Genomic DNA, 72,089 nt, shown 5'->3' on the forward strand with positions numbered 1-72,089 from the left:
ATCTGGCCTTTTACAGAAAATGTGGGTCAACCCCAGTTCTAAATGGAAGGGATCCAGCATCTTTATTCTTTTATCTAGTTGTCCAAAGCCCCAACCTGTACCATCCCCAAAGCTCCAAAATCGCCAAGGAGGTCAGACACACCTAGATTCGTGATAGGCTTTCATCTCTTTGAAAATCCACCTTTCCAGGCTCTGTCTCCTCATGGGGATGATAACAGCACCCCTCATTGGGTGTTGCGAGGATCAGCGAAATGGCCTATGAGACCCTCAGCTGGTTGTTCAGTACATCTTATGTGTGGAGAAACTGAGGTCTGAGAGGTGATTTCTGACTCCCGGGGTTGTCGAGCAGGTCAGAGGAGAGGGGTCACGAGAATGCAGGTGGCATGCAGCCGTCACCCACTCAGTGATCGTTGTCTTCGTTTCCTTTGTTTATCTTCTTCCTCTCTCCTTTCCCATCTCCCAACTTACCATCAAGCCTCCTCCCCATCCCAGTGTGAGAATAAGGTCAGAGATCCCTGATAGGCTTGGGAGGCGGACGGTATTTTTGACAGATGTGTGTGGTCATAAGGGCCTCCCCGAGGGCCGAAAGCTAAAGTTAGGAACATCAACTGTCACCCTGGAAAACCCTCGCACTTCTGAAGGCGTGACTAGGCCTGGGAGGCCACATTCTCCACTACAGGCCCTGCCTCCCTCAGCCTGTGTCACCTTTACTCGGGTGATGAGCCTCTCTGCCCATGGGGCCCCTCATGGAAAACTAACAGGAGAGGCCTCCAGCTCAGGGTGAGCCACAGCTGACCTCAAGTCCACAGAGAACCCAGGGCTGGCATAGGGGTGGGGACTTCCGTTCTTTGGCCCAGCATCTCAATTCCTTGCCGTGACTCCCATCCCTTGTTCTGAAAAATCCAGAACTAACCCCTCTGAACTTTGTCCGACCACTCAGTAGTGAGGGGATAAGGAGACACAAAATAATTACAAGTCCAAAAGTCAGGTGGGAGGAGAACCACTGAGAAGGCTGGGTATGGACGAAGCAGTGCGGGGGAGGGGAATGCAGAGTGTTTCATTTTGAACCATAAATCCCAGCACACCAGGTACCAGGTTAGCGAAGCCCTGGCCTTGTCCCTATGGGACAATAAGAGCACTTGTTCTCATTCCCCAAACACTGAGAAAGGCAGGGAGCTGGACCCAGGAAAGCTGCTGAGAGCAGGGAGCTGCCTCCTCCATCAAGTTTACCAGCACGGTGGGAGGTGGCTGGGGGTAGAGAAGAGGGATTTCCAAACCCACCAGAATGCTGGCACCTGTGGTCTAGACATACCTGCTAAGATTGACCTCAGATCATTGCCTTTCCCTGGTCCTGATCTCCATCATACTTCCTAGAGGAGTTGGGACAGAGTGAGCCCTCAGCCCAGGGGGTTAAAAGTAATGGCCAAAACCGCATTTACTTTTGCACCAACCTAATACTTTCTCTCCTTTGTGTCTGCAAACTCTTCTCTCCTACAATCAAACACCTTCAGGAATTCTAGGCCCCATTTTAGAAATTCAGCATGATTTGATTCAATAATTATTCAGTGAGTACTCACTCTGGGCCAGACATGAGCAGGTGTTTCTACTTAGAGGTTTCAGCATCACATCAAATGCAAACTAAATTTTCTAGAAACTAAAGACTGCGTATTTATTCAAATATATCCAGTGCTTTAGTTTAAGGCAAGCTTGTCCAATCCATGGCTGCAGGTCACATTCAGCCCAGGATGACTTTGAATACAGCCCAAAACAAATTTGTAAACCTTCTTAAAGCATTATTAGATTTTTTTGCATTTTTATTTTAGCTCATCAGATATCGTTAGTGTATTTTATGTGTAGCCCAAAATAATAATCCTTCTTCTAGCGTGACCCAGGGAAGCCAAAAGATTGGACATCCCTGATTTAAGGCTTCCTCTCTGTTTTTACACCTCACCCTCCCCTATTTTCATGATGACCTTACACCCTCCGGAAAATTCAAGAAATCCCATACCCATAAGCCCTTCCTTATAAGGTGACTTTCTTGGATCATGGTCTCTAGTAGCAGAGCCTAAGAAAAGAATTCTTGTATATTGGGTTTTGGGGGCTCTCAAGAAAAGCGAGGAGACAGAAATAGGCTGGAGTGAGGGAAAGAGCTAACTAAGGATGTAGTTTAATCTAAAGTCTAACTTCAGCCAGTCCCACAGGTGCCCAGGAGCATGAATTGCACCACAGACTGGGTCCTACCTGGAGGCAAGAGGGCAGGCTTTCTGCACCCACGTGTCAGTCAATCACTGGCTGCAGGGGTGTGATCTCCCAGGTGAGGAAGCACCTGTTTGGCCAAGGGCAATTCTGCAGAGGAGACAGCTATGAGCCACTAGGGGACACCTTCCTGACAGTTGGGGGTACTTGCACCAGTCCCGTAAAGAGCACCAAGGCATCTACTGACAGCATCCATTCATGGTCACCGGAAAGCACACTTCAGAGGGAGAGATCCCTGAATTACTATTCATCCAAGCTCAGCATTCCACAGACAAGAAAACTGGTGCAGACTGGGTGACTTGCCAAGGCCACTCAGCTCATTGGTTGGGGCACTGAGACAAGAATCCAGACTTCCTGGCTCTCAGACATGGTTTTGCGGAATGAGCTCTGAAAAAATAGTAACGGTGTTAATGAATCAATTCTCAATCATGTCATCTTAAAGACATTCTCTGAGGGACCTAACATGATGCAATCATCACCCATTTGCACAAAGATTTTAAAATTTATGCCAGGATGGTTGTGAAAATATGTTTTTCTCCTTGAAAAAATACGTTTTTCTCCTTGAGTAAAGGACATTTAAAGGGAAGTACTGTACTATATTTACTCCTCAAGAGAGAAATGTGACTCAAATGTAAATTGCTGCGGATGGCAGGACTATGACAACAATCCAGATGTGAAAGGCAAACACAAGGGCGTCCTGTGGAAAATTTTGTTCTGGAATGTTTAAGCTCTTGTTTTATCTTTCATGGCATACATTTTGACCTTTTAATATGCAAAACTGCCAAACCCATTTTACAATGCAAATTAAAAACAACCTGTTAATGGTGCCAAACTGTTTTTTCAAAACTGCTTTTATTTGTAGCAATTCATATGTTCATTCAACAAATAGTGATTGATTATATGAGAGCACCTGACACCAGGTACTGACGCTTATGAGCAAGACACCTCGTCAACCATAGGGAGACTGGATGAGGCTTTATATAACTCAGGCGTATGACCAAGTCTCCCTTGTCTGACAGGCCTTATTATGAATGAGCGTGGTAGTGAGTAAGCTCTAAGACAGCCCCCAGGGATCCCAGCCTCCTGGTGCTCACACCCTTGTGAGTTCCCCTGCTCCTGAGTGTGGATGAAACCTGTGACTTCCTTCTAACCGTCAGAATCCAGCAAAGACCACGGGATGTCACTTCCATGATTACATTGCACAAGGTTGTAACTGCTGTCTTGTTAGACTCTCCACTGCCTTCTTGGTTTACATGCTTTATTGAAGGAAGTGGCCATGTTGAGGAGGTTCACATGGAAACAAACCGAAGGCGGCCTTCAGCAGATGGACAGCTACCAACTAAGGCCCTCAATCCATCAGCTGGAGGGAACCAAATCCCACCAACAACCACATGAGCTTGGAAAGCATGTCCTTCCTCACTCAAAGAGGGAGCCCAGCCCTGGCCATTGCCTTGACTCCAGCCTTGAGACCCCAGCCCTGGCTACCATCTTGACTGTGGCCATGCAAAGATCTTGAAGCAGAGGACCTAGCTCAGCCATGCCTGAATTCTTGATCAGCAGAAACCATGAGATTATAAATGTGTGTTGCCGTAAGTCACTAATTTTGCAGCTACCTTCAAATATTGTGCTTACCTTTACATATTTAAAATCAATTTTTAAAAATACAATTTGTTCTAATTAATCAGTATTTAAACATCCCCTGCCCGAGTCTAATAAGACTTTAAGCTTGCATTTTACTTTTCTCTTACCTCTTGACCGTCTCTTTTATGTTGTTGAAATTATCAAATTTTAATGTGTATGATTTTTAAGTACACATCTCCCCTCTATTCTTTTTTGTTTGTTTGTTTTTGTTTTTGTTTTGAGACACAGATTTTGCTTCCTCACCCAGGCTGGAGTGCAGTGGTGCAATCTCAGTTCACTGCAATCTCCAACTCCCAGGTTCAAGCAATTCTCCTGCCTCAGCCTCCCAAGTAGCTGCAATTACAGGCACATGCCACCCTGCCAGCTAATTTTTGTATTTTTAGTAGAGACAAGGTTTCATCATGTTGGCCAGGCTGGTCTTGAACTCTTGATCTCAAGTCATCCACCCGCCTCGGCCTTCACAGTGCTGGAATTACAGGCATGAGCCACCGTGCCAAGCCCTCCCCTCTATTCTTAATGGTATTCTAAAAATCATTAAGCTTCATAAAGAATATTAAAGACAATCATTTTTTTATGTTTTACTGGTATCGTTTTTTGTTTTATCTTGCACCCACCCCTTTTTTGAATTAAATGCTTTCTTTTTTCCAGAAGACTTCATGGGTGGTGAGTTTTCTCAGCTTCCTGGGCACGTGAGCTGTGCAACTGCACAGGGCTCTGCATTCAGAGGGGTTCCACACTTACTTTAATGCTCTGCAGTTGCCATCCTGAAATTCTTAATTTTTAATTTTTATTTGTTTATTGATTGATTGATTGATTGATTGAGATGGAGTTTCACTCTTGTTACCTAGACTGGAGTGCAATGGCACGATCTCGGCTCACCACAACCTCTGCCTCCCGGGTTCAAGCGATTCTCCTGCTTCAGCCTCCTGAGTAGCTGGGATTACAGGCATGCGCCACCACGCCCAGCTAATTTTTGTATTTTTAGTAGAGACGGGGTTTCTCCATGTTGGTCAGGTTGGTTGTGAACTCCCAACCTCAGGTGATCCTTCCGCCTTGGCCCAAACTGCTGGGATTACAGGTGTGAGCCACCGCGCCCGGCCCAAATTCTTAATCTTTCAACAAGCAGCCCCACGCTTTTATTATGCATTGGGCCCCCAAAATTATGTATGCAGTGTTGTCTGAGTGTTTGCATGTTCAAGAACACTGTTATTTTGTTCTCACTCTTAATGATAGTAAACAGAATATAGAATTCTAAATTCAAAATCATTTTCCTTCATAAAAATTTAGAACTTTGTATGTAGACAGTTCCCATTTGGAAGATAAACCACTGAGTGCCAGTCTGTTGAAACTTTCTATATCTCCTCTGGCAATGTGTAGAATTTTCACCTTAGCTTTAGCCAAGTATCCTTGGAATTCTTAGGAGGCTGAAATTATACTAGGTGATATGTGTGTGTGAACTTTCTCCCACTATTGTTGCTCACCACCTGGGGCCACAAGGAAATTCACTTTAAAAAAATGGATTAGGGCCGGGCGCAGTGGCTCACGCCTGTAATCCCAGCACTTTGGGAGTCCGAGGCAGGTGGATCACGAAGTCAGGAGATCGAGACCATCGTGGCTAACATGGTGAAACCCTGTCTCTATTAAAAATAAAAAATTAGGCCGTTTGCGGTGGCTCACGCCTGTAATCCCAGCACTTTGGGAGGCCCAGGCGGGCGGATCACGAGGTCAGGAGATCGAGATCATCCTGGCTAACACGGTGAAACCCCGTCTCTACTAAAAATACAAAAAATTAGCCGGGCGAGGTGGCGGGCACCTGTAGTCCCAGCTACTCAGGAGGCTGAGGCAGGAGAATGGTGCGAATCCCGGGGGGCGGAGCCTGCAGTGAGCCGAGATCCTGCCACTGCACTCCAGCCTGGGCGACAGCAAGACTCTGTCTCAAAAAAAAAAAAAAAAAAATACAAAAAATTAGCCAGGCGTGTTGGCACGCACCTGTAGTCGCAGCTACTCAGGAGGCTGAGGCAGGAGAATTGCTTGAACCCAGGAGGCAGAGGTTGCAGTGAGCCGAGATTGCTCCACTGCACTCCAGCCTGGGCGACAGAGCGAGACTCCATCTCAAAAAAAAAAAACAAACAGGGCGGGCGTGGTGGCTCACGCCTGTAATCCCAGCACTTTGGGAGGCTGAGGCGGGTGATCACCTGAGGTTGGGGGTTCGAGACCAGCCTGACCAACATGGAGAAACACTGTCTCTACTAAAAATACAAATTTAGCTGGGCGTAGTGGCACATGCCTATAATCCCAGCTACTAGGGAGGCTGAGGCAGGAGAATTGCTTGAACCTGGGAGGCAGAGGTTGCAGTGAGCCGAGATTGTGCCATTGCACTCCAGCCTGGGCAATAAGAGTGAAACTCCGTCTCAAAAACAAACAAACAAACAAAAAACAAAAAAAACCAAACAAATGGATTAGGCCAGGTGCAGTGGCTCATGCCTGTAATCCCAACATTTTGGGAGGCTGAGACAGGAGAATCATTAAGCTCAAGAGTTCAAGACCAGCCTGGGTAAGATAGCAAGACTTCATTTCTCCAAAAAGTAAGAAAAACTAGCCAGATGTGGTGACATGTGCCTATGGTCCTAGCTACTCAGGAGGCTGAGGGAAGATTTCATGATGAGCCTAGGAGTTCAAGTCTGCAGTCAGCTTTGATCGCACCACCGTATTCCAGCCTCAGAGACAGGGGAAGATCCCGTCTCAAAAAAAAAGGGGGGGGGGATTATTTTCTATTCTCCATTAAAACAAAAAAGAAAACCTTAAAGTCTCTCTTTCTGGAATATCTATTAGATGGAAGATAGATCCAGGAAGTCCAAAGTCTCTCACCAGTGTTTTTCGTATTTTCTACTTAGTCAGCAAGGTTTCCTTGACTTTCCCTTCCAGATTACTTCTCCAGGTATGAGTGCTCTCAGCAGCCAAGAGCATTCCTCAGGAGAAGGCTGGTGTGAACTAGGTGGCAGCCAACACCAAGAGAAGCTGGCCCAGCAAGGCCATCCAGGTGTGGCACCAATGGCATTGCTCCAATAAGTTAACTGAGCCTTTGGTTCCTCCTCTGTGAAATAAGTGTACCTTTCCCATTGAGTTGTTAGAAGGATTAAATGAAAGATTGTTGCAAAGCTCAAAGCATCCAATAAGTGTTCCATAAATGTCATTTCTTATAAAGGATGAACAGAATTTAATCACCAGCTTCTAAGTATTTCATTTCAAATGCCACCTCCTGCTTCAGCTTTCCTGATCTCCCAGGCCAGATGCAATCTCTCTCCCTCTGCAACAATACAATATGTTTACTTTGCAGTATAGTTAACCAGAGCACACAAAGGAACCATAGACAGAAATAGACTCCTAAATAGCTTACGACCCAGTAGAAAGGAGTCTACACCTTACTAATTTTCATTTCTGGAATCACAGTAGCATAGAATACAGTGCTGGCCTATACTAACACTTATTTGAGCACCTTCTATCATAGAGCAACTTGTAATTATTTTGAATATACCTTCTGCCTGGCTAAGGCACTGGTAGCTTTGTGATATCTCAAAACTTGGCTAGACAAATTATCTACCTTTGTCACACCAAAGATCCTGCCCACTCCAACACATGGCAAGCCAACCCTACAGTATTATTTACATTTGGCAACACTATGAAGAAAGAAATACAAATAAAAAGAACTCTAAAGGGAATATTTTCCTGACTACTCATTAGCTGTATGATCCTGGGCAAGTCACTTAACCTCTCTGGGCTTCATTTTTCTCTTTGGTAAAATGGTTTTTGGAGATGTATCTCAAATCTATCCAGTCCTATCCCTCAGTCTCCCCATAAATGCATGTTACCCTTAGGATGAAATCCAAAATCTTATAAGGTACAAAGAACAGATGGTAAGGATGAGATATTTGCGGAGCCTTTTGTAAAAGTACTGTGCTTTCCCTGTCGTCGTCTGCGGGATGTTGTTGTCCTCCAATCATCCAAGATGACCTTCTATCCACTTCTCACACATCAAGCTCCCCATCGTGTATTCTCTGCCAACCTCACCATGAGGTCGCTACTGTTGTGCATCCTTTGACCCCAGTCCTTTCTGGGGAGGAGAACTACTGCTTTTCCACAAGGAAGGATCTCCTGGGAGCTCTGTCTCAGGCTGTTACGGTTAGAGTCACCACAAAAACTTTAAAAGCTCATATTTGAAAATACACCAGCTTATTCTTTTTTACTCCTTGCTAAGTCTCTCTCCCAGCAAACATGTTAGAAACCAGGAAATCCTTACTTTTACATGGGATTCTAATTCACTCAGCAGATTAAAAAGAGCAATTTGGAAGTGCAGTGAGAATGCCCACTGCTTAAATGCTGAGGGAGGGCCTCTGCGTCTTTCTGGCAACCAGGAAGTGCGCAGGCTTTATGTGTAAGGCTCACTGGTGTCCACTCTAGGCGCTCAGGCCTTGTTCTTTCCTCCTTAGTTCTCAGATCTATCTCTGTTAGTGGAGGTTGCTTAATAGGTATGTGTGTGATACCTGATTTACTTAATGGTTGGCTCCTGTCCCCACGGTCAAAGATTAATGAACAGTGAGGCAGACATCACAGCGGTAATTAACAGTCACAGAACAGTAATGATCAGAATTCCAGGTTCCACTTCATCAGTCTCTGGGTAGTAAATAAGCCCCTGATTCGTGTCATCTCATTATTTCCAAATTCCTCCTTTATCATTTTTTGGAGAGTGGAGGTGTGGAGGAAGCATATCGGGAACATCACCTCTTAAAGAGTTATTTATGGGTTAGCTTTAGGGAACCATGAATAGTTTTCAACAGCAATGTAGAAGTTTAAAAACACTCATCACTCAAGATTGTTGCTGACTTGTTCATCAATCTCATCCCGTAGTTGCTGCCCTGGCATTTTGAGTGATGCAGAATATTAGGGTACTTTACTATCTGAATTTGTTAGAACACTAATTTTCCCAATTTAAGAGAATTTGGCATTTTTCAAGAATTTCGCCATGTTGCTTTTGTTGGCACAGCAAAAATTTTCAGCACAGCACTAGGGCTATTAGATTACAATGAATCAGCATGGCTCCAACCATAAATATGAATTCAATCCCAGAGAGGACCGAGTCCTCAGGAACAATGGGCCAACAAAATGTTGCAAGCTCTGGAGCCACTGGTGGGCAGAGCAAGTCCTGTGAGGTCAGCAAAAGTCAAAGAGAGAAGGGCTTACAAGGAAGCTGTCTCATAGATGAGACAGAAATGGTGGTTTCCAGACAAGATGCTGATTGCTAACAACATTTTCATTCCAGCTACATTTGGGGCCTCATTCTTTAAAAGTAGTACAAATATGGCCAGGTGTGGTGGCTCACGCCTGTAATACCAGCACTTTGGGAGGCCAAGGCGGGCTGATTACCTGAGGTCAGGAGTTCAAGACCAGCCTGATCAACATGGCAAAACCCTGTTTCTTCTAAAAATACAAAAATTAGCCAGGCGTGGTGGCACATGCCTGTAACCCCAGCTACTAGGGAGGTGGAAGCAGGAGAACTGCTTGAACCCGGGAGCTGGAGGTTGCAGTGAGCTAAGATTGCATATTGCACTCCAGCCTTGGCAACAAGAGCGAAACTCTGTCTCAAAAAAAAAAAACAAAAAAACAGTAGTACAAATACAACACCATTTTTTCCTGTATCAGCTAATTCTCATTTACATTTCTAGAGTAAAGTGAAATATCTATAGATTGCTAGATGTGGCCACAGAAGGCTGATGGTAAAGTACAGAAATAAATGTAAGCATTCTTTCAGCATGGTAAACTTCCACCTAGCCAAGTCTTGAGGGACACTGGAAAAGACTGATTCTCAAAGTCTGTGATCCAGGAGTTCTGCTTCCAGTACAGTAGAATAAGGTCCAATGGGGACTAACCCACCTGCTGATAACTATAAAGTGGACAATATCAAGAAACCACTACCTGAAGACACTAGAGAATGAACACAAGCAAAGAGATTCAGGAAGGGAGTTAACATTTGAAATAGAAACCAGCATTTTTACAGCTTTCAGTCCGAGGGAAGGCAACTCAGGGTTCCAAGGTGGGGAGAGCTGTGGTAGAAAACCAACAGCCCTCCTGGCTTCAAGAACCAGAATGCAGAGTTCAGGGCAGCCACAACCACTGCAAAATGAGGGAGGAGTCCTGGAAAGGGGAGCCAGACAGGGCGCCCCAAAATCTGGATATAATCTCTCCCCAAATTTCTGCAGCTAAGGATAAAGTATTAATAATTAAACTGAGAGTTCAAGTGCCACCAAAAGACAGCATATGTAGTTAAACTCCGACCAAATGAACTGCCCGATAAACCACAAAACAACTGAACACTCCTGTGTCAGATACTGAGGACGGGAGTGCTTGTTAAAATGTAGATTCCCAGGCCCCACCCACACATCTGCAGAATTAGAATCTCTTGGGGGTAGTGCCTCAAGTCTGCATTTGCAACAAGCAGCCTTGATGACTCAGGCACACTAGAGTTTGAGCCTCAATGCTCTGTGAGTCGGTACAATCCACATCTCATGCTCAGATGTTTGCCGAAACAGGCTGCACTTGAGGGTGTGGTGTTCTGATTTTGGCTGTCAGTTGCTGGCATCTTTGGTGCTGGCCAAGTGAAGCTAAGAGGTCATTCTGCATCACAAAGATGCTCCCTCCTTCAGATCATCACTGAAACTTTGATAAGGAAGAGGCCATACAGACAGGACAGCTGTCCCTCAGCAGTCTCCTGCAGGCCAGCATGAGAGTCCAGTCCTTTCATGGTGTTGTCCTCAATGCCTGGCTTCCCTCTTCTGCCATCTTTTTCTCTCCATATCATATCCCTGACCCTGGTGCCCCTCCCACCCCATGGAAAACAGCATTTTCAAGTCTTGAACAGACATATGTTAAAGATCGGTTGGGACATTCCTAAGTCCCGACAGAAATATGGTAAGCTGGTTGGCATAGGAAGGTGAAATACCAGTCATTCGTGTCTGGTATCTTGGTCTCAACATTTCATCATTTCCATTGCTGTGACTTCCAATCATAAAAACATTCGCAGGTTAAAAACTAGGAAACAGGCCTGGTGCAGTGGCTCTCACCTGTAATCCCAGCACTTTGGGAGGCTGAGGTGGGCGGATCACGAGGTCAGGAGATTGAGACTGTCCTGGCTAACACGGTGAAACCCTGTCTCTACTAAAAATACAAAAATTAGCTGAGCGTGGTGGTCGGCGCCTATAGTCCCAGCTACTTGGGAGGCTGAGGCGGGAGAATGGCGTGAACCCAGGAGGCGGAGCTTGCAGTGAGCCGAGATCACGCCACTGCACTCCAGCCTGGGCGACAGAACGAGACTCCATCTCAAAAAACAAAAACAAAACAAACAAACAAAAAAACTAGGAAATAGCCCTTAATGAACCTGATAAACAATGCACTTGTCTCCCACCCTGGTCATTGTGACTAATATTTCTATTTCTTTGAAGGAGGAGACAGGCAAGTTGTTCAGGTTTTCAGACCTGTCCTGGAGACACTGTCCAGAATCATACAATGTGGCAAACCAGCTTAAGAACTCTCAGCCTTCACATCTGTTAGCCAAGTGACCCCTCTCACAGATGAATACAATATTTTAATTTTTTAAAAAGTAGGATTGGGTTATTCTAAATTTTCAAACGATAGGCACCTTATGGAAACCTTCTACTCTTTAAGTGAACATATAGAACATTTTTTAAGGATTAAAATACATGGTAGAATAACATTCCTTGTCCATGTCACTTAGAAAACTACTTGGTAAGAATGTTTTAAATTTTTAAATCTCAGAGCTAATCTAATTAAGCCAGGCTACAGACAGCAAACAGGCAAATAAACGCTAACTAGTTCTAACTTAATATAACATTTTTAAAAATTAAGGAATTATTTTAGAGAAAACAGCAGGAGAGATATAATGGTGCATATGAGATGGCAAGAGACAGACAGGCAGAGCTTAATATACGGAGAGATATAGAGAAGTATATATTCTAATTCAGTTGCCCCTTTCAACAAGTTTAAGCAAAAGGACAAATAAAAAGGGCAGTTTTGCATTGGGATTGTGTTTCTTAGTTAGGGAGAAGAGACAGACCAGTTACAGCTTTATAGCTCTATTTCCAATACTTAAATTACGGAGACTCACAACCTGCCATACATTCAACACCTGTCCTACTTCCCCTAATCTGGATCTGCACATCCACACACACACAACAGCATAGTAAGACCTTTTATTTTCTTACCTATTTTATACTAACCAAGATTTTTCTATATTTTACAGTCTTCCTTAAAATATAATGAATATATAAGGATCCAACATTTACAAAAGCATGTCCAACAGGAATTGTCCTTCTCCAAAGCCAACCACTGTTGACAAACCCATGTATATATTTATCCTCCTCAAAACGTCTATACATATATATGTGTGTGTGTGTTAAGTACATCTTTATATAACTTTGTAGACACACTATTCTGTATGCATGTATATATTTACATATGTGTGTGGATATATACAAGAAATATTCTGCATTTTGGTAGTTTTGTTTTCCATTAAGGATATTTTGGAAATTTTCCACATTGCCACTTATATAGAGATCTACCTCAATCTTTAAGGCTGCATAGTACTCCAGCATATGAATGTAGCATAATTTAATCAGTTATATGTTTGATTTGTGACTTCTAATATTACCATATTGCAATGAACATCTTGTAGATGTCTTTGCATATTGAAGCTGGAGTATCTGTGGGATAGAAACTTGGAAACAAAATTGCTGTCAGTGGTGTGAAGCACTTAACAATTTTGCCATATACAGTATTGCGAAATGACTTGTCAAAGGGGTTGTACCTATTACAGCCCACCGACAGTATATGAGAGTTCCTATTTGCCCTTAGCCTTGCTGATACATCACCCTAACTGTGCTCTCCTGCATCATGTTTTCTCGCTTTCTGCTGGGTTATTCACAGGGTTCCCTCCAGCTATTACCTACTTTCTGCTTTCTTTATGCCTAAAAAGAGTTATCCATACTGGCATTATCCAATCTCTTTTCCTATTTTTTATTCTTTAAAGTTCTACTATGGAAATTCTAAACATGCATACAAGTAGAAGAAATAGAATAGACCCTACGTAAGCCCCTGTGTGTCTGTCACCCAGCATCAACATAACATTCTGCTCATTTTATCTATTTTCTGACAACTGACTTTTTCTCCTGGAGTATTTCCAGGTAAATCCTAGTTAAAATCTCAACCATGAATACTACAATATGTACCTCTAAAGGTAAGGGCTTTTAAAAAAAAAGTCACTATACTATTATTTCACTCAATAAAATTAGTAACTCCTTAATATCATCTGATACCCAGTCCATTATAAACTCTTCTCTAATTGCTTCAAAAATGTCTTTTTGTTTTGTTCAAATAAAGATCCAAACAAGGTTCTTTAAGTTTCTCTAAGTCTTAAAGTCCTACTAACACTTTTATTTTGCAGCTTCAATTTGAAGAAACTGGAATTTTTGTCCTATGGAATTTCCCACATTCTAGATTTAGCATATTAATGTGCTTTTCAATCTCCTGTGTGTTTTTACTTATTAGATGTAGAGGCTTGATTAGATTCACATTCAATTTCATTTGTCTTAGGCAGTAATTCATCATAATTCAACATAGTGTGTTGGGTTCTTGCCATTGCAACACAACAGAAGCATGTCTCATTGTTCCTTTTTCAGTAATACTAAGATTGAACATCGGGTTCAGATGTTATGAACCTAAGCCACCAAATAAATGCTTCTCATCAACTTTTTAGTTCATGCTTTTAGCAGCTGGATCTGTTCCTTCATTAGAGGTGGCAAAATGGTGATTTCCTAATCTTATTCCTCTCATATTTACCTATGATTCTTACACGAAGAACTTTCCCTTATCAGAGTAACTTGATACACAAAGAAGTTGAGATAAATGACTCATTTTTCCCATGAACAATTTTCAAAATATTGAATTGGTGCCCTAGTAACCTCCAAAAGTGACCAATTAGTTTTTAAAATAGCATGATGATCTCACGGCCGTTTTATATATTTCATGTTTCAACCCATTATTCTTTCTGATGCTCACATTTAACCCATCTTTGGCCAATGGAAACCCCTTCAAGTTAGCTCCTGGGTCCTTTTGACATGACCTTACTCTGTCTGCTGCCTTGCTTTCTGACACAAAATATTACAGACTCATCTTGTCCTCTGCCTGCCCCCTTTTAGTGGGACAGTCTGGGTACGAGGGCGGGCCTTACTATTGAGCTGTGATTACTTCTAGGCCTTTTCAGTGAACAAAGCTATGCAATATGTATTTTTCAGAAATAAAAATAAATCATACGATTCTTTATTATATTCTTGTGTCTCTTTTCTCCTCTGCTGAAAATCTTGGCTCTGGATTCCAATGACTCAAGTAAATATTTGTTTTAACACACATAAATACCCAAATGACACTACCAATATCATTGCTAAAAATAAAACTACAGAATGCAGTTTAAGATTTATTTGTGGTTGTTTGGTCTGTAGGATATATTCCATTAGCAAGGTACAGACAAAATACTAGGCTTTCAAGTCACTTGAAGTAATTCTTCTGTGGGGCTATACGACCAACTTGACAGACTGTTAAGTTTGTTTTAGTTTTAAGAGTTGCCTTTTCAAAAAATGTTTATTATACAAAACATTGACAGGGCCTCAAAGTAAAAGGTATGTAAGATACAGAAATAGTTGCCATCCTTGTCTAGCTCCCTACCACCAACAAGGGGATCACTTTATTAGTTATTGGTATAACTAATTCTATTGCTTTACAAAAAAAAGCAAATACATATTTTTTCCATTTGTCTCTTCGTTATACAACAGATAGCACACCATACGTTCTCTTCTGTACATTTTTCATTTCCTATATTCTGGAGATTTCTCCAGACCAGAACTACAAAAATAGTTTGCAGTCCTTTCTACAGCTGTGTAGTATTCCATTGTATAGATATACCCTAGTTCCTTCCATCAATTCCCTATCAATGGAGATTTGGCTGGCTTCTAGTCTGTGGCCGTTAGAAACAGTGCTGTAATCAAGATCTTTGTGCATATACCATTTCATATTCTTGCAAGTGCATCTCATATGGATTCTTAGAACTGGGTCTGCCAGGTTGAAGGATATACTTGTTTAATTTTGCTAGTTAACAAATACCATCCACAAGGATTTGTACTTTTTGGAGTGCCTGTTTCCCTATTGTCTCAACAGAGTGCATTGCCTAACTTGGATTTTCCCCAATCTGACAGGTAAGAAAGGTATTTCCACTATTTTATTTTATTTTGCATTTGTCTTTTTATGCAGATCCTCATATGTTTAAAGACCATTTGCATTTTATTTTCCGTGAACTGTCTGTTCATATCCTTTTGCCTATTCTTCAGGTTCTTCTCAAAGTTTAAAATCCTTCATATATAGGGCTACAATTAGCCCTCTGTGATAAATGCTGCAAATATTTTCAGCTATCCAAAAAAATCTTTTTTCTTCTCTGTCACCCAGGCTGGAGTGCAGTGGCTTACTGCATCCTCACACTCCTGGGCTCACAGTCCTCCTACCTCAGCCTCCCAAGTAGGTGGAACTCGCCCAGGTACTTAATTTTTTTTTTTTTTTTTTTTTTTGTAGAGCCAGTCCTACTAGGTTGCCCAGGTTGGTTTTAAATTCCTGGTCTTAAGCAGTCCTTCTGCCTCAGCCTCCCAAAATGCTGGGATTATAGGCATGAGTCACTCCATCTGGCTGAAAATTCTTCTACAGACTTCTCTTTTTATTGCTTCTGAATTTTCAGTCCTAGGAAAGTTTTTCTCACTGTCAGATTATACAATAATTCATCTACGTTTTCTTCTAGTTAGAAAGAGGGTTTCATTTTAAAAATTGGGTCTTTGTTCTATTCAGATTTCATCCTGTGTACCCTGTGAGAAATCAATTCAATTTTATTTTTTTTCCAAATGGTTAACCACACTTGTCTCAACACCATTTTTAAAGCCTTTTTCTCTGAATGAGACGCTTCCTTTATCATGTACTAAATTCCTAGACTTTCTCATATTGTAAACATTGTGTTATAATATTTAATAGGGTTATCCCTCCTTCCACACTGTACTTTTCTAGGCATCTTCTGGCTATTTTTGTTTATTCTTTCCAGTACTTCTTGTTTTACTGAAATTGCGTATGGCCCTTTAAATATAAATATATATTATATATATGAATGAAGACATTTCAAAAGTGTTCTGCAAATCATATTCTAAAACCAACCTTAGGCAAGGCTTTTTTTTTTTTTTTTTAATTAGAAGAAAAAAGAAGAAAACAGAAGTCATCTTAAGGGAATGCATGGACACAGGTAAAGCCATGTATGGCGGCCACAACACCCAGAGTAGCCTTCCCTAAGAACAACAGCAGCATTTACTGAACATTTGCTGGATCCACGGTCCTGTAGTTAACTATTATACAGAGACTGGTCCATACAAAAGACTCAAGAAAATATACAGCTGTCTTGTTGTGACTATCACAGGAAAATTTATTCTGTAAAATAAAAGTATGCTGTGCATAACAAAGATCAAATTCTGTAATAGATTTTTAAGAAAACATTTAGCACCCACTATATTTTTTTAAATGTGAGGATTGTGAACTTCCCTTCTAGCTCAATCTTCACAAAATTACATATACTACACCTCAGGGTAAAATCTAACTTTAAAAAGAGCTACAACATCTTTCAAATAAAGCAAATTCAGTCTGTAGGAAAATAAATTATCACTTGATATTCGGGTATATCTTTCTTGAATCACTTGGCACATCTGTGGCCAGAAACTCCATTCACTAAGTAAACCAAGGAACTTCTTCCTTCCAAGGGCTGGGACCAAATTTCCTGTGCAAAAACCTTCCTGTATAAGTGAAACCTGTCATTCTCCCAGCAAAGGATAATTGAGATTAGAGAGTGTGTAAAACAAAAATACAAAAATATTACCCAAATTATTTGTACCACATACAGGTTTGAAACCTGGCCATCCAAAATACTAACTAAAAAGACTATTATTGTTCTTAAGGTAGAGAAATCAAGACAACACATCTTGGCGCTCATGCTGCTTCCTGCACTAACCTAGTTAATCTGACAAGTGAGACAAATTGTTCATTGGGAAGATGTTTATATCATGCTTCAGTATAATTTGTCTATTCTTTTGTAGGGGAGAAATGTTGAAAATAGAACATTCAGTCTTTCTGGCAGTTAATCAACAGTGACACAACCTTACATTTCCTAACAACTACAAATTCCCTAATTAACCATTTTAAAAATGCAGTAACAAAACCATTAAACCACTATTTGCTCTAGTTCACTGTTTTTATTTACATAGCTACCTTTCTCCTAGACAAGCAACGTTAGCGAAAGATGCCTTCTTGATGACAATCCTATTCAATTTTTATTTATTTTTTTGGTGAAGGGTTTTCTCAGTAGCCAGTTACCACATGGAGCATTTCACAGTTTCAAAGAAGTTTTCCTCATTTTAAAACTGCAAGAAAATGATACACTTGATGGTAGTTCCTAAAAATATAGTTCAATCAACCTTCTAGAATTTTTGTAATATAACTTCAAGTATGTAATGATTTAATTAACACAATACTCTTAATAAACAACAACAACAAACCCAAGTGCTACCTCATTTCTGGTGCCATGAGACATAATAGCACCACTTGTTTTTCTATTTTAGTGGTTAAAATGTATGCAATTTTAGCACCCATCTACAAAAGTTAGATGTTAATAAAAATATGGTATTACTTGGCTTACTAGGAAGTAACAGTCTTAATATCCCCTTAAGAGAAGAAATCTGTTTCATTTGCTGCATTCTGGGTCATGGAAAAGAATAGTATGAAAGGGGGAAACAAAGAACAGCCTTTTAGCTAAGGCTTTTCAGTACCTGAATCACTGAAGTATTGAAGTCATGTTCCTTGGAAGTGTAGAATTATACCACACATAGGAGGTTCCAAGGAGTTATGTTGTTATACACTGTGTATGTCAGGATAGACCACATTTAAAATGCTGAACATGGCTTAGCAGCCTTAAATATAAAAAAGAGGTAAACTAGAAAAAGTAATGATAGTGATCAACTCCCGTCCTTTAACCAAAAATCTGCCTTGTCACTCCGTTTCAAAAACAAAGTGAAATATTCTAAATAACTGACAAATTTTTACAAAAAAACACACTGCATTTAGATTAATATCAGTTATCAAGACACAATAAATACATGATGGGGAAGACAAAGAAAATAAAGTGCACCTTTACAGTGTAAGAGACTCAGAAATCACTTCCTAAATTGGTAATATAGATTGCAATATAAAAATAACTAGCAAAGTTAGATTAAAAAATTTTCAGCTGAAAAATTACAGTTTTTCAGTACATCAGAGGGACAAATAACCTTTTATTTAAAGGTATTAAATTTAGAGACTTGTATATTTCAATTTTGTGTAGGAGAAAGGAAAGCCATTCTTCCAGAAGGCACTAACTGGTTTAAATGTGCGAGCGAATTCCTAAAGAAAACATGTGCAAAGTATAGTCAAGAAGGCTGCCTGGTTCTGTGTTGTATCCATTACTCTTCATCACAGACTATGAATTAGTGCTGAACAACTCTATCAGTCACCAGGTTTTCCCATCAGAGCTTCAATCAGAGTCCACAGTGTCGCAGATCTCCTTTACTTTCTGGTTGAATTCTTCTGGTTGATCTGCATATACATAATGTCCCGCCCCAAGAATAGCCTGGATAAGGAAAAGCATTCAGACAGTTAGTGAGTAAAAGCATTTAATAAAACAGAATGATATATAAGCAAAGACACTTAGTAATAAAAGTGAGAGACACTATATTTAAATAAAACACGTGAAAAAAAACAATAATCTATAGTAACTATTAAGTATATCCATTAAAAGGATCTGAGAATAGAAAAATCTACGGAATCTCAATAAAATTTTAATATGCAAAAAACACTAAATTGACCACTAATAGAAGTGCCAACAGAGAAACTGAAAAAAGTGACAGTGTGCTGCCTTGTGAGGTGGGAATTACTTGAAGTGCTACTGGACCAGTCCCTCTGTCCATCTCTTCTAATGCTCTAGGGACAGGAAAAGTCACTCAGAAAGGTAGTTCACGGTTTGGACATGAAGAAGTGTGCAGGCCAAACCCTGCACCCATCACATGTGGTATCAGGTCCCCGACTGAGGCTGCAGGTATAGCTCAGATGACCTGCAACACGAGAATGACCTAAAAATTCTTTTAAGGGAGATAATAAAACGGACCTCACCTATACCTAAAAACCCAAATCAAGCCACACAACTTACTATTGTCTTCACATATGAATGTGGTCGTAAGGACTGGATGCTGGTGCCAGAATTGCCATCTATGCAGGAACGGGCGCCAAAGATCACTGAAACTGGAATGTCAGGGTGCATTTTACCAATTCGCTGGAGCATTGGCCTTTTTGCCCATCCATAAGGAATAGTCATATTCTTGAAAGCTGTCTCACCACTTTAACGGCAAGGAGAAAATCACGATGTATGATTTTTGGGAATGAGTATGCATTGCACTGTCACTTCTATCAAAACACATTCATATTTAGCTTTTCCAGCACTTAAGAAAAACCTCAGCTTAAATAGAAAATAATTTACAAGACAGTGTAAGGAACAAATCTCACAGATCACTGTTAGATAAGCAAGGCTGTTGTATACTCCAGCTGATTTTTTAAAAAGTTTTCTTGTAAACCAAAATGCACAACCCTAATTTTCTATCATTAAATTATTTATTGTGGAGATAGTTAAAAATATGTTTTTTCATCCTTATTTAAACTGATGTAGAAGGTGGCTTATCCCCAGGTTCATGGCACCAGCATTTCACCTGCAATGCCAATACCATTACCAAGTTAAGAAGAAACTCAGACAATATACTCTTGCAAGCTCTCAAGATAGGTCTATCTTGCTGACACTTCTGCTATTTTTTTTTTTTTTTTTTTTTTGAGATGGAGTCTAGCTCTGTTGCCTAGGCTGGAGTGCAGCTGCACAGTCTCAGTTCACTGCAGCCTCTGCCTCCTGGGCTCAAGCAATTCTCCTGCCTCAGCCTCCTGAGTAGCTGGGATTACAGGCACGCACCAATACGCCCAGCTAATTTTTGTATTTTCAGTAGAGACGGGGTTTCACCATGTTGGTCAGGCTGGTCTCAAAACTCCTGACCTTGTGATCCGCCCGTCTCGGCCTCCCAAAGTGCTGGGATTACAGGCGTTGAGTCACCATGCCTGGCCCCTTCTGCTATTCTTACAGAACTAGACATCATTCTAACTTGCCTTTTATGAAGAATTCAAGTCTCACTACAATAAAAGTAACAAACTAGGACTACATGAACACATGTAATCATGAAATAAAGAGTACGTGAAGAGTAAAACTTAGACCACACAGGAAAATGAATGATGTTCCTGGGGCAGACCCCTAAAAAAAACTGTTGGAAGTGTGTAGACCTAATCCACCAGACCTGAATGCCTAGCAAGTCACAAAACCTCAATCTCTTGAAGACCTTGAACCTCTAGCCTCCCTCACTCTTGGCAGAGAACCTCTAACCTACTTTATTAAAAAGACTGAGGCTACAGCTACATCTATAAATAGCTACCATGGCCTCAATCTTTTTAATAAAGTAGGTGTACATATTTTCTGCCAAAAGTGAGGGAGGAAATAAAAGGGAGGGAGGCTGTCTCTGCATCTTGCCTCTTAGCCTTTCATCCACACCTCAGTCTTAGAAACGATGAGATACCACTTCTCTGTCTTAAAGTGTGCTCCATGGCTCACCTATACAGAATCACCAGAGTATTTGTTAGAGATGCAGCCCAGAAATGCCAGTATTAGTCTTAGAAATAAACCTCAGGAGTCACATTTCAACAAGCACCCCCAATAATTCCAGTACACAACATAGCATGAGAACTGCAGCTCTCATCTTTGCACTCTATTCTTGATGCTCTTTCTAGAAACTCTAGGGCCTTATCATTCGGCCTCCTCCTAGCCCCCCACTATCGTCAGGCTCTGTTTTCTCCACTGGTACTTTTCACCCAACATCCATAAGTCATATTTTAAAAAAATACATTTGGCCCTCTTGCTCCCTCTGCTACTATGCCCCATTCTCTCTCTTGTAATCACTGTCAAAATACATGCAGAATCCCTCACTTACTGCTCACCCTCTGCAGCTGCATTTCTAATGCTGACCTACAGATCTTTAGAGTTGTTCAGGAGTACAGTCATCAAATGAACTTGAAAAATACTACATAGCATCTCCCATTCACTTGGGAGATTTAATACCCTTCGGTATAGTAAAGGTTCTAAGAGGATTCATAGTATAGACAATCATTTACTTTTGTTTAATCCAGCACCCTCTTTTCTTTTTTTGAAACATTCATACTCAGTTTGGGAAATACTTCTTTATGTGAAATTCTTCAACTCTCAACTCAAACCATCTCTTGGAGATGCCCGACCAAGACTTTCTCAACATATTCATAAGAACTTTGAGGCAAGAGCAAACATCTTACTTCTTAATCCCCCATCAGAACTCAGCACAATGTTTTATACAGTGGGTACTCTAAGAATAGATGAGTAAAATAAAATGCATTAGACACTTGTCCTTTTAAATTCAGTTATTTAACTACTGATAAAAATCTTCTGGACCACTGATATATTTTTTAAAAAGGCCAGGCACGGTGGCTTACGCCTGTAATCCCAACATTTTGGGAGGCAGAGGTGGGCAGATCACCTGGGGTCAGAAGTTCAAGACCAGCCTGACCAACATGGAGAAACCCCGTCTCTACTAAAAATACAAAATAATTAGCCAGGCGTGGTGGCACATGCCTGTAATCCCAGCTACTCGAGAGGCTGAGGCAGGAGAATCGCTTGAACCCAGGATGTGGAGGTTGCGGTGAGTCAAGATTGCACCATTGCCCTCCAGCCTGGGTGACAAGAGCGAAACTCCGTCTTGAATGAATGAATGAAAGAATGAATGAATAAATGAATAAATAAATAAATAAATAGTTTTAAAAAAATAGTCTAAAACAAACACACACACACAGTGAACTGAGAACCCTAACCCTCACCTTGGAGTCTGCACATTACAGTGGTAGATGTATTCTGTCACAGTATCATCTTCGAACATTGAAGAATACTTCCGTTTGAAATCAGGCCTTAAACGCTGCACTAGACTTAAACCTATTTAACAGGAAATTTAAAAAATGCATGTTTTAAATTATAGTTAACTTATCAACTAAATAATATAGAACGTTTTAGTGCTTGTCTGTGTAATGAGTGCTATGTGCACACATATATATATGTATTCAAATATATATTGTAGGTGGGAAAAAGCACACATTCTGATAGCTGTCCTCCTAAAGTTCCCCAAGGAAATATTAATATGAGAATTAAAAAGTATTGTATTTTGACTGGCAGATGTACTTTAGGGCCTCAAAAACATGTAAGTTAGAAGGCACTTTTGTAGGAAAATAAATTCTTTAAACGTGGAGAGTAGCTCATACGTAAACATTAATGTATTAACTTGTATTTCTTCCATAATTATAACACACTAACTTCTAAATGAAGTAAACTGGTATACATAATTATTTCTGTGTGAAAATAAATTCAGTTTCTTCTTGGGACACTAGTGAGACTCCCTGCTAAGGTTATCCCTGGTGGCGCCCACAGCCCCATTCTAGAAAAAGCCGAGGGTGCCTAGGCACAATGGCTCACGCCTGTAATCCCAGCACTTTGGAAGACTGAGGTGGGCGGATCACAAGGTCAGGAGTTCGAGACCAGCCTGACCAACATGGTGAAACCCCGTCTCTACTAAAAATACAAAAATTAGCCAGGCGTGGTGGCGTGCACCTGTAATCCCAGCTACTCAGGAGGCTGAGGCAGGAGAATCACTTGAACCTGGGAGGTGGAGGTTGCAGTGAGCCAAGATCGCATTACTGCACTCTAACCTGGGTGACAAAGCGAGAAAGAAAAAAAGAAAAAAAGAAAGAAAAAAAAAAGAAAAGAAAAGAAAAGAAAAGAAAAGAAAAGAAAAAGCCCAGGGCAAGGCCCACAAGGGAAAGAGGATGAAGAGCAGAAGAGCAGAAGCTTTCTTCTAGTCACACTTTTCTATTCTGAGGCCCCAGAGACTGACTGGTCTCCCTTTCTGCTACCACTACCCCATGACTCCAGCAAGGCTTTACTTCTCTACTGGCCCTCTCTTCCCATCTCTGATGAATTATACAGCTCCACCAAGAAATTCTGTCATGCAGTTGATTCTACATCACCTCCCCACCCCCAAGTGCAAGCAATAATGGGAGGCTGAGGGCATGGCATTAAAGAGCCTCTCCTAGGTGTCCTCCCTTGCCCATCACTGTCTCCTAATTTCTCTTCATACTTTACTTTTCCCATAATGGTTATTTGTGTACCTGTGCTCCAGTAAAATCTATTTATATATCAGGACTATAAAGACTAAATGAAGCTCTTAAGTAGTTTACCAGAGAACGACCAGGCATACTAAGGAGTGGCTCTACTGGGGAGGGCTGAAAGACTGCAGGTGGGCAAAACGTGCCATCTGTAAGAGCACTGAGGCAGTAAAGTGTGGTCACCAATTCAACCTCCATATCCTCCTCTAAGTCCTGCAGTCCCACTGCTCTCCCAATCCAAAGAGAAGGCACTAGGGCAAGGAGGGGCCAGGGTTGGGCAGAAGGGAACAGCATTTATAGTCACCTGCATGACAGTTAATCCCACAACCTCCTCCACACCCCCATGCCTCTTCTCTTTTCTCGCTAACAGAACCCATCTTTTCTTTTTTTTTTTTCTTTTTGAGACAGGGTCTTGCACTGTTGCCCAGGCTGGAGAACAGTGGCGCAATCTTGGCTCGCCACAACCTCCACCTCCCAGGTTTGAGTAATTCTCATGCCTCAGCCTCGGGAGGGATTACAGGTGTGTGCCACTATGCCTGGCTAATTTTTTTGTATTTTTAGTAGAGATGGGGTTTTGTCATGTTGGCCGGGCTTGTCTCAAACCCTGGCTTCAAGTGATCTGCCTACCTCAGCCTCCCAAAGTGCTGGGATTACAGGTGTGAGCCACAGCACGTGGTTAGAATGCATCTTTTCTATAGTATCAATTAGGCAGCAATGTGCCCAGGAAAGCAGGCCCTGGAAACAAATCATGATTGGTCCATCATAGAAATTTCTTCTTTGCTGGTGGAAGGCGTAGGAGTGGGCAGAGTCATAAGCAGAGGTCAGCTGGAGCCTTCCAGAGAGGACTTTCTTCCCTGACAAAGCATTATGGAGAGAAGGACCATTTTCCGTGCTTTTCTTTCTTTTTGCTCAGGGTGCTGATTTGTGAGATGATGCTTAATGCTATGGCAGGCATCAAACCCCCGTGAGGAAAAAAGTCAAGAAAATCACAGACACAGACCCAAACCCTAACATCAATGAGCAAGCAACCGGAACAAGTGCTAAAACCTATCTTCAGATTGCTTATTAAGGAAATAATAAAAGTCCTTCTAGTTTAAGCCTCTTGAGTATTCAGTTACTTACAACTAAAAGTACTCCAAATTCATACAAGTTGTACAGGGGAAAGGCAGAAGTTCAGAACATCATTATCTGTGACAATGAGGGAAGGAAATTCCCATGGCTATGGGGCTGAGACAGAACTGCTGAGAGTCAAATAAAAGTCAATCAGGGACTAAACATTGGTGCCTCAAAATATGACCAGAAATATATATCAGGAGTCCCCAAAATGTTGTGGAAAAAATAACTTTATCTTTCCAACATTCTGACATGGATAAGGGAAGAATCTGTGAGTGTGGTACTGTGGTACCTGCTATCCCCAGGGTCAATCAAATCAGGTTTTATGATCCTACCAAATGGTATCATCAATTGGCCAAATGCTCTCCAATGGTCGCCAACAGGGCAACATGCTACACTTCTCCCGGGCCCCGGACTAGCAGAGGTCCTTATATACTCCCCAAAACACTCTGCTTGCCTGGCTTTTTTTAGAGTGTTGAGGACTGACTAACCTCATCCTCAGCATTTCCCTCCTTTTCTGTTTTGCTAATTATTTATAATGTTTACAATATAAAGACTCTCCTTTGAGGAGAAAAACCTTAGTTGCATTTGTCTTTGTGCAAGACATGGTACTTATTAGAGGAAGAGGAGAAAAAGTAAGAGTTCAGGGTTTTTCTTGCTTGTTTTTAAGATTTTGACTAACAATAGTGAATTCTGCTCTTCTGATAATCTACAAACATTTTGCTTTCCTAGAACATAAGCACTCACCAAAAGGTCCTGCAATCCTTAGGCCAGCTAAAGGGTTAAAGGGAGTCAATGCTGCTCCCAAGGCTCTGATCCAAACTGGAATTGGTCTGTCTTGATCAGCAAGGTCTGGTCGTTCAGGGAAACCCCAAGGCTCCACTAAAATGAGATGATTAACCCTGTTGGGGGAAAGAACATATTTAAGGTCATTTGGTAAAATCACCCTAAGACTATAAAGAGCTAACATGATTTATAAACTAAAAGTAGAATGAACCACCTTCAAAAACCTTCACGTTAAAGACTAGTGCTAAACAGGTCATATCATGCTCTTATTCTGTGTAAACTTTTGAGATTCAGTAGGATCTAAGAAGTGTATGGCAGAAAGAGGGCTTTATTTTTAATATATCTAAATGTGGATAATAAAAGATATATAGAGTATAGAACTGTGTGTTTCCTGAGAAAAAGAAAAAAGGGCATTTGTTATTTAAGTTACACTCTGGCAGATGATGTCGATCACTGGCCCCTCAGAAAAATCCAATGGTTCCATGTATGTCTAGGTTGACACTGCAGAAATGGCTAAAGATCAATATCACATTCTTATAAAATAGCCTCAGATACCAACAATAGTTATCTCCTATGAATCAACCATCCTAAAAATTTAAGTGAAGTTAAGGACTTAAAGCGGGTTCAAAAGTACTTTAAATTAACTTTTCATAAACATGAGGATAACGTAATGTGGACTGAAAACACTCCCTAGTTCGGAATTTTACAATTGTCGAAAAGGAACACGTCTATCTACCTTATCCATGATATCATGCTATACTGACATTAGATTCTGTTCTCAATTCTTTCCCAATTTTCTTTTTCATTGACCAAGAGATAGCAAATCTTCAGTACAACTTCATATACAACTATTTCATATTGTTAATCATTTTAATTTTTCCATCTTATGAAACTTCTTCCCAATGAAGGAAAACCAGAACTATCAGCAGTGCTTCCACATAGCTGCATCATGCTTTAAACATCATAAAGATTCCAAACAAAGTACAAAGATCCTTCTGATACAATACAATGTTCAACTGTAACCAAACCAGCCAACAAATGCCAGCCAAAAATCTCCCAAGGATAACTGATAATGACTCTAAAGTCCCTTTCCTAAGTTATAACTGAAACAGAAAGGTAAAGAAACTAAAACATGGGCACAGATGGTATTATTCCTCATATAAAATCTATTCTATTATTGTTGTCAGCATGCATAAGAATAAGTTAGTAACAGGTCCATACTGTGACTGCTTTTTTTCAGACAGAAAGCTTTAGAGCACACAGCTCTATGGTACCTTGGAGAATACTGGGTGCAATCATCTTAGATAAGAAGGAAGCTGAGATGTACTACACGACCTGCTCCAGTATATAACATTAGTTAACACAGAACTGGGGCTGAAACCCACATTTCTCTACTCCAGCATACTAACAGATGCCGATAAGGAATTGGGCAGAAAGCTTTATTTTCTAAAAATAGGCTAATCAACATAAGATAGACATATTAGTAAAGGTAAAACTTAACCTTTATCAACTCCCAAGGCCAGTCCTAATATTATACTCCAAATTTCATAGAATTAACATATGTAGAATATAACCATAAAGATGTATGAAGATATGTGATAAATGAGTTTCATATAATTATGAAGTATGCCTTCACAGCCTAAAAATTTCATATGAGAACATTTTCTAATAGTGTATCAGAAAGAGGTTAGAAATGAGTGTTTTGCTTTGTTTTTTAATGGCAAAGACTATCTCTTATATTTTGACCACCTCCTAAATTCCTTTTTATTTGTATTTTTTTTTGAGATGGAGTCTCACTCTGTCGCCTAGGCTGGAGCGCAGTGACACAGTCTCAGCTCACTTCAACCTCCGCCTCCCAGGTTCAAGCGATTCTCCTGCCTCAGTCTCCTGAGTAGCTGGGATTACAGGCACACATTACCACGCCTGGCTAATTTTTGTATTTTTAGTAGAGATGGGGTTTTACCATGTTGCTCAAGCTGGTCTCGAACTCCTGACCTCGTGATCTGCCCACCTTGGCCTCCCAAAGTGCTGGGATTATGGGCCTGAGCCACTGCGCCCAGCCCTAAGTTCCTTTAATTATAGCCCACAATAAGATCTGGGGTAGGGGAAGGAAGAGGCCTAACGGGGTATGAGTAGAACTAACGAGACAGCCACCTAGTTGAAAGCAGCAAAGATTCATGTTAAGAAACAGCCACTATTATTCACTATTGACTTACCTCCAAAAGAGAAAAATGAACTCTTTATTAAAACATACCCTACCCTAAACAATTGTTAAATTTTTGTCACAAATTTGTTAATGGACCTTGCTCAGTCTGCTCTAAGCTCTTTCTGACCTGCTAACCCAAAAACAGTGAGGACAAAGGAAAACCTGACGGAAGTCTCATCTGTCTCTAGGTAAGTGACTGCTTTTGCCTTAGTTCTGACTTGCCTTTTAAATATGATCTTCAAAATTTCATCCCTCCGTGAAAATGCCAGTTTAACAAATTATGCAAAGTATATATACTAAGGCAGATGACCTTTTTGTTTCTTTTTGAAAAGGAGTGAACTGTCCCTGCAATTGCTCAATTCTACTGTCCCTACAATTGCTCAATTCTGTGTCTTCATAACCTAGCATGAGGCTTAGCACACAGCAGATACTTGGTAAACATTTGGATTAATATGCTTTTCCACATTTTCGTTTGGTCCTAGTCTATTAAGGATATACAAATTTTATAAAGTATAATCATAGCATAAGCATATCCAGCTGGATTTTTCTGGTCCCCCAGATGACATCAGAACATCACTGCTATTTATTAATCTCATTATTCGGTAACAAAATCCATTTAGATGGTCAAGAACCAGTCTAGTCTTTTTTTAAATAAAATTATACTGTTTGGAACAGAAAAATAAATCATAAGCATTGAATACTGGCCACAAAATTGTATTAATGTATGTGTGCATGGGTGTCTGAAACAAGTTTGGTAGGGTGATACAATTGTATTTTTCTATTCCAAACAATATAGAAGGGCTACAGTAAAAAAAGTTTGAACATAATTTTTTAAAACTCTACAACATCTAAACTATAGTTAACTGTAGTTATATATCATCTGCTTCTACTACATGTAAAGACCCCAGAAAATAATTGTTCCTTATTTGTGGTTTTAAGAATTTTAAATAAGATAGACCATGCAAAGCACTCAGGTTGGTGGCTATCGAATGGTAAGTATTCAGTAAATGTAAGCTAGTTACAGTAGCAAGAATAGGAAGACTACAAGAGTAGAATTTATTCCCGGGAACATGGAAAGACAGGTATTTATTCTTCAGAAGAGCTTGATCACAGGTGACTACAATGTTGCACCAGACCAAGGTCCCAGGCTATCTTCTAACCTCCGCTTCTAGTAAAAATATTATCTCCTCACTTGATAGGAGTTACTGGGTTTTAATGTACATCTAAACTATTATAATTAGCTAAACCCTACTCTTTAATATTCCAGAGAGGGTTCCCTGCTGGGATTGTTAGTTCACATCTAGGGTAAAGAATGGGTCCAACCAGATAGCACATGTGAGTCATCCTATTAGACATCCTTGTCAAGAACCAGAGACTGGTTTAAACCACAAGAAAAACAAAGAACCAGCAGAGCAGGAACCACAGAACAGCTCATCAGTTTTGAAATATACAAAGACATTCTTCTTAATGTTAGTCATTAGAATTGGCCTTGAGTTTGAAGATGGTGAGCAGAGTACATCCTTAAGGGCAAAGCAGTAGACAACACCTGTACCAACACACTAGAACCTGATTTCACTTGCTCTAAATGCTAACAAGGGTAGATAAGCCTGACCCTCATGAGATTAGAAAAACCAATCAGAAATAATGCAACAAGAACAATAATCAGGTCAGGCGTGGTGGCTCATGCCTGTAATCCCAACACTTTGGGAGGCCGAGGCAGGCAGATCACTTGAGGCAAGGGGTTCAAGATTAGCCTGGCCAACACGGTGAAATCCTGTCTCTACAAAAAATACAAAAAAATAGCCAGACGTGGTGGTGCACACCTGTAATCCCAGCTACTCGGGAAGCTGAGGCACGAGAATCACTTGAACCCAGGAGGTGGAGGTTGCAGTGAGCCGAGATCGTGCCACTGTACTGCAGCCAGGGCAACAGAGCAAGACACTGTCTCAGGGGAAAAAAAAAAAAAAAAAAACCAAAGAAAGGAGAACAATTAGACCTAGAATCAAAATTTATAAGTGAATCTAAGGAAAATAATCAGAAAGAACTCTAGTCAATGCACAAAGGAGGCATTTGCAAAATGAAGTTGGCCCCAGGTATTTCCTACTGGCTCCAAGCCACTGGAGAGAGAAAAGTGAAGGCCCAGAGAACAACAACTAAATACCTCCAACTTCGAATCAAGTAGAACAGCTTTTCCCTAGAACAGCAGAGGGCCAACAAAAATTGCTTAGCTCAGTTCTGTACAATCAGAAGACAGAGCCAGGCAAAAGAAAAGTATTCAAGATAAAATTATTTAAAAACCTTTTACTAGAGAAATAAAGACTAGTCAAAACTTATTCTAATCTAACTCGGAATAGATCTCTTTGCTAAACACTTTCTAAGTTAAAGTTTCTATAGTCTCCTCCTTAGTTTATAACAAATATCTTCAAAATACAGATAGTCTTTTTAATTGGGTCCTGAGAAGCGGGGGCCAGAAGGAAAGGAAAATTAAAAGAAAAAACTGGGCCAGGTGCAGTGGCTCACGCCTATAATCCAAAAGTTGGCAAAAATTGATCAGCTTTTATTTGTTCTTTAGAGTAAGAATCCTTCTTAAACAAGTGCATTAAACTAGGCCTTTTCATTCTTCTCTTCAAACTGTCCTATAAAAGTAATGAATGGAAGAATGGAGCTGCCCATAAAAGACAAGGACTGAAGTAGTTATGGCTTGGAACACTAAGTCCCAACAAATAAAACAATGTTGTTTTTGTGTTTTTTCTCTCCATGCATAAAACAGAAAGTAAGGAGCTGTCATTTTACTTAAAAGAAAAAAATAAAGATTATATTTGCAACACCTGAGGAAGCAAAGCATAAAATAACATTATCAGCTGGGCGCGGTGGCTCATGCCTGTAATCCCGGCAGTTTTGGAGGCAGAAGGATCATTCGAGGCCAGGAGTTTGACACCGGCCTGGGCAACACAGTGAGACCCCCATCTCTACACAAAATTTTAAAAATTACCCAGGCATGGTGGCACACCTGTAGTACTAGCTACACGGGAGGATTGTTGAGCCTAAGAGGTCAAGGCTGCAGTGAGCCATGATTGCACCACTGCACTCCAGACTGTGCAACAAAGACCCCATCTCTAAGAAAAAAAAAAAAAAAAAAAAGTAACATTCTCAAAGTCCACTACCGAAAAAAGAGAGACAAAAGAGGCACAGTGAGTGTAAGAAATGATCTGAATTTCATTTGATCTCCAGACCACTTTTTCCCTCCTCTTACCGCTCCCCCTCCCTCCACCAAAAGTCTTTCTGAAACTCAAAGATTCATTTCAGTCTCATGACAGCATAATAAAAATGCTACTGGATCAAAAGCAAGTTGGATGAGCACGAGTACGTAGTTCAGTACCTGTTTGTTGATACCAAGCGGACTGCTCTCTCTATTGCACTAGAGAAAACGTGTGTGTGCTGCAAAGAAGCTTCTCCAGCTCAGGTGAAACATTCCAGATCATACAGAAGGCAACCCTGACAACCACCCCATCTGCTTAGTGGGAATGCCAACTACAAGACACACCAAACACTAAACATCACTTAATATGAGGTTTGCTATAATGGTGAACACTTATAGTACTCAGTCCTGTTTAATCCTGTTTAATGTTTGGATCTGTGAGTCTACCGAACTATTAACTATCAGATCATCTATGTAAATTTGCACAAATTTGCCCAACCAGGACCAAGCAGAAAAAGATTCTTTTTAATAAAAAGTTAACAAATATAAGCAACATTATTAGTAATATAAATAAACATGTGGACAGCAAGACCAAAGGGCACCAAAGGAGATGATGCACCTTGCAGAAAAGACAGGAGATACTAATTTTTCCCTGTCCTCTCCATTTAAAGAGAAGTGCTTCCAGGGAAGCCATCCTGAAAAGCAATGAAGGAAAAAAGCTAGGGAGAAGGGGAAGCCCCTGAGATTGTTAATTCCAGTCTTCCTATATTATATGCTACAATGGGGTATTATCTGGTCTATTAGAATAGGGAAAAAATAAACTATAAAATTTTACTTCTATTTAGTAGATTTAACACACTTCTAAACTAAAGTTGTTGGTTTAAATGGCTGGTCAATTTGTTTACTTCTGTAAAATATTCATGTATGTTATATATATATATGTGCGTGTGTAAATGTTAGAAGAAACATTCTCGCTAATACCTTTCTCTTGCACATACACACAGAATGATCTCTTTATTTCCACGGTAACTTGTTTTTATGCTATACTAACTTAAGATGTAGACTAACTGGGCAAAAGGCATAAAACTGAAATCTTTGCCTGCTTATGCTTGCATATCTGAAACTAATTTTTCTCCCAAAAATAAATTAGAAAGATACGACATGACCAGCTCTTATCTCTTGATACTTCTATGCAAAAATGGAAAAAGAAGAACAGAGAAAAGAACACAAAATTGTAAGCTAAAAGGTGAACTTAGCTTATAATTCTCTTTTTCAAAATCACCTATTCAAGAAATATTTACTAGGCAGCCACTATGTGCCAACCATGGTGTTCTGACTGACTGGACATAATCATGATTTGAGATATCTGAAAATCCAGAAAATATCATTATTTTGAAATTAATCTGTATTTAATAATTTAAGTTTTATGCAGTTAAGAATATAAGCTCGAATATTCAATATACTCTCTACAGTTCAAAATTTTGTTGGCAACCAGCCAAATTTAGATAGGCTAATTATTTCAAGCATTCTCATATCCATCTATTGCTACTACTTCTGATTCTTGGTCCTGACACAGTACTCTAGTTTTATTTCTAGCAATAGACACAAACATTCAAAAACCATTTTCTAAAATATAATCAGTCCAATGCAGGAATCACTAGCTTTGTTTTTAGATACCTTTTGCTATTCTCTTTTATAATGTTTTTAAAGTGTCGATTCCCTTCTGAATCCCTGAAGCCCCCCTATTTCTTTAGAGCAGTTCACAATTGCAAATGAAACTCTTGCCAACTGACCTTACCAGTAGAGAGCTGTGAAGGGTCAGGATTCTAAGACTTAGGGTTTAATGACCAAGGTCTAGCCTGCAGAGTTCCATGTCACATCTTCAGAGAATAAATACCACAAGACAGACACAGACATAATACACACCTGATAAAAAACAAAGGAAGTTCAACTCCCACAAATAGCCCTGTTGACTTGTACCAGAAAAGCATCTACTTCCTTCTACTTTCACTATAAATGCAAATAGGTGTTTGTCCCTAAGAGTAGGACACAATAAAAGAAAGTAACCCCAGCCAGGTGCGGTGGCTCATGCCTGTAATCCCAACACTTTGGGAGGCTGAGGCAGGCGGATCTCCTGAGGTCGGGAGTTTGAGACCAGCCTGGCCAACATGGTGAAACCCTGTCTCTGCCAAAAATACAAAAATTAGCCAGTGTGGTGGTGGGCTCCTGTAATCCCAACTACTTGGGAAGCTGAGGCAGGAGAACTGCTTGAACCTGGGAGATGGAGGTTGCGGTGAGCCGAGATACCATGCCACTGCACTCCAGCCTGGGCGACCGAGTGAGACTCCGGCTCAAAAAAAAAAAAAAAGAAAACAAAACAAAAGAAAGAAAGTAACCCCAAAATGCCAACCAGGAGAAGAAAATTTGCATTTCTTTTTAAAGAACAGGTCCACCAGTTGACAGGACTATTATTGTCTAGCACATATAGGACCATGAGATCAGAAAAATCAGGTGTAAATGCTAAAGTTTAGAAAAAGAGTCTATAGAGAAAAAGTGGCTGTTCCAGAGGAAGAGAACCTCAGGTATACAGGGCTGCTGCTTCACACATCAAATTCTGTGTTGAACACACACCCAGAGTTATGCAATGGAGAGATCTTATAGGTACATACGGGCACTCTGAAATGACCATCATCCCATGTCTCACTCACAGACCTCAAAGTCAAAATCAGTTTCAATTTTGGATTTAAAAATCAGTCCAATGGAAAAATACACTGGCAACACAAAAACGCTGTATTCATTTTTTGTTGTTTCTTTCCAAAAGATGATCAAAACAAAGGTGAGTTTTTCTGTTTTCTTAGCACTTAAATGTGAACCTCTCTCAGAGTAGTAACATGAATAATAGTAACTAGCATTTAAAAATAAGGTAAAGAGGCTGGGTGCAGTGGCTCAGGTCTGTCATCCCAGCACTTTGGGAGGCCGAGTGGGGTGGATCACTTGAGGTCAGGAGTTCGAGACCAGCCTGGCGAACATGGCGAAACCCCACCTCTACTAAAACTACAAAAATTAGCTGAGTGTGGTGGCATGCACCTGTAGTCACAGCTATCCAAAGGCTGAGGCAGAAGAATCGCTTGGGCCTGGGAGGCGGAGGTTGCAGTGAGCCAAGATCATGCCACTGCACTCCAGCCTGGGTGACAGAGTGAGTTTCTCTTAAAAAAAAAAAAAAAAAAAAAAAAAAAAAAGTTAAAGAAAGGAGATGATGCTAGAAAGACTTTGAAGCAAATATTCATTAATTCAGTGTTTTATAATGAGAAAGGTTAGGGTATGGTATAATAAAAAACCCTGGGATACATGCTATGAAGTTGTATTTTCTATAGTTTAGATAAAAGAAAACTAAAGGTTAGAGGTTAAGTGATTTGCTCTAAGTCATAAAGCCAGCACTAGTACCTACATCTTCTAACCTTCTGGTTTCCCCTTACAGCTTACTATAACTTAGAAAACATTAGACAAAGCCTGCTGGATTCATAGGTTTAATGATAATAATAATAAATAATTTTTACTTGTGGCTTAAAATTATACATTGAAGTTTCTACAATTCTAAGCTTAACAAATAGCCCTTTCCCAAGCCTATTAACATGTAGTACGTGTAATAGGAAGATCTGACATGATTATTTCAGCTACTATATTGGTCATCAGTTGTGGTGTTGTCTATAGGGTCCTTTAAGAGAATGTCTGCCTTGTAAGGCTCAGACACTAACAACCACCAAAGATGGGAACTAGAGTCTGGTACTTGGAAGCACAGTTATAATCCCTCTTTTCTGTCATCACCACTTACCTTGATGGGTACTTCAGCGAGTAAGCAGCAGCCAAGAATCCACCTAGGTTGTGCCCAAGCAAGATCATTTTGTCCAATCCTAGGGCATATCTCCACTCTTCAATGGATTCCACAAACTGATTCTCCACTTCTTCTGCGTCACTGTCAAACCTGGGTCTACTACTTCGTCCAAAACCCAATAGGTCAAAAGCATAGACAGGTCTGTTGGTGCAAAGATCTCCAAAATTCAGTGCCCAGAGCCCAAGACCTCCTCCAAAACCATGGAGAAGGACAAGTGGAGTCTTATTTGAAATATTATGAGAGAACTTCAGTGTCCATATTTTATTTCCATTAGATATGCGAACAGGTTCTTTTTTGTATGTGCAAGGGACACCTAATGAAAACAGAAAAGAGAAATTCTGTTTCATTTTATTACTACTGAGAAGGGAAATATTCTCAGAGCAACCAAAAATTACAAATCATCTAGTATCCAATCTCATGATTTTAGCTTTTATTGTCAGCTATTTTTAAAAAGTACACATTTTATTGAAGTAAATAATCCTAAATGACCATGTTTTACACCTAAGGGGGAAGATCTACCTCAGACAAACCTCAAGTAACCTGTGGTCAAGGTCTTTGGCAAGTCATATTACCTTCTAACTTCTTTCCACGTCTATCAAATGAGGGTATTATACTCCTGGAAGTGAACAGGAACTTAGTGGTTACTGAATCCATTATTTTAAGGTCTCTAGCTTTGCAGACAATTTGTAGAATACCGTCAGGTGTTCTACAATTTCAAGCTGGTATTCTTTTGTTAACTTTGAATTGAAGTCAGACTCAAAGGCATCATTTTCCCTTAAAAAGTAATCATGAATTTAGGGAAGGATTACTGGTATCTATATTAAACATGTAAGTGAAACCTTAAGTCATTTCAAAAAAAGTTGACAAAGTACTGTAGGAACTCCTCAGCATGACACACCAGGTAACTTGGGTCCAACTCTAGTAATCTTCCAGAAAAAGCAAATAGTCACAATTTTATAGACCAAAACTCTTTTTTGCCTTCAATGTTGTGGGACTAAACTCCCAAACATTGCCTAAAAATGAAATTAAATTTGAAATTCATTTATATTTAACTATCAACTGAACAGCTGCATTTTAGATATACCCCTTAATTATTTATGCATATTCACATACAGTAGACAAGACACTGAAGAAACACGAGTTTCTGCCTTTTAACCAAAGAAATAATCTCAGGTTTTGTATCCACATAGTGGCAGCAAAGAAGAAACCTAACATTCATTCAGAATATTAATAGAGCACATGCCCTTAAGTTGGGGGAAATACCACTAGTTTAGAAAAGGGGCTGCTTTGGCTTAAGTGCCAAGCCAAACCACTTCAGCATTTTGAACACACACGTCTGTGTATTCCCATAAAAACCATCTGTATAACTATTAGAGAACTCACTCCACAGTAGCTTACTTTCACGTCTGATACTAAAGCAGAGACCAATTCACATTCCTATTTGCATCCCTAGAACCAAAAGGAAGGGAATCATTATGTCTGTTAAATGCATGAATTGAGAATCTAGCACCCCTTTTTATCTCCCGATAAGAATTTTTTTATTTTGGTAAATCACAATGACATCTTTCTTAGTTTTGTAGAGAGCAAGTTTACCCAAGTATATGGAATAGAAGTTCATTATCATGTTAAAAATCCATGTAATAACTGGGCGTGGTGGCTCACGTCTGTAATCCCAGCACTTTGGGAGGCCGAGGCGGGTGGATCACCTGAGGTCAGGAGTTCAAGACTAGCCTGGCCAACATGGCGAAACCCCATCTCTACTAAAAATACAAAAATTAGCCAGCTATGGTGGCAGGTGCCTGTAATCCCAGCTACTTGGGAGGCTGCGGCAGGAGAATTGCTTGAACCCAGGAGGCAGGGGTTGCAGTGAGCTGAGATTGTGCCACTGCACTCCAGCTTGGGTAACAGAGCAAGGCTCCATATAAAAAAAAAAAAAAAAAAAATCATGAAAGATGGCGAATTATCCCTTCCTAAGGATATATCCAGTTGTGGTCACTTACTCCTGAATCATTCAAATGCACAAACAAATTTATTAGTGGTAAAGAGAATGAAAAATACGCATGTACAAACATCTGCACCTACATACAAAAATAACACGTGAATATGAATGGTACTACTTAATCCACTCCTTTAAGTAGAATCAGCAGAATAAAATTGCACAATAAATACCACTACTTAGAACTACATCCACAGATACCTTGGAATGCCCTGATGGTACAAGTTTGGGTAAATTTTAGTGCTCATAAGAAGGAAAAAAAAGGGCTTCCACACCACTATAACTATAGAATCCTAGAATGCTAGAACTAGAAGGAATTCTACGGACCCCTTCATTTTAAAGAAATGAGAAGCTGAGCAAAGTGACTTGTCCAAGATCTTGTAACCACCTAGTGGCAGATCTGGGCCTAGACCAAGTTACCTGGGTCCAGTCTAGTACTTCCACTATACAAGGCTGCTTGCTGTGAAACACCTAGGATCTGTTCTCAAAGCATAGTCTCAAGCAGAGTCAGGGGGGTGTCCCTGAGACTCTTTGAGGAGATCCAGGAAGTCAAAACTATTTTCATCATAATACTAAGACTTTCTATTTTTCACTCTCATTCTCTAATAGGTATAGAGTCTTCCAGAAGTCACATATGTGATTATCGATCAGACTGAAGGCAGAAGCAGCAATCTTATGTCAAGCTAGACATTAAAGAGATTTGTAAACATGTAAACAATATTTGGAAAGTATTTTTTTTGGTACAAATTTTATTTTAATCTGTAATGGGTTTGTTACTATTATTTTTAAAGAAATTAATAAATTAACATTTTGATTATTCAATTTTCATTTCTAATTGAATTAGTAATGATAAATATTGATAATAAGCCCATAAACAAATCTCCCTGGGGTCCTTACTAATTTAAGAGTATAACAGGGGCCCAAGACCAAAAAGTTTGAGAACTCCTACCTGCCAGCCCCCGACATTCATTTCTGTACTTTCTAATGACAAGGAAAAGGAAAAAAGTTATTTTGCGAACAATGAACACACCACAGAATCTTATCTCCCGTTTCAGGGCAATGAGATATATTGGACCTATCTTAGTACACAGCTCTTTTAACTTACAAGAAGAAAGCCTTACATTTTAACATCTTCTCTTCAGCTTCTTTAAGGTGTGATGTAGATGTAGGGCACCATGTGGGGAGCCAACCAGTTAGCCATCCTGACCTAGGGCACCAAAAACAAAATATAAATAGGTGAGTTCATGCTCCTCTCAACTACCAATTGTCACATGCACAGAAGAAAGGCAGCACAGGAAATTTACTACCTGTGTGATGGTAAAGCTACAGGTGACAAAAGTGACCTAACATGCACAAAGCATGGTGGTAAGTACTGGGATACAGATATTCAACTTCAGCCTGTGTACTTACAAGTAGATCTCAAAGTCCATCTTATTCAGATTCCAAATAAACAAAAAGAGGATAAAATGGGCAGAACAAGAAAACACAAAAAATGCATTCCTCCCCACTGCAAGACAGCCTCTTATTGGGGTAGAAGTGCAAAAAAAGTTAAAGACCAAGAGCAGATTCATTTGAATGATAGTTTCACAGTGAATATAAAAAGTACCTCTATGGGGGTAGAGAAAAGAGGCGCCTTATTAAAATCTGAGATCGATCATTTTTTGGGGAAAAAAAAGGCTTCAAATCTCATATGAGTAGTAACATATCCCTAACACAAATGTGGGGGGCTGGTTTGTGTACAATCTCCTTAGGGTGAACTGGTTAACTGTTAATAGAAATACGAAAAAGCTTTGGGTTTCAGCAAACAGTAGATGAATAGAATGACCAAAGCATCCATCAGAAGACAGCACAACAAAGAACAAGGAGGCAGATCTGAGGTAACTAGTGAGGAAAGGCATGGGGAGGCTGCAGCTGACATACTTTGCTTGTAGCCAACCAAGGAGAGGGTGAGCCTCAACTCCTGGCCTGGCAGCCACAAACCAAAAGCTTATTGTAATAACCCGACATAATGCAGAGCTTCAGTAGTCATTTGACAGTTAGCAAGGGCTCGGTACATGGCTGGTATTATTTAAAATGAGAACTTTCTGATGAACAAGAAATGAATTAGAAGAGGAAAAGTGAACTACTGCAGAGTCCAGATAAAAGGTAAGGGCCCAATCCAAGGCTTTGGCAACAGGGATAGAGACAAGAAGATGTAGGCAAAGAATATTTAAAAGGAAAACAGGTTGGATTTGATAACTGGTTGGATATAAAGAAGTTATAATAAGGATTCCCAGGCTTCTCTCTTAGGGTACCACTATAATGACAGACAACACAAGAGTAAGAATAGGTGTGAGAGGAAAATATGCTAAGTTTTGGAAGGGTTGTGATCCAACATCCAGCTTTTCTTACCTTTGTAGGTTCATCCTACTATGTTTCCCTTCCCTGTAGAATTTATCTGGATATAATGTATAACAGGTACTCAATAAATAATGTTTGCTGAATGATTAAGTCACTCACAATCCAGGGGATTCTCAGTCCAAATTATCTCCATTTCATAGATGTAAAAACTGAAGTTCAGAAATGTTAAGCACCAAGTCCAAGGGTATGCAGCTAGCAAGTAAGTGAGTTTGATTCTGAGCCACTCCAAAGTGCTTTTTTCTCAAATGACTACCTTCCTTAAAATGTCTGAAGAGTTGCCCATTAGCTACAGGATAAAGTCTATATTTTCTTGGACCTGCACAGAAGGTACTTCGCAATCCATCCACAGCCTACCTCCGTCCCATCTTTTCTTTTCTTTTTATACATTGTACTTTTTCCAGTACCTCATATCTCTCAAAATTTCGTATGATTACATGTCTCTATGGCTTTGCACAGCTCTTATAAATTACCCAGTTTCAGGTAGTTCTTTATAGCAGCATGAGAATGGACTAATACACAGGCCATTAAAATAAAAGAACTCATGATTTTTAGAGGTTAAAGGTGAAGCTCTTTTGTCCTTGACCAGCCATTAGGTCTATATTTAACCACAAAAATATGAACTAGTGCCAACAAGAAATTACTTACAACTTAATCTCATCCATTGTTTTAAACAAACATCCCTCAAACCATATCACAATTATTTGCCAGACAGAATCAGAGGTCAATTAAAAAAATATTACAGTGAAATGAAGTATAAGCTACTATTGCTCCAACTGATATCACAGACAAACTGGGGCAAAGAAAACACAAATGCATTCTTTGCATTAAAAAAGGATACTTTTTTAAAAAACGACACTCAAAAAATAATTCAGACACTGAATACTTACTATGTACAAAGCACCAGAGTTTAAAAAGTTACATATATCAGCCTGTAATGGAAGAATCATGCCTACCTCCACCAACTTACCACTTACCACAAAACCAACTTTCAAACAATGGGACTGTCTGTCCATGGATTTGCCTCCTAGTGACCAGCTCAACTCAGAGAAGGGGCAAAACATGTTTTCATGTTTGTAAGCTTACATTAAAAAGTAGGGATCTTCAACCATAAGAAGAGGCACCAACTCTCTTCAGGTTTTTACAGAAGCATTTTCATCAAAACAGATGATTTTTTAAAGTGGGTTTTTTTTCTAACAGAAAAATATATATTTAACAAAACATAGCTAGACATTTCCACTCTTAATGGAACTGTAAATATAGCACTCTTCCCCTAAGCCCTGATAATGTTTCTGTCCAGTTTTACCTTAACCAGATGATTAAATGTTTTACAGAAACTATCTTCTACTTCTTTAAGACACTCTACAGGATTAAGTGTTATATATATAATAGGCTCCAAGGAACATTTCCAATGAGTAAAAAGCAAGGGCCTTATCTTTTCCACCCTTTAGTTGATTGCTGTTTGTTCAAAGGTCTCATACCTTACCTTGCAACCTCTATTGCTTCAACCCTTTAAAACTTATCCATCCAACTCTACCTCCTGTCTTTGGGGTAAATTAATCTCACCTTCAAAGAGACCGTTTGCCCCCTCCCCAGTGGTATCCTATGCCATTCAGTGTTGTTCAGCATTCCTAGGTTTAGTATATAGAAGACTGGAACTAAGGACACAGGACTGAAGCTTGTCAGATATTCTGCCATTCTTCTGAGGTCACAAAATTCGAGGCAAAAATTAAATTCACACAGCCTACCTATAAAACAGTAAACTAGATTCAATGCCTCTTTCTAATAGCTTTGGAAAATAAATAGAAAAGCAAAACCTAACGTCTCTATTTTATTTAAGGAGACAAGCAAGAAACACTATCATCCATCACTGAGGCCTAAATTCAACAGTGACCAAAGTGTCAACTGTAATACAAAGAGAAGTCATTCACCACAGGAACTATAGCTTTCTAATAGTAAGCATCTATGACATGGGGAAAGCTTACCAATGCAAGCCAAAAAGTTTTCTACACAGCCCCATCAGTTGGGCACTTACCTTATTAGCAAGCCAAAGGATATAAGCCCTAAAGCATCTAATCACAGAAACAAAACCAAAAAAATAAAAGGATTCTTATTTTATAACCATTGTAGTGCAAACTGAGAATCTTTTTAGTGAGCAGACTTTTGAGTAAGAAAAGTTATGAAAGATCACATCAGAGGTGACAATTCTAAGGAAAGCCAAGTAAGATGTATTTAACATATTAATAGAGTATATTTTACCTAAGAATCTGACTTTAAGTATCCTGAGTGAGAGATAGACACCACTCTTTCCATTAACTTTTTACCTAATCTTTTTCAAAAAATATTACATCGTACTTATACTGCATACTATCAACACTTAAGTTTCCTGGTAATCTCTGTTTTGTTCTTTAACACATCTGTCTATCTACAGTATTACTAAACCTGAATTGCACAATCTATAACATTACGAAACAGTGAAAGAGGTTTCAAAGTATTCTGAAGAAAATACGCAGAAATCTGGCCAGTTTCCATACACTCTTGGCCACTTAACATTTCTAATTAGGTTATAAGTAAAGAGGATTTCATTATATTAAAATTTTGTTTAAAATGGCCTCCATTCCTATTCTAGTACAGTTGAGGGAGAAAAATCATATAAACTTATTATTGCTCTTGATAAACTAACCTAAGCACAGTATTCTATCTCATTTAAAGAAACCATGAGGCTTTGATTTTTATTATAAATATCCAAATGAATTACAGGTATGAATATATATATTTATTTATATTTACATTTGTATTTATCTGAGATACTTCCTCAACCAATGACTAAAAACTTCCAAATTGGAAATTATAACACTTGGGTAAATAAAGACTTTTCTTGGGAATTGACTTTTTAATCCTATTCTTGGGAAAGAGAAAAAGAAAAGAAAAAAGAGTACTTTGGGAGGCTGAGGTGGGAGGATTGCTTGAGCTCAGTCAGGAGGTCATGACCAGCTGCCTGGCACATGCCTGTAGTCCCAGCCGCCTGGCACATGCCTATAGTCCCAGCAACCTGGGGTGGGGGAATACGGGGGCTGGGGGGCAAGTTGCTGAGGTGGCAGGATTGCTTGAGCCCAGGAGGTTGAGGCTGCAGTGAGCCATGATTGTGCCACTGCACTCCAGTCTGAGCAACAGAGCAAGAACCTGTCTCTGGAAAAAAAAAAAAAAAAAAAAAGAATATGGTCTCATACAGCTACAATTTAAGTGACTAACATGCCATTTTATTTTGGATAAATGATACTTAAGTGATTCAAATTATCACTATTAGATCAATGACAATCCAGGCCCTCTAATATATGTTAACACATTAATTAATACTGTTTTAACTGTCCCTCCCTCGCTTCTAACCTGTAACTTTTAAAGACTCAGATTGGTAGTATAAGTGTTTTAGACAAGCCATGTGCTGGTAACACATATCTCCCCATTGTTTCCTACCTTCCTTCACAAAGTAAACAAACCATTTTGGAGTCACTTATATGACCTCATTATCAAACACACTTGAAGAAGCCACATGTGTACTCTACTTAACAAGTCAGTGACATTTCTTTGCATCAGTTCTAAAATAAGTTCATTCACTAGATAATAAAGAGAATAAAACTAAAAATCCTAGGTCTCAACTGAACAGTTTTAATAAAATCACCTCTCCATATGATTTTTTTAGTAACTCACAATCAGGAGTGGGAATTACAGAACCATGAGATTAGACTAACAATCTAACAATTAGTCAAGGCAATGTTTAAACCAATATAATGTTTCAAGAGGAAGAACTGAGCTTTTTTTTTTTTTTTTTTTGAGACGGAGTCTTGCTCTGTTGCCCAGGCTGGAGGGCAGTGGTGGGATCTCGGCTCACTGCAACCTCCGCCTCCTGGGTTCACGCCATTCTCCTGCCTCAGCCTCCCGAGTAGCTGGGACTACAGGCGCCGCCACCACACCCGGCTAATTTTTTTGTATTTTTAATATAGACAGGGTTTCACGGTGTTAGCCAGGATGGTCTCGATCTCCTGACCTCGTGATCCGCCCGCCTCGGCCTCCCAAAGTGCTGGGATTACAGGAGTGAGCCATGGCGCCCAGCCAGAACTGAGCTTTTTATATCGTTTAGTTTTGGAGCAGGAAGGTAAAAATAAGATCATGGTCTGGACATGTTAAATTTGAGGAATCAGGCACAAACATCTGACAATTAGAAACATCACCAGAGTACAGAAGAGGGCTCCAGAAAGAAAATGAGATCTGAGTCACCTCCACAGACAAGACAGTTCAAGAAGTTTGAGTAAACAAGATGAAAAACAAAAACAAGGATGATGACAGAATCTTGGAAAATGACTACATTTAGAGAATGCAAAAAAAAAGGGAGAAACTAATAAAAGTTATTGTTGGTCAGGTAAGGTAAGATAAAAGGCAAAATGTCATTAAGACCTAGAATGTCTAATAAGAGTTTCAAAAAGTAGTAGCTATCATTACAGTAACAAACACCAAAAAGGACCCAAGAAGAAGTATTGAAAAAACTAGAAGGCCATTGGGATGTGGCAGTGAAAAGTTTTGTGATTTTTAAGATATCAGGTGGCAAAGGTTTGGGAAGGAGAGAAGGCAGCAGAGAGAAAGGCACATTATCTTGCCAGTTTTTAAAAAGATTAGATAGAGAAATCCACTCTCCTATCTCCAAGGCAAAGACCTACATTCACAGTCTAATGTAAACCCAGTGGGGAGCTGGCAAACATACGGAAGCAGGGAGGGGAGAAAAAAATCCCTTATTTATACCTTATTTATAGCATTTGATGATTTCCGTGGTGTAAATACTCCCACCATGGCCAATTTCAAGCTGCCAACGGTTGGCAAAATTCCTGAAAATTTAGCAATGGCTTGCTGGTACAAATCAACTCCAGCACACAACTGCAAATCACCCTTTTATGGTCTACCCTGCAACTGGGCAATTCTGTGACAGCTTCCTCTCAACTCAATTGACACTTAATCATTCTCTAGGACAACTTAAAGCAATTCGTCTACTCTACTCTCATTACATTTAGCTTTCTCAACTGTATTGCAACTGAATGGGGTTGGATGTTGAAAGCAAAATGGATCCCAGTATGCCTGTCTTCACTAAGTGCCACAAAGTAAAGGACAAGAATCATATTCTCCAAAAAGCCATCAGATGACCATTTTATAACTTTCCTGGCCGGGCGCGGTGGCTCACACCTGTAATCCCAGCATTTTGGAGGCCGAGGCGGGTGGATCACAAGGTCAGGAGATCGAGACCACGGTGAAACCCCGTCTCTACTAAAAATACAAAAAAAATTAGCCGGGCGCGGTGGCGGGCGCCTGTAGTCCCAGGTACTCAGGAGGCTGAGACAGGAGAATGGCGTGAACCTGGGAGGCGGAGCTTGCAGTGAGCCGAGATCGCGCCACTGCACTCCAGCCTGGGCGACCGAGCAAGACTCCGTCTGGGGGGGGGGGGGGACTTTCCTTTGTTAATGTCATCTCCCTATCTAAACCTCAAATGTCTTAAGGGTAGGGAACTGTATTCAAACGAGAGCCAAACATCCCACATGAGTCCCAATTCCAGTGACAGGCAGCAGAGATACAGGGTAAGCACCTCAGATTAAATCCAGACACCTCAAAGGGTTCCAATCCAGCCCTGCTACTTGCTGGCAGGCTGTTAGTAGCCTTTCCAGTGGCAGTTTCAACTGCAAAATGGGAACAATAGTACCCAGCACACAGGGTCAACCTTGGATTTAACAGGATCACTTCTGGGGACAGTCACTGGACACTGCTAAAGCATATTGCCAAGAATACCAGGAAACCCCAATTCTGTCTAGAAACTATGGCTGATCAGCTGCTAAGGATTTTTTAATCATCTACCTCCAATGACCTCCAACCATCACTCCAAGCAATAAAACCCTTCCACGATTGTGTCCTGGACTCCCAGGCCCCACTACATCAAAACCAAATAGTCCACCTGAAAGTAGTGTCAAGAGTCAAAAATGTTGTGACAAACCAGATGAGAACACAACCTACCAATTAGGTTCCTACTTATGTCCACATAACATTCAACATTTCACCTCAATGCAACGAGGAAGTTCATCAACAAACCTCAACAAATAAACAAAACTCAAGAGAATAACTTCCTTTCTAATATTTCACAATTTTTCCCCATGACATCTTTCCAAATATCCCTGTCTTCATGGTACTCCATATTCTATCATTTAGGTTATGTTTCCTAGGCAAACTTCTCCAGACGTCTGAAGTAGAACCGACGTCAAAAAATTAAATATATATGGGGGAAGTTTACTTTCCAATATAAACGACAGGCCTTGAGAAACAAGGCAATAACCTCCATAACAATTTAATTATTCCACTCATTAACTACTATTCTTCTACTAACAAGTGCAAGAAGTCATTTAGGTGTAGAAAAGAATAAACTCACTATACCTGTATATCAAAAAGTTTCACATTAGACATCTGCCCTCCAACTTCCACAGCCTCCTATACATTATGTGTGTTCTTCTAAGGCACATGCAACACACACTTCGCCAGTAAAGCCAGAATAATCCCAGAAGCGCAAACAAATAAGGGACAGTGGAGCTTGCAAGCCAAAGACCTTCATCCGAAAGATGAATTATCACATTTGAACGTGTATCTCTATCTTAAGGGCTAACTTTCCTTCTGTGAAGTATCTGAAACCCACAGCCATACGCCCACTTCCCTAACTCCTTCTCCCCTCCCTCCTTCGCGGCACCCCCGCCCTCCCGCCGCTTCCCGGGCGAATTCGGGCCTCTAATACTCCCTCCAAGGAAGCGCCGCCCCTTCCTACGGCTACGGGAAGGATCGCCCAGCTGCTGAGGCTGGACAGAGCCCAGGTAGTACCTGTAGACTGAAGCCGCGGCTGGGAGGCCGACAGACCGGGTCATTTCCCGCGCCTCGCAGTCAGGTGCAGGGTCGACCGGGCACCGCCCGCCGGCCGCACTGGGGCAGGCCGGGTCCCTTGGCAGAGCCCGAGCCGGTGCGGCCGCCGCGGCGAGCTCTGTCGCCGGCCCGCGGGGCGGCTTACACAACAACGGGGCGGACCCTCCGTGCGGGGTCAAGGCGGCCTCCCGGCGCGGCCGGAATCCGGCTCAGACACCTCGCGCCCCCGGCGTTGCGGGGAGCCTCTCCCGGGCAGAGCGGCGCCGGGACGCCTCTGGGCGCCGCGCGGACTCATGCCAGGGAGGGTCGAGGAAGCGGCCCGTCGTCGCCAGGCGGGCGACAAGTCCTTGGTGCTGCCCGCTGGGCCCTAACCCAGCCCGAGCGGAGGGTGCGCGCCAGAGACACACGAAGCCCCCTGCCCCCTGCCGGCTGCGCTTACCTCTCTCCGGTGCCGGCAGAGTCCACCTCCTCCTCCTCCGCCGCCATAGCCGCCGCCGCGCAAGCGCCGGAATTCACCTCGAAGCCGGCTGACAGGCCGACTGGGCCACCCTGGGCCGGCTCGGCACTTAAGGCGGCGCGGGCCGCCGACGCATGCGTCTTCCGCGCACTAGCACGGCCCGGCGGCGCGCCCGCGTTTGCGCGTGCCCGGCCTTTCCTCCGCCATCCTCAGCCAGCACGCACGCGTTCTCCCGCCCGACGCGCCCGGGAGCGCGGGGCGGGACAGTCAGCCCAGAGGGACTGGCGAGACTCACCCGACTGAGTTAGGTGTTAGCTAATTTGAATAATGACTGTATTCATGCATCAACCTGTCGGTGTTGGCTGTCAGGTGGCACTTTGGGGACGGAGGTGTGTCCGGTCCTGAAAGAGCCTAGCTAGTGTCCGATAGATGGTGCAGTGGCGAATGAAATGGCGTAATCGAGGTGCTGTGTGGCCTCCCGCCAGCCCTTCCCCGCGGGTTGGGGGGCCAGGGGGAGAGGGCGACTCACAGGAGCCTTCAGTCAGTTGAGCACTGCTCTAGGTGCTGTTGTTACTGTAGTGGCCAAAGCCAGCAATTTCCCTCCCACTAGACTCTCTAGATACCTGGGAGGATGAAAAGAGTCGGTGTTGGCGAGGCGCGGTGGCTCAAGCCTGTAATCCCAGCACTTTGGGCGGCCAAGGCGGGCGGATTACCTGAAGTCGGGAGTTGGAGACCAGCCTGAGCTGGAGAAACCCCGTCTCTACTAAAAATACAAAATTAGCTGGGCGTGGTGGCGCATACCTGTAATTCCAGCTACTGAGGAGCCTGAGGCAGGAGAATCGCTTGAACCTGGGAGGCGGAGGTTGCGATGAGCCGAGATCGCGTCATTGCACTCCAGCCTGGGCAACAAGAACGAAACTCCGTCTCAGAAAAAAAAAAAAGTCTATGTTTAGGTACTTCGAGTTATTGAGGGGAAATGACTAACCTAAATGGCAGTATTTCTTTACCTGTTTTCAAGCCTTTTAGCAATCAGGTGCAACCTGGTTTTGGAATTCTGCCACCCACTACTACTCATCCATTTGTGTTTGGTGTGTGTCTACTATGGGCTCACTTTGTTCTAGGTGCTTGAAAACAATGAGTTGAAATACGGCTCCTGTTTTGATAGATCCTACGCGAATATATTAACCTTTATTTTAGACTCAGTTCATTGTTCTCCTTCCCTGACTCTCCTCCCTCTTTTTCTCTCCTCTGAGCCCCACTGTAAACCTGTCTTTATCACCCATCTAGCTCTCAGATTCTCAGCCTTGTGTAATTGTTACAGCTTTTAAATAAACATTATCGAGTATCTTTCCAACTACACGAGAAAGTCCTCTAGGATAGGAATGGTGTCTTCTGTAATTTAGAGGGGGGAAAGCCACTTATAATCTCTTAGGCATAGTAATAACTAATAAATTTTTTATTGTGTTTGATCTAATTCATAAAATATTTTAGGGAAGACCAGAACATACAAAAAACATTTTTACAGGAATTCCTGGTTGTTTCATGAAAGGCCCATATATTCAAAGTGACCTCCAAATACAGAAGGAGCTGAGAAACTAAAGAATGAAGCAGACAAATCCAGCTTTTCAGCAAAAGGTGATTTATTAGGGAATTTACAGACAGAAGCATGGTCTTGGACAGCAGCAAGACAGGTAAATCTCTGTGTTGTTACCCTCCCAGACCAAGGTTGTTTTGACCTAAGGGCAGGTAGGTAAGTATGTGCTCTGATATAATTTGGATGTTGTCCGCTCTAAATCTTATGTTGAATTGCGATCTCCAGTGTTAGAGGTGGGGTTTGATGGGTGGTGATTAGATTCTAGGGGTGAATTTCTCATGAATGATTTGGCACTATCCCCTTAATGCTGTCCTTGCAATAGTAAGTTCTTGTGAGATTTGGTTGTTTAAAAGTGTATGGCACCTACCCCTCACTCTCTTGCTCCTGCTCTAGTCATGTAAGATGCCTGCTCCCGCTTTGCCCTCTGCCATGAGTAAATGCTCCCTATGGCCTTTCCAGAAGCCAAGCTGATACCAGCATCTGTATAGCCTGCAGAACCATGAGCCAATTAAACTTCTTTTCTTTATAAATTACCGAGTCCCAGGTAATTCTTTTTTTTTTTTTCCAAGACGGAGTTTCACTCTGTTGCCCTGGCTGGAGTGCAGTGGTGTGATCTTGGCTCTCTATGACCTCCACCTCCCAGGTTCAAGCAATTCTCCTGCCTCAGCCTCCTGAGTAGCTGGGATTACAGGCACCCACCACCACGCCCGGCTAATTTTTTGTATTTTTAGTAGAGACGGGGTTTCACCATGTTGGCCAGGCTGGTCTTGAACTCATGACCTCAAATGATCCTCCACTGCCGCCCAAAGTGCTGGGATCACAGGCATGAGCCACCGTGCCCAGCTGTATTTCTTTATAACAATGTAAGAACAGCCTGTCACATGCTCTTATACAAGGAACAATAGATAAAGTAGAAAACTTGGAGGCCTTCCCAAAACTGGGGTTACTCAGAAATCAACATTGTGGATTAGCATCCAAGATGGAGTTACTTTAGCCTCCACAATAGTGTTGCCAGACGCTTGTAAGTGTGTCTGCAGAAACTGACCCCCTACAATCCCACCTCTCAGAGTGTTTGTTGAAGACCCTACTGCCTTGAACACAGTCCAAGCCCAGTGGTACTGAGTCCAGTAATGAAACCTTAGGATTTTGCAGCAACTCCTGTAGCACTTTGGTCTTTATGGACCTGGAGTCTGCTCTCAAAGATGCCTGTGCCTGCTGACAGTCACGAGAAAAGAAAGAAAAAAAGAGAAAGAGACCATTGATCCAATACTAGAGTTTATGCAGAAACTGACAAGCAGTGCATAGGACTACAGGACTTCATGATCTTCCTCAACTCTGAGAGTAGCGCTGGCCCAGGCTTCACATTGCTGCTGATGAAGGAGTCATCTTCAACAATGGCAAGAAGTCCAAGCTAGAATTGGCCATCCACCTATCCCCTGGGTGTTGCCAGCAATTATGGAACCCTACAACTCTATCCTGACCACCATGCCACCCTGGAACCCTTGGACTGTGTCTTCTTGGGAGACAATGGACCAACACATGTCATTGCAACCTATACCCCAAGGGCCCCACATACTTTAACCACTGCTTGGACCAGACTTCCTCCATCACTACCTCCCTGAACTTTGGTGGTACCCTGAAAGCAGACCTCTTAGAATTTAAGACCAGCTTGGTTCCCTACCTCCAAATTAACTTCCTTTTTGTGACCTACTAACCAATTACCTGGTTGAGCAGTGCTTACATTTGGAGATCGCCAGTACCTACTTTGTACTCTCCAATCAGATGGCCAGATATGACACTGACCAAAGCAAGTACAGAGTTTGCTCTGCATGTTCTGCCCCAGGGTTGTAGCCTAAAGACTGAATGCTGCCATTGTCCCACCAAGACCAAGTGTGCCATACACTTGGTTGATGACTGGTGCCCCACTGGGTTTAAGGTTGGCTTTAATTTCCAGCCCTTCAACAGCAGTTCCCCAGGCAAAGTGCTGAGCAATACCACAACCATCACAGGGGCCTGGGCCTTTATCACAAGCCTGCAAAGCAAGCACTTACAAACCAGAATGAGAGTGAGGGCATGGAGAAGGGGATGTTTTATGAGGGCTTCAATGGCCTGGCTGCTTTGTAAATATTTTTTGGTTTTGGTAGAGACAGGTCTCACTGTGTTGCCCAGGCTGGTCTCAAACTCCTGGCCTCCCAGAGTGCTGGGATTACGGGCATAAGCCACCATGCCCAGCCTGTAAATGTTTATAAAGAAATGCTGTAATAAAACATATTGAGAAAGCAAATGTGGCAGGGAGATAATAAGAAGGACACAGGATGATAAGGGAAAGTGGTAGCTGGGTCAAGGGAAGGGCCTGAACATCAATCAGCTGTAGTGACTTTTCAAAAAAAAAAATCACATGACTTTAGGGCTTCTCGCACTCTAATTTGCATGCAGACTTCTGTGGATCATGTTGAATTGTAGATTCTGACTGTAGGTCTGAGGTAGAACCTGAGATCTCTATTTCTAACTAGCTCCTAGTTATGCCTGTGTTCCTACTGCCAATCAGCAGACTACCCTTTAAGTAATGAGCTCTAGAGCAACCCTGCCTGCTAGAACATTCTGTAATGATGGAAATGTTCTAGACCCACACTCTCTGGTAGAGTAGCCATTAGCTATGTGTGGTTGTGGAGGATCTGAAATTTGGCTAGTGTGTCTGAATTTTGAATTTTAATTAAGTTAAAATTTAGAAGCCATACGTGGCTAGTAGCTACCATACTGGACAGCAAGGTCTACGTCTCTTAATCCTCATCTATAAAAATGAGAGTTTGGGCTGGGTGTGGTGACTCACACCTGTCATCCTAGCAGTTTGGGAGGCCGAGATGGGTGGATCGCTTGAGCCCAGGAGTTCAAGACCAGCCTGGGCAACATGGCAAGACCCCATCTCTACTAAAAGTAAAAAATTAGCTGGGTGTAATGGCATGTGCCTTTGGCCCCAGCTACTTCGGAGGCTGAGGTGGGAGGATCCTTTGAGCCCAGGGAGGGCAAGGCTGCAGTAAGCTGTCACCCTGTCACTGTGCCCCAGGCTGGATGACAGAGTGAGACCCTGTCTCCAAAAAAAAACAGTTTTAGACTAGACAATTCCTGAGGTCCCTTCTAGTATTCTGTGGTTCCAAGTTGTTTTTAAGGTGTGTATGGGGTGGGGTAGGGACAGGAGAGGATTGACAGATATTAAAGTCTGGAGTAAGGCATGAGAGGTTGAGAGCTCTGCATGGTTGAATGGAGGAATGAGGAAGAGGAGCATGGTGCCCTGGGGGCTGGATCCTAGAACTCAGTGGTAGAGCTGCCCTCAAGAGACAAGAGATTCTGATTAACTGATGAGCGTTGATTGAACTCTCAGAACCAGAATAAAAGACCTTCTTGAGTGGGACACAAATGCCAGGTCATAAAGGAAAAGAGTGATTAATTTAATCACATCAAAATCTAAGACATCGTGTGAAAAAAGGCACAATAAAACTGCAAAAGATGGAACAGATTAGAAAATCTATTTTGAACACATTAAACAACCAAGGCTTTAACATCTTCAATGTATTTTTAAAAATAGAAAGTAGATGAAAAAAGCCTTTTCAGAGGAGAAAACCCTCAAGCCATAAACAGCTGCAAGATGCTCAGACTCATCAGTGATCAATTCACTCATCGATAAAAAAGGCTGATGCTGCTAAGTATTGGAAAGGCCATGGATCAGTGGGGCATGTCCCTACCCATTTGGTGGAAGTGCAAATTGGCACAGCCATTTGGAAAGCAGTTTGGGAGATCTGTTTTAAAATGTAAAATTAAGATACTATGTGGCCCAGGAATTTAACTTCTGGGGGTCTGACCTTTTTCATGTGCACAGAGACACATAAAAGGATGTTTGCTTCAGTAGTCTAATGGCAAAAAAAAAAAAGACATTAATAAGAATGCATATGATCCTGTACACAAATATTCATAGCAGCATTACTCATAATAGTCCCAAAACGGAAACAATCCAAATGTCTATCAAGTAGATAAACAAAATGAGGTATACCATACAATGGAATATTATTTAACTATAAAAGGAAATGAAGTATTGATACATGCTACAACATGGATGAACCTTGAAACCATTTTGCTAAGTACAAGAAGACAAGCACAAAAGGCCACATACTGTATGATTCCATTTATATGAAATGTCTAGAACAGGCAAATCCATAGAGACAGAAAGTAGATTAGTGGTTGTCAGAGGCTGGGGGAGGGAGAAATGGGATATGATTGCCAATGGGTATTTTAATAATAATATTCTAAAATTAGTGGCAATGGTTGTAGAACTGTGAATATATTAAAAATTACTGAATTGTGTGCTTTAAAAGGGTTTTATAGTATATGAATTTTATTTCAATAAAGCTGTTATAAAAATGATAAAAAAAAAGAATGCATATGATTAACTAAATTCTGGTACCTCCATAATATGGAATACTATGGCAGCAATTAAGAAAAATGAGGTAGATCTATGTATACTAATATGGAAGTACTCCAGAGCATATTGATATGTGGAAAAAGCAAAATCCATGAAATATACAAAAGTTGGTTCCTTGGGATTAATAAAATTGATAAATTCCTGGATAGCTGATAAAAAGAAAAAGTACAAATGAACAATATCAAAAATGGAAAAGAAGATGTCACTAGAGATCTTACCAACATATTCAAAAGAAGTAAAGCAGTACTACAAATAGCTTTATGCCAATAAATTTGACAACTTAGATAAAATAAACAAAATCTTTATTTTTTTTCTCTTTTTTTATTATACTTCAAGTTTTAGGGTACATGTGCACAATGTGCAGGTTTGTTACATATGTATACATGTGCCATGTTGGTGTGCTGTGCCCATTAACTCTTCATTTACCATTAGATATGTCTCCTAATGCTGTCCCTCCCCACTCCCCCGACCCCACAACAGGCCCTGGTGTGTGATGTTCCCCTTCCTGTGTCCATGTGTTCTCATTGTTAAATTCCCACCTATGAGTGAGAACATGTGGTGTTTGGCTTTTTGTCCTTGCGATAGTTTGCTGAGAATGATGGTTTCCAGCTTCATCCATGTCCCTATAAAGGACATGAACTCATCATTTTTTATGGCTGCATAGTATTCCATGGTGTATATGTGCCACATTTTCTTAATCCTATCATTGTTGGACATTTGGGTTGGTTCCAAGTTTTTGCTATTGTGAATAGTGCCACAATAAACATACGTGTGCATGTGTCTTTATAGCAGCATGTTTTATAATCCTTTGGGTGTATACCCAGTAATGGGATGGCTGGGTCAAATGGTATTTCTAGTTATAGATCCCTGAGGAATCGCCACACTGACTTCCACAATGGTTGAACTAGCTTACAGTCTCACCAACAGTGTAAAAATGTTCCTATTTCTCCACATCCTCTCCAGCACCTGTTGTTTCCTGACTTTTTAATGATTGCCATTCTAACTGGTGTGAGGTGGTATCTCATTGTGGTTTTGCTTTGCATTTCTCTGATGGCCATTGATGATGAGCATTTTTTCATGTGTCTTTTGGCTGCATAAATGTCTTCTTTTGAGAAGTGTCTGTTCATATCCTTCGCCCATTTGTTGATGGGGTTGTTTGTTTTTTTCTTGTAAATTTGTTTGAGTTCATTGTAGATTCTGGATATTAGCCCTTTGTCAGATGAGTAGATTGCAAAAATTTTCTCCCATTCTGTAGGTTGCCTGTTCACTCTGATGGTAGTTTCTTTTGCTGTGCAGAAGCTCTTTAGTTTAATTAGATCCCATTTGTCAGTTTTGGCTTTTGTTGCCATTGCTTTTGGTGTTTTAGACATGAAGTCCTTGTCCATGCCTATGTTCTGAATGGTATTGCCTAGGTTTTCTTCTAGAGTTTTTATGGTTTTAGGTCTAACATTTAAGTCTTTAATCCATCTTGAATTAATTTTTGTATAAGGCGTAAGGAAGGGATCCAGTTTCAGCTTTCTACATCTGGCTAGCCAGTTTCCCCAGCACCATTTATTAAATAGGGAATCCTTTCCCCATTTCTTGTTTTTGTCAGGTTTGTCAAGGATCAGATGGTTGTAGATGTGTAGTATTATTTCTGAGGGCTTTGTTCTGTTCCATTGGTCTATATCTCTGTTTTGGTACCAGTACCATGCTGTTTTGGTTACTGTAGCCTTGTAGTATAGTTTGAAGTCAGGTAGCGTGATGCCTCCAGCTTTGTTCTTTTGTCTTAGGATTGACTTGGAAATGTGGGCTCTTTTTTGGTTCATATGAACTTTAAAGTAGTTTTTTCCAATTCTGTGAAGAAAGTCATTGGTAGCTTGATGGAGATGGCATTGAATCTATAAATTACCTTGGGCAGTATGGCCATTTTCACGATATTGATTCTTCCTACCTATGAGCATGGAATGTTCTTCCATTTGTTTGTATCCTCTTTTATTTCATTGAGCAGTGATTTGTAGTTCTCCTTGAAGAGGTCCTTCATGTCCCTTGTAAGTTGGATTCCTAGGTATTTTATTCTCTTTGAAGCAATTGTGAATGGGAGTTCACTCATGATTTGGCTCTCTGTTTGTCTGTTATTGGTGTATAAGAATGCTTGTGATTTTTGCACATTGATTTTATATCTTGAGACCTTGCTGAAGTTGCTTATCAGCTTAAGGAGATTTTGGGCTGAGACAATGGGGTTTTCTAGATATACAATCATGTCATCTGCAAACAGGGACAATTTGACTTCCTCTTTTCCTAATTGAATACCCTTTATTTCCTTCTCCTGCCTGATTGCTCTGGCCAGAACTTCCAACACTGTGTTGAATAGGAGTGGTGAGAGAGGGCATCCCTGTCTTGTGCCAGTTTTCAAAGGGAATGCTTCCAGTTTTTGCCCATTCAGTATGATATTGGCTGTGGGTTTGTCATAGATAGCTCTTATTATTTTGAGATATGTCCCATCAATACCTAATTTATTGAGAGTTTTTAGCATGAAGGGTTGTTGAATTTTGTCAAAGGCCTTTTCTGCATCTATTGAGATAATCATGTGGTTTTTGTCTTTGGTTCTGTTTATATGCTGGATTACATTTATTGATTTGCATATGTTGAACCAGCCTTGCATCCCAGGGATGAAGCCCAGTTGATCATGGTGTATAAGCTTTTTGATGTGCTGCTGGATTTGGTTTGCCAGTATTTTATTGAGGATTTTTGGATCGATGTTTATCAAGGATATTGGTCTAAAATTCTCTTTTTTTGTTGTGTCTCTGCCAGGCTTTGGTATCAGGATGATGCTGGCCTCATAAAATGAGTTAGGGAGGATTCCCTCTTTTTCTATTGATTGAAATAGTTTCAGAAGGAATGGTATCAGCTCCTCCTTGTACCTCTGGTAGAATTCGGCTGTGAATCCATCTGGTCCTGGACTTTTTTTGGTTGGTAAGCTATTAAGTATTGCCTCAATTTCGGAGCCTGTTATTGGTCTATTCAGAGATTCAACTTCTTCCTGGTTTAGTCTTGGGAGGGTGTATGTGTCGAGGAATTTATCCATTTCTTCTAGATTTTCTAGTTTATTTGCGTAGAGGTTTTTATAGTATTCTCTGATGGTAGATTGTATTTCTGTGGGATCGGTGGTGATATCCCCTTTATCCTTTTTTATTGCGTCTATTTGATTCTTCTCTCTTTTCTTCTGTATTAGTCTTGCTAGCGGTCTATCAATTTTGTTGATCTTTTCAAAAAAGCAGCTCCTGGGTTCATTGATTTTTTTGAAGGGTTTTTGTGTCTCTATTTCCTTCAGTTCTGCTCTGATCTTAGTTATTTCTTGCCTTCTGCTAGCTTTTGAATCTATTTGCTCTTGCTTCTCTAGTTCTTTTAATTGTGATGTTAGAGTGTCAATTTTAGATCTTTCCTGCTTTCTCTTGTGCTCATTTAGTGCTATAAATTTCCCTCTACACACTGCTTTGAATGTGTCCCAGAGATTCTGGTATGTTGTGTCTTTGTTCTCATTGGTTTCAAAGAACATCTTTATTTCTGCCTTCATTTTGTTATGTACCCAGTAGTCATTCAGGAGCAGGTTGTTCAGTTTCCATGTAGTTGAGCGCTTTTGAGTGAGTTTCTTAATCCTGAGTTCTAGTTTGATTGCACTGCGGTCTGAGAGACAGTTTCTTATAATTTCTGTTCTTTTACATTTGCTGAGGAGTGGTTTACTTCCAACGATGTGATCAATTTTGTAATAGGTGTGGTGTGGTGCTGAAAAGAATGTATACTCTGTTGACTTGGGGTGGAGAGTTCTGTAGATGTCTATTAGGTCCTCTTGGTGCAGAGCTGAGTTCAGTTCCTGGATATCCTTGTTAACTTTCTGTCTCATTGATCTGTCTAATGTGGACAGTGGGGTGTTAAAGTCTCCCATTATTATTGTGTGGGAGTCTAAGTCTCTTTGTAGGTCTCTAAGGACTTGCTTTATGAATCTGGGTGCTCCTGTATTGGGTACATATATATTTAGGATAGTTAGCTCTTCTTGTTGAATTGATCCCTTTACCATTCTGTAATGGCCTTCTTTGTCTCTTTTGATCTTTGTTGGTTTAAAGTCTGTTTTATCAGAGACTAGGATTGCAGCCTCTGCCTTTTTTTGTTTTCCATTTGCTTGGCAGATCTTCCTCCATCCCTTTATTTTGAGCCTATGTGTGTCTCTGTACGTGAGATGGGTTTCCTGTATACAGCACACTGATGGGTCTTGACTCTTTATCCAGTTTGCCAGTCTGTGTCTTTTGATTGGAGCATTTAGCCCATTTACATTTAAGGTTAATATTGTTATGTGTGAATTTGATCCTGTTGTTATGAAGTTAGCTGGTTATTTTGCTCGTTAGTTGATGCAGTTTCCTCCTAGCCTCGATGGTCTTTACAATTTGGCATGTTTTTGCAGTGGCTGGTACTGGTTGTTCCTTTCCATGTTTAGTGCTTCCTTCGGGAGCTCTTTTAGGGCAGGCCTGGTGGTGACAAAGTCTCTCAGCATTTACTTGTCTGTAAAGGATTTTATTTCTCCTTCACTTAGGAAGCTTAGTTCGGCTGGATATGAAATTCTGGGTTGAAAATTCTTTTCTTTAAGAATGTTAAATATTGGCCCCCCACTCTCTTCTGGCTTGTAGACTTCCTGCCGAGAGATCAGCTGTTAGTCTGATGGACTTCCCTTTGTGGGTAATCTGACCTTTCTCTCTGGCTGCTAACATTGTTTCCTTCATTTCAACTTTGATGAATCTGACAATTATGTGTCTTGGAGTTGCTCTTCTCGAGGAGTATCTTTGTGACGTTCTCTGTATTTCCTGAATTTGAATATTGGCCTGCCTTGCTAGACTGGGGAAGTTCTCCTGGATAATATCCTGCCGAGTGTTTTCCAACTTGGTTTCATTCTCTCTGTCACTTTCAGGTACAGCAATCAGACGTAGATTTGGTCTTTTCACATAGTCCCATATTTCTTGGAGGCTTTGTTTCTTTTTATTCTTTTTTCTCTAAACTTCTCTTCTTGCTTCATTTCATTCATTTGATCTTCCATCACTGATACCCTTTCTTCCAGTTGATCGAATCGGCTACTGAGGCTTGTGCATTCGTCATGGTAGTTCTCGTGCCATGGTTTTCAGCTCCTTTAAGGACTTCTCTGATTGCTTATTCTAGTTAGCCATTCGTCTGATTTTTTTTCAAGGTTTTTAACTTCTTTGCCATGGGTTCCAACTTCCTCCTTTAGCTCGGAGTAGTTTGATCATCTGAAGCCTTCTTCTCTCAACTCATCAAAGTCATTCTCCGTCCAGCTTTGTTCCGTTGCTGGTGAGGAGCTGTGTTCCTTTGGAGGAGGAGAGGTGCTCTGATTTTTAGAGTTTCCAGTTTTTCTTCTCTGTTTTTTCCCCCATCTTTGTGGTTTTATCTACCTTTAGTCTTTGATGATGGTGGTGTACAGATGGGGTTTTGCTGTGGATGTCCTTTCTGTTTGTCAGTTTTCCTTCTAACAGGACCCTCAGCTGCAGGTCTGTTGGAGTTTGCTGGAGGTCCACTCCAGACACTGTTTACCTGGGTATCACCAGTAGCGGCTGCAGAACAGCGAATACTGGTGAGCAGCAAATGTTGCTGCCTGATCGTTCCTCTGGAAGTTTTGTATCAGAGGAGTACCCAGCCGTGTGAGGTGTCAGTCTGCCCCTACTGGGGGATGCCTCCCAGTTAGGCTACTCAGGGGTCAGGGACCCACTTGAGGAGGCAGTCTGTCCATTCTCTGATCTCCAGCTGCATGCTGGGAGAACCACTAGTCTCTTCAAAGCTGTCAGACAGGGACATTTAAGTCTGCAGAGTTTTCTGCTGCCTTTTGTTTGGCTATGCCCTGCCCCCAGAGGTTGAGTCTACAGAGACAGGCAGGCCTCCTTGAGCTGCGGTGGGCTCCACCCAGTTCGAGCTTCCCAGACCCTTTGTTTACCTACTCAAGCCTCAGCAATGGCAGGCGCCCCTCCCCCAGCCTCGATGCTGCCTTGCAGTTTGATCTCAGACTGCTGTGCTAGCAATGAGTGAGGCTCCGTGGGTGTAGGACCCTCTGAGCCAGGCGCGGGATATAATCTGCTGGTGTGCCATTTGCTAAGACTGTTGAAAAAGCGCAGTATTAGGGTGGGAGTGACCTGATTTTCCAGGTGCCATCTGTCACCCTTTCTTTGACTAGGAAAGGGAGTTCCCTGACCCCTTGTGCTTCCCGGGTGAGGCGATTCCTCGCCCTGCTTCGGCTCACACTCGGTGTACTGCACCCACTGTCCTGCACCCACTGTCCGACACTCCCCAGTGAGATGAACCCGGTACCTCATTTGGAAATGCAGAAATCACCCGTCTTCTGCGTCGCTCATGCTGGAGCTGTAGACTGCAGCTGTTCCTATTCGGCCATCTTGGCTCCACCCTCCCACAGTAACAACAAAATCTTTAGAAAGCATAACTTACTAAAACTGACAAGATAAAATAGAAAATCCGAATAGCTCAATATCTCCTTTTTTAATTGAATGTGTAATTTTTTCAAAATTTCCCATAAAGAAAAGTATTTTACAAATACAGTCCCCAACTTATAATGGCTCAAATTACAATTTTATGACTTTACTGTAGCAGTATGAGCCACAGACAAAACTCCTCAGACATGGAGTTAAAGAAGGAAGGGGTTTATTCGGCCAGGGGCATCGGCAAGACTCCTGTCTCAAGAGCCTAGCTCCCCAAGTGAGCAATTCCTGTCCCTTTTAAAAGGCTCACAACTCTAAGGGGGTCCATGTGAGAGGGTTGTGATCGATTGAGCAAGCAGGGGGTATGTGACTGCAGGCTGCGTGCACCAGTAACCAGAATGGAACAGGACAGGACAGGGGTTTTCACAGTGCTTTCCCATACAATGTCTGGAATCTATAGATAACATAACTGGTTAGGTCAGGGGTCGATCTTTAACTACCAGGCCCAGGGTGTGGCACTGCGCTGTCTGCCTGTGGATTTCATTTCTGCCTTTTAGTTTTTACTTCTTCTTTCTTTGGAGGCAGAAAGTGGGGATAAGACAATATGAGGGGTGGTCTCCTCCCTTATTACAATGGTGTGAAAGCAATACACATTCAGTAGAAACCATTCGAATACCCATACAGCCATTCTGTTTTTTACTCTTACTGCATTATTCAATAAATTGCATGAAATATTTAAGACTTTATTATAAAATAGACCTTGTATTAGATGGTTTTGCATAACAGTAGGCTAATGTAAGAGTTCTCAGGACATTCAAGGTAGGCTAAGCTATGATGTTAGGTAGGTTAGGTGTATTAAATGCACTTGGAACTTAACAATATTTTCAACTTACAGTGGGTTTATCAGGAAATAACCCCATGGTAGGTCAAGGCACATCTGTAGTTAATTAATTGGCCCCTCATGGCTCCTCATGTTGATGAGTGTTTGTTTTTCCTTCCCTTAAGTCTGAACTTGTGACTTGTTTTGACCAAAAGCATGTAGCAGAAGTGATGCTGTGTCATTTCCAATGCTGAAACTTAAGAATCTGTTGCTCCAGAGTTCACCAATTCATCTATTCCCTCTCCTAAGTCAAACACTATTGTAAAAGTCTGACTACCCTGAGACCACCATGCTGTAAGGAAGTCTTGCTAGCCATGTGGAGAGAGAAGCCATGTGCAAAGCACCAAGGCACCAGACTTGTGAGTGAAGGCTTTGAGTTCCCAGCCCGCCCACCACCTGAATGCAGCTGAGTGAATGGCCCCAACCAGTATTGTGTGGATTAATGTCTGCCCAGATTAGCTTGAATTCCTGACCCACAGAATTGTGAGAAAATAAAATGGTGATGGTTTTAAGCCACTGTATTTTGAGGTAGTTTGTTACGTAGCAATAGATCATCAAATCACCTTCACACCATGCATTGATAACTCCTTATCCCACCAATGTGTAATGCCACTATTTCATCTACTAAATTATGTGGTTCACCTGGCTAATTTGTTTTTTGTGCTTTTAGAAGAGACTGGGTTTCACCATGTTGACCAGGCTGGTCTCGAACTCCTGACCTCAGGAGATCTGCCCACCTCAGCCTCCCAAAGTGCTGGGATTATAGGCGTGAGCGCCCACTTATGAGTGGGAACATGCAATATTTGGTTTTCTGTTTCTGTGTTGATTCATTCCCTTAGGATGATGGCTTCCACCTGCATCCATGCTGCTGCAAGGGACATGATTTCATTCTTTTTGGGGGCTGCATGGTATTCCATGGTGTATGTGTACCGCATTTTCTTTGTCCAGTCCACCGTTGATGGGCACCTAGGTTTATTCCTTGTCTTTGCTGTTGTGAATAGTGCTGTGATGAACATGGTAGTGCCTGTATCTTTTTGATAGAACATAAATCAATTTCAATGACAGAAATTGAATATTAGCTGTTGCACTGTTGTTTGTTAATTTTGTTTTGTGTTTCTTTTATAGAAATCATCCCCCTTTCTCAGGCTGATGTGTGCCTTGAATGTACTAGAATCAAGGCCATATACTTGGAAAGAGGGAAGTAAAAAAAAAAATTATATGGTTAATTTAATTCAAGATTTTTTTCATAGTCTTTTTTAAAACTATTTATATTGAGAGAATTACAGATTCACATGCAGTTGTAAGAATAATACAGAGAGCTCCCATGTGCCCTTTACCAACTTCCCCTTGTGGTAACATTTTGCAAAATGATATTACAATGTCCCAACCAGGACATTGACACTGAAACAATACATATGTGGGACATTTCCATCACCACAGGATCCCTCTTGTTACCCTTTTACAGCCACACCCACTTCCCTGCTGCACATACAACCCAACAACTAATCTATTCCTATAATTTTGTCATTCCAAGAAAGTTATCTAAATAGAATCATTATAGAATAGAATATGACTTAAAAAAAATTTTTTTTTGAGACAGGGTCTCACTCTGTCTCCCAGGCTGGAGTGCAGGTGCAAACCTGGCTCAGTACAGCCTTGATCACCTATGCTTAAACAATCCTCCCGGCTCAACCTCCGTGTACCTGGGACCACATGCTTACCACCATGCCTAGCTATTTTTTTTTCTTTTTTTTTGTACATACAGGGTCTCACTTTGTTGCCCAGGCTGGTCTCAAACTCCCAGGCTCAAGTGATCCTCTCACCTCGCCTCCCAAAGCGTTGGGATTACAGGCCTGAGCCACTATACTTGGCCCATATTTAACCTCTTGCAATTGACTTTTCTCCCAGCATAATTATTTGGAGATTAAAATTATTACACATATACATAGTTAATTCCTTTTTCTTGCAGAGTAGTATTACACGGTTTAATATACCCATAGTTTTTTTAATCAGTTATCTGATGCAGGACATCTGAGTTGTTTCCAGTTTTCAGCTATTACAAATAAAGCTGCCAAAAACATTCATGTACAGGTTTTTGTGTGATTCCAAGTTTTAATTTCTCTGGGATAAATGTCAAAGAGTACAATTGCTGGGTCATATGATAGTTGCATGTTTTGTTTTTTAAAAATCACCAAACTATTTTCCAGAGTAGCTGTACCATATATTCCTACCAGCAAAGTGTGATCAACCTAGTTTCTCCACTTCCTTTCCAGCCTTTGGTGTTGTCTCTGTTTTTTATTTTAGCCATTCTGATGGGTGTGTAGTGATGTCCCATTGTGACTTTAATTTGCATTTCCCTGATGGCTGGTGATGTTGAGCATCTTTTCATGTGATTTTTTGCCCTCTGTATATCATTTTCAAAATGAGGTATCTATTCACGTATTTTGCTCATTTTCTAACTGTTGAGTTTTGAGAATTCTTTATATTCTGTAGATACCAGTCCTTTGTCAGGTATGTAGTTTGCAAATACTTCCTGACATCTGTAGCTTATCTTTTCATCCTCTTCATGTGGCACATACTTTGCACAGTAAAAGTTTTTAATTTGATAAAATCCTATTTATTGATTTCTAAAAATGGATTATGCTTTTGCTATCAAGTCTGAGAACTCTTTGCCTAGCTTGAGGTCTTGAGGATCCTATGTTTCTCCTATGTTTTTTTCTAAAAGTTTTATGATTTTACACATGATGTTTAAATCCATGATCTATTTTGAGTTAATTTTTATGGAAGTGAGATGTTTAGGTCGAGGTTTTGTTTTTGCTTATGGATATCCAATTGTTCCAACACCATATATTGGAAAAACAATAGTTCTTAAATAATTTTTAATGTATTAGGTAGACTTTTATGCTCTTATTTAGTATGTGAGATGTGTAAAAGATGATTGATATTTTTCAGGTTAAGGAGACTCATTGCTGTTGACACAGAGATGTGGTGTTCAAATTTCCCTTCAAGGAAGGATTTATTGCCCCAGCTGCAGTGGGTATTTTGATGCAACAGCTTTCAGCTTTTAGTCCCTTCCGGGAACACATCACTATGGAAAGCTATCTCACCAAGGTCATGCCCTTCTAGGAAAGGCTCACATCTAATGATGGATGGATGGATAGAGGCAGGGACATAAAAGACCAGCCACTCTGACTCAAACTGGGATGATCCTTTTGAGCCATTTCTGCTCCAGAACTCCCTGTGGCTGAGTCTGTCAAACCTACATCACAGTTCAACTTCCCCTCTACCCAATCCCTCTTTCTCCCTTCCTTCCCACAGGTGTTGGTTGCAAGAGCACTCCTGAACATTAAACTCTGTCTCAGAGACTGCTTCTTAGAGAACCCAAACTGTGACATTTGTTTTCATTTCTATTTAATGCTAAGCATGAAATATGTCTTAAGTGTTGAGAATGGTGAGGTGATAACTTGTTGGTTTTTATACTATGATTACAGGAGGCAGTCACCTCAGGAAAACTTTCATCAAAAAGTCTACACTCTCGTGGCCAGGCATGGTGATGTGTGCCTGTAATCTCAGCTACGTGGGAGGCAGAGGCAGGAAGAATACTTGAGGCTAGGAGTTTCAGACAGCCTGGACAACATAGTGAGACCTCATCTCTACAAAAAAATAAAAATAAGTAAACAATTAGCTGTGTATGGTGATGCATGCCTATAGTCCCAGCTACTCTGGAGGATAAGGAGGGAAGATCACTTGAGCCCAGAAGTTCAACATTACAGTGAGCTATGATTACGCCAGTGCTCTCCAGCCTAGGTGACAGAGGGAAATTCCATGATTAAAAATTCATGGGTGAATATCCCACACATGAAGTACAACAGGGCTAAATCTTCCCATTAACATGTGATCAAAAATTAGTCATGACCCTTGAAATAATCCCCAAGCTTATACCAGCTCCCATTCTGATGTCCTTCACATACTTTTCTGGAAGTATGTGACTTTTCTGACTTATTAAACTGAGAAGGAAGCCATTAGAACAGGCTTTTATCTGATCGTACAACTGCAAGTTCTAGTGTCATTGAGGGTAGGGACAGAGAAGAAAGAGGAAAGGAAGAGCCCAGAGGAACTACCATTCAATTTCCAGTCATGTTCCGCAGCCCCAGGAAATTTAAAGTCACGATGATTTGGGAAGAGAATTTTAATAGTGTTCTTTTCCTCCGCCTTCTATTTCATTTAATACAATAGAAGAGCCATGAATTTTTATTTTCAGTAGAATCAGTGTTTTTTTAAAAAAAGATATTTTTCTACTCTATTTCAGATCTTCAAATTTTATTTTTCTTCTGGTTGTTTTTTCCTGGTAAATCCATGGCAAAATAATAGGCATCCCCATAAATCAGGAAAAGCATTGCCCTCCAAAATGTTGACACTGAAAATGTCAGTTGCCTTTCTGTATTTGAGTTTCCAAGAGCAAAATCCATCTATTGTCATTATTTATGCCACTGAATATTTGTAGCAGGGTCAGGTTTATACAGAAGCAGAAAAAAAGTTCATACACATAATTCCCTCTGAAATTAATGTTGCCTGTTTATTCCCCCCCATCCCGTTTTGAAAATGCATCCTTCAGTTGAATACAGCTTACTGAATATCCATTCTGTTTAGTCTGCACTTGTGGCAGAAAACAAACACCAATTGGCATCTTGGCTCTATTACATTTTCTGACAAGTGGCAACTAATCTGTTTGTGATGCAATAAATACTTGGTTCTAAGTAATTCAGCAAATTGGCTTATTTAGCCTTAGCTCTGCAGGGATGCATAGAGGGAAGAATTTTCACCCATCATTGATTCCACACTGAAATATGTTATGATTGTCTATGCACACAGCTGGAAGAACTTTATGATGGTGTAAGTGAATGAGCAGTTAGTGAAAATACTCTTCTAAGTCAGTGCAAAACTAGTAATCTTACTGTTTACCTACATGGCTAGAGTAGACTTTTTTCTGTTCATGAGAGCTGATTGTCAAATATTCAGGAATTTCATGAGCTGGATATTAAACCTTGGAACTTTGAAATTGAGAGTATTTATACCACAGAAATTGTCAATCACTTCAAATCGGGGCTTTTTTGTTTTTCTTGAAAGCTGATTTATAAATATACCACTGTCTACTTTAAATCAATGTAGGAAAGTTGCAAAGGAGTTGGCAGGTAAAAAACTTAAGGTTTCACAGGGAAAAGTGAATAACACAAGTAAACTAAAAATACACAAAGAAATGGATGACAAAGGTTTAATAACTTTTGATGAAGGTGCACAGATGGGGATACACGTTTTAAGCATTTGAAAGATAGAGACCTGATTATTAGACTAAGCAAGTATGATAATGATTTATGAAAGTGCATCTGAAATAAAGTGGTTTTTTGTTTGTTTGTTTGTTTGTTTGTTTTCTAATTTTTGAGACAGGGTTTCACTCTCTCACCCAGTCTGGAGTTCAGTGGTGCAATTACAGCTCACTGCAGCCTCGACCTCCCAGGCTCAAGCAATCCTCCCACCTCAGTGTCCCAACTAGCTGGGACAGCAGGCATGCACCAGGCCCAGTTAATTTACTTATTTCTTTTTAATTTTTTGTTGAGTCAGGGTCTCACCATGTTGCCCAGGCTGGTCTAGAACTCCTGGGCTCAAGTGATCCTCCCACCTTGGCCTCCCAAAGTGCTGGGATTACAGGCGTGAACCACCACACCAGGCCTGTTTTCTTGTTAGTTGAAGTATGCAGCACAAATCATAATGATTGTCACAAATCATAATGAACACGCCCACATAAGCACCATCCAGGTAATCAAGCAAACTTTGAAGAGACAAAAAGGTACTCTTTTGTGGAAAGTAATGGATTAGACATTCCCAGCAGTCATGCAACAGGAAGATGTCTTGCAGCACCATAACAGATATATTTGAGCTTCAAGAATTTCAGCTGCACAATAAACCCTCCTCTGAATTTTTATTTTATTGGATGCTGCAAATTAGTTTATAAAGACTTTTTAGCTGTGCTGATGAATATATGTAATAGCTAAGTTTAGGGCTTTTAAAAAACTCTCCTTTGAGATTTGAAGGTGTTGCTTAGCTACTCTCTCCTTTTCTTAGTGAAGTCTCTTATTTAATGTAATTTCTTATGCTGCAGGTGGGGGAAATGGGCTATTGAATATCTTTCTGTCAGGTTCGGTAGCATATGCAGTATACATATTGCTGTTACTTTTGTATTGTTAACTTCTTAGTCTCCTAAAACTAGACATTTAAGCCATCATTTATATATATGTGTGCATTCTTTTCTTGGCGGAAAGGTTTATGTAGACACAAATTATAGTTATCATGATAACACCTGTAGTTATACTAAACTGTTTCATTTTTATTGTAAAAATTTTTTCAGTACCAGACCTTTAAAACAAAAATTATACAGTAGTATGAGATTGTGCTAAATGGTTTTCCAAAATAATTAAACCTTCAGTAGTGAACCCATCCTTTAAGCCTATGTTTTCTTCCTTGAGTCTCCTAGAGCTTCCAGTTCACTACACCTAACCCGGGGCATGCACCATTGGAGGATCAACAGAGTCCTTATCAGCGGTGGCAATTGGTAATATTTTTGTCAGTGTGCTTATTAGCTTTGACTGGGATTAGTCCTGTCTTACATGGAGTATAATAATTCCATGAGAATAGAGATGTGGCCTCTAATTCCTTTGTAATTCCTAAAAGTACTCAGAACTATGTTATAATCCACACACTGTGGGGACCAAATAAACTTTTTTTATTGACCAAGTTGTAGCCCAGGTTTAAATAACACCTGCAAGGAATTCAAAATTCGACCTAATTAAGCCCATTGATCTTTACATCATTCTTAATAGTTAATATTATTTCCATCATATAAATGGGAAATCAGAGAATAGAGAGGTTCTATTACTTACCAACAATTATACAGAGAGATGGTAGCAGGACATAAGGGGTCTTTTCTCTGTTTCTTTGCTTGAGTATATCATATCTCTAGCATGATGGCAGTGACTATCCCATGAGTTGGTGGTGGGTTGATAAATGCTGTCTCACCACACACTTGCATTGCTTAGGCACACTCCAGGAGTTGTGTTTCTAGCAGTGATAATGGGTTTGCATCTGTTGTAGGGCAATTGAAAGAGTTAGCAGTGTGGCTGTCTATGAAACTGACAAGACTAATTTTGTTGGCTCTAGTATGGAACAGTAACCACTGTGCTACCAGCCATAGATCTACTTTAGTGCCAAAATGCAAATGTCACCATCCAGTTCCATTGTCAACCAGCCCATCTAAGTAATGCTATGACTAGTAAATTAGAACTGACCCCTCAGCTATCAGATAAATTTGTAAATTAGTTATACACTTGGACCATTTGGATATAAGAACGTTGAATCCACTCTTTTTGTCCTGTTGCACTTGTCATGAATATTGGATTATAAGGATTACTTTTCACCCTAATTGGAAACTTGGAAATCAACTTCATCCTAGTCATATAAACATTATGGAAAAATACCACCAAATTCTGATTTTTAAAAAATTAAGACTCTTAACCATAAATCTCCCAACCTATTATGAAATTAGAAATGATCTCCAGATTTATTATTTTATTTATTTATTTATTATTTTATTTATTTATTTATTTAAGAAAGGGTCTTGCTCTGTCACCCAGCCTCATCCTCCCAGGCACAAGCAATCCTCCCACCTCAGCCTCCTGAGCATCTGGGACTACGGGCATGTGCCACCATGACTGGCTAATTTATTTATTTATGTATTTATTTGTAGAGATGGGATCTCACTATGTTGCCCAGGCTTGTCACAACTCCTGGGCTCAAGCAATCTTCCTACCTTAGCTTCCCAAAGTGCCGGGATTACGGGTGTGAGCCACCATGCCTGGCCAATCTCTGGATTTAGACCATAGAATTTTATTTAAAAATAAACTAAAAAGCCAGGTGTGGTGGCTCATGCCTATAATCCCAGCACTTTGGGAGGCCGAGGCGGTTGGATCATGAGATCAGGAGATTGAGACCATCCTGGCCAACATGGTGAAACCCCGTCTCTACTAAAAATACAAAAATTAGCCAGGTGTGGTGGTGGGCACCTGTAATCCCAGCTACTTGGGAGCTGAGGCAGGAGAATTGCTTGAACTCAGGAGGTGGAGGTTGAAGTGAGCCGAGATCGCGTCACTGCACTCCAGCCTGGGCGACAAGCAAAAACTCCATTTCTAAATAAATAAATAAATAAAAACTAAAAAGACTTCTGGTTTCCGGTCCAAAATATAAAGATCTTAGAAGTTGCCACTCCATCCGAACATCAAATAAAAAGCTGAATAATCTGAAAAATCAACTCTTTTTAGCTCCGTCAGAGAAGTGAATTCACAGGGCAAACTGCTGCCCCCATAATTGAAAAAATAGGCAGCAAATACAGAAAATCACAACTTAACCAGACCAGAAACCTAGGAGCAGAAACCTCTGCAGGAATCAGAGTAGGAAAACCTGAACTGTAATTGACAAATTGCTGGAGACTCGATGTGAACAATTCTGAGTTAAAAACTCCAGGGAGACCCATTCATGGGGGGCCCTCACACTTTCATGAGTTTTACCTCCAGGAATGCTACCAGATTCTCACAGAGAATATTGGTGACATATTCCCTCATGTCTCCATCAGCAGGGAAAAGGAACAATTTTGCAATACACTGGAGGATTCTGTTCCTTTTAATAAGGCCTTTCCTCAGGAGAAACTATTTTATCAGAGCCTAATCTCCTGGGGTTTTTCCAGAGACTAATTGACCGGGGGTGGGGAAGGGAAATACTCAACTCCAGCCTGCTTCAGCCTTCCAGTCCCACCTAAGGGAGGAAAAAAAACTGAGAAGCACTGGTGAAGGTTGCAGTCCAGGGGCATAGACTCATCAAAACACCAAGACCTAATCATAGGACTATAGAACACTTGGATTAGTTATAAATGTACATTACAAACTCTTGGGCAACAACTAAAATAATGTTTTTAAAGAAGTACAATTGATATGCTTAGAAGATAAAATGCAATTATGTAAATGTAATTAATGCTCAATTAAAATGGCAAAAAGCAGAAAAAAGTATGGAATATAAAAACAGGAACAAAGAAAAGAACAACAAATAGAAAACAGTACCAACTATACTAGATATTAATCTAGGTATATCAATAATGATGTTAAACATCAATGATCTATAGAGAACCCAGAAATAAGGACAAATACTTATAGCCAACTGATCTTCAACAAAGCATACAAAAACACAAATTGGGGAAAGGATGCCCTATTCAATAAACAGTACTGAGAAAATTGGCAAGCCACGTGTAGAAGAATGAAACTAGGTCCCCATCTATTCCCATAAACAAAAATCAACTCAAGATGAATCAAAGACTTAAATCTAAGACCTAAAACAGTAAGAGTTCTAGAAGATAACATCAGAAAAAACTCTTCTAGACATTGGCTTAGGCAAAGAATTCATAGCTAAGACCCCCAAAGCAAATGCAACAAAAACAAAAATTAAAAAATGGAACCTAATTAGACTAAAATGCTTCTGCACAGCAAAAGGAATAATCAGCAGAACAAACAGCCCACAGAGTGAAAGAAAACATTCACAAAATTTGCGTCTAACAAAGAACTAATATCTAGAATCTACAAGAAACTCAAATCAGCAAGAAAAAAAAACAATCCCATCAAAACGTGGGCTAAGGATATGAATAGACAATTCTCAAAAGAAGATATACAAACAGCCAACAAACATGAAAAAATGCTCAACATCACTCATCATCAGGGAAATGCAAATTAAAACCACAGTGAGATACCACCTTACTCCTGCAAGAATGGGCATAATAAAAAAATCAAAAAACAATAGACGTTGGTGTGGATGTGGTGAAAAGGGAACAGTTTTACCCTACTGGTGGGAATGTAAATTAGCACAACAACTACGAAAAACAGCATGGAGATTCCTTAAAGAACTAAAAGAACTACCTTCTGATCTAGCAATCCCACTACTGGGTATCTACCCAAAGGAAAATAAGTCATTATATAAAAAGATACTTACACACACATTTCTCCATAATTGGCAATTGTAAAGATGTAGAACCAACCTAAGTGCCCATCAACCAACGAGCGGATAAAGAAAATGTGGTGTATATATACATCATGGGATACCAGTCAGGAATAAAAAGGAACAAAATAATGTCTTTTGCAGCAACTTGGATAGAGCTGGAGGCCATAATTTTAAGTGAAGTAACTCAGCAGTAGAAAACCAAATATCGTATGTTCTCATTTATAAGTGAGAGCTAAGCTATGAGGATGCAAAGGCATAAGAATAATACAATGGGCTTTGGGAACTTAGGGTGGAGGGAAGGTCAGGAGTGGGATGAGGGATAAAAGACTACATATTGGGTACAGTGTATACTGCTTAGGTGGCGAGTGCCCTAAAATCTCAGAAATCACCACTAAAGAACTTACCTATGTAAGAAAAAACCACCTGTATCCCCAAAGCTATTGAAATACAAATCAAAAAATTTTAAAAAACAACAGTGTAACTACACCAATTAAATTACATGGATTGGGCTGGGTGCAGTGGCCCATGCCTGTAATCCCAGCACTTTGGGAGGCTGACGTGGGCGTATCATGAGGTCAGGAGTTTGAGACCAGCCTGACCAATATGGTGAAACCCCGTCTCTACTAAAAATACAAAAATTAGCTGGGCATGATGGCACACGCCTGTAATTCCAGCTACTCAGGAGGCTGAGGCAGGAGAATTGCTTGAACCCAGGAGGCAAAGTTTGCAGTGAGCCAAGATTGCCCCACTGCACTCCAGCCTGGGTGACAGAGTGAGACTCTGTCTCAAGAAAAAACAACAACAAAAAACTTGGATTGTATTTTAATGCATGAGGATTAAAAAACAAGAAACAGTCAAAAAACAAGACCCAACTGTATGTTCCCCTCAATAAATTCACTTTAAATATAATTACACATGTAGATTAAAAATAAATGGATGGAGAAAGATATACCATGCTAACATTCATCAAATCATATACCATACTAAAATTGAAAACTGTATATATTCAAGGTGTACAATGTGATGATTTGCCATTCTGCCATGTGAAGACACAGTATTCAGCCTTTCCTCCATGTGAGGATGCAGCAAGAAGAGCCACCCAAGAGCTCTCTTAGAAGAAGGGAGCAAGCCCTTAACAGATAGCAAATCTGCTGGCACCCTGATCTTACACTTCCCAGCCCCTAGAACTGTGAGAAATAAATTTCTATTATTTATAAATTACCCATCTATTTTACTATAGAAGCAGGAATAGTCTGAGACAGAATGAACTGAGGATGTTGATAGATATCTATGATTGACTGATAGAGAGATATATAGATATAGTCTTTCCCATCTTGAGTATCTTGTCAGTGTAATTGTAATCATCTTTATTTCTTGAAAACAAATGACAAGAAAGCAATTATCACTCTAAAGAAAATATATAGAATATTGGCTAAATCCCCAAAGAAGAAAAAATTAGGTCTCTTACATTAATTTTTAGCTATTGTAACAACTTATAGAAAACTAATTACTGGGTTTAGTTAAAAATTCAATTCCCCCAATCCAGAATGAGACACTGCATACTCCATGTAACTATAATTCTTAATCTCTTCTTTTCCATTTGTTTGAATCATCACTGTAATTTAGCCTTTATTCAAGTGGGAGACTTTTTATTCTCTTGAGAGAAAGAAAACAAAGGGACATTAAGTACTTCCTTTTGAATTTTTCTTTAATGCTTGAAATATAGGTTTTATTTCAAAACCAGTGTTTGTACTTTGAACAGCATACAAATCAGGGTTTGAATTAAAATCCTTGAAGATATGACAGAAATATAGTATTATTTTAAATTTAAATGTTCGTTAACATGTAAATGACTTAAAATTACATTAATATATTTTTTGTCATCTGCACGTTCTGTAGCTCCTTTGGAATTATTAAAATAAAAGTGTATTGAAAACAAAAACAAATAAATACCTAACATAAAAGCACATGCTGAAACCTCTTTATAATTGTATAATTAAACACCCCCAAATGTTAAATTGAACATTTCATACAACCATCAGTTCCTGGTGTTGCATACAATGAGAGCATTACTCAACTTCACTCACAAATAACTAGTTGAATAATATAATTACATTTAAACTAGCTAACTGGATCTCAAAGTTGGAGCTATGACCAACCAGTGAATCCTGAAGATTTTGCGAATTACTCATATTGTGTTCTTGAGCAGGAGCGA

At 40.5% G+C, this 72,089-nt stretch overlaps 1 protein-coding gene across 3 annotated transcripts; it reads right to left on the reverse strand.

Moving 5' to 3' along the window:
• Positions 1 to 16,442: 16,442 nt before the first annotated feature.
• ABHD5 (abhydrolase domain containing 5, lysophosphatidic acid acyltransferase) lies at positions 16,443 to 46,522 on the reverse strand. Of its 3 annotated transcripts, none has more exons than XM_032161899.2 (7): positions 46,353 to 46,522; positions 37,702 to 37,787; positions 34,525 to 34,897; positions 25,249 to 25,403; positions 22,054 to 22,165; positions 19,274 to 19,460; positions 16,443 to 18,697 (listed from the first exon to the last, which is right to left on the reverse strand). In XM_032161899.2, exons 1-7 carry the CDS (start codon positions 46,397 to 46,399, stop codon positions 18,602 to 18,604), a joined length of 1,056 nt encoding a protein of 351 aa, XP_032017790.1. In that variant the 5' UTR covers positions 46,400 to 46,522; the 3' UTR covers positions 16,443 to 18,601. The 3 variants fall into 3 exon arrangements, with proteins under 3 accessions (XP_032017790.1, XP_058299014.1, XP_032017793.1); XM_058443031.1 differs by lacking the exon at positions 46,353 to 46,522 and adding an exon at positions 45,875 to 46,319; XM_032161902.2 differs by lacking the exon at positions 19,274 to 19,460.
• Positions 46,523 to 72,089: the final 25,567 nt, after the last annotated feature.

The sequence above is a fragment of the Hylobates moloch genome, unplaced genomic scaffold, assembly GCF_009828535.3.
Source record: "Hylobates moloch isolate HMO894 unplaced genomic scaffold, HMol_V3 SCAFFOLD_8, whole genome shotgun sequence".
Classification (NCBI taxonomy): Eukaryota; Metazoa; Chordata; class Mammalia; order Primates; family Hylobatidae; genus Hylobates; species Hylobates moloch.

Coding starts and splice junctions, on each gene's coding strand:
- ABHD5 (XM_032161899.2), bottom strand. CDS start 46,399: ATGGCGGCGGAGGAGGAGGAGGTGGACTCTGCCGGCACCGGAGAGAG. Junction 34,898..37,701: donor TGAAGAGAAGATGTTAAAAT/GTAAGGCTTTCT, acceptor TGTTTTCATTAG/GTGTCCCTTGCACATACAAA. Junction 25,404..34,524: donor TCGCTGAAGTACCCATCAAG/GTAAGTGGTGAT, acceptor TTCCCCCAACAG/GGTTAATCATCTCATTTTAG.